Genomic DNA, 60,948 nt, shown 5'->3' with positions numbered 1-60,948 from the left:
TATAGGATCCTGGGTGTTTCCACTGTAATCACAAAACTAAACTGTAACAAGGATGCCTGGAGATGATGAAAGAGAAGAACAGAACCGAAACCACCGCAGTGAGTGTCCCAAAACTAAGCAGTGAAACTGGATGTCGGCAGAAACCCCTTGGGTGTTGTGCAATGACTCGCCCGCAGTTAAGCCCACGTCCCCCATCACCTGTACCAGCATTTTTCACCCAGCTAGCGAGCCCTGTTTCATTTGCGTTGCAGATTATGAACACACAGAAGAGATGCCCCTTTCTGAGTGCCATGCTCACAAAGCTGAACTGGGGAAACTAATCCTCCAGACAATTCCATTTCCACGCCTAAGAAGCCACAGTGATGAAATGACGTTCGGGTACTCAACTTCATATGGAAAAGCAAAAACCCAGGATAGTCAAAACAATCCTGTACAATAAAAAGAACTTCTGAAGGCATCACAATTCCTGACTCCAAACTCTACTACACAGTTACAGTACTGAAAACAGCCTGGTATTGGCATAAAAAAAACAGACAGGAGGACCAATGGAACTGAATCAAAGGCCCGGATGTTAATCCACACACTTTCAAACACCTGATTTTTGACAAAGAAGCAAAAAAACATCAAATGGAAAAAAAGAAAGCATATTTAACAAATGGTGCTGGTATAACTGGATATCAACATGTAGAAGAATGAAAATAGATCCATATCTATCACCATGCACAAAACTCAAGTCCAAATGGATCAAAAACCTCAACATAAAGCCAGCCACACTGAACCTCATAGAAGAGAAAGTGGGAAGTACACTTGAACGCATTGGCATATATATATATATATATATATATATATATATATATATATATATATCCAGCAGCACAGACACTGAGAGAAACAATAAATGGGACCTCCTGAAATTGAAAGCTTCTGTAAAGCAAAGGGCACAGTTATCAAGACAAAACAACAGCCTACAGAATGGGTCCTGGATGGATGGCTGAAATTTCATCTTACACCCTTAAGAATGGCCAAGATCAAAAACACTGATGACAACTTATCCTGGAGAGGTTGTGGGGTACAGGGAACACTTCTGCATTGCTGGTGGGAATGCAAGCTGGTACAGCCCCTTTGGATATCAGTGTGGTGATTTCTCAGAAAATTAGGAAACAACCTTCCTCAAGACCCAGCAATACCACTTTGGGTATATATCCAAAGGATGCTCAACCGTGCCACAAGGACATGTGCTCAACTGTGTTCATAGCAGCTTTGTTTGTTATAGTCAGAACCTGGAAACAACCTAAATGCCCCTGGGCTGAAGAATGGATAAGGTAAATGTGGTACATTTACACAATAAAGTACTACACACAGAAAAAAATAACGACACCTTGAATTTTTCAGGAAAATGGATGGAACTAGAAAACATCATTTTGAGTGAGGTAACCCAGACCCAGAAAGACAATTATCATATGTACTCATTCATAAGTAGTTTTTAAACATAAAGCAAAGAAAACCAGCCTACAAATCACAATCCCAGAGAACCTAGACAACAATGAGCACACTAAGAGAGACTTACATAGATCTAATCTACATGGGAAGTAGAAAGTAGAAAAAGACAAGATCTCCTGAGTAAACTGGGAGCATTGGGACCATGGGAGAGGGTTGAAGGGGAGGGGAGAGGCAGGGAGGGGAGCAGAGAAAAAGTAGAGCTCAATAAAAATCAATAAAAGATATATAAAAAGAAAAAGTGACGTTCGGAGAGAGGACTCTAAAGAGGAGGCTTAAATCCCCTAGATTCCCCGGACACTGGGACAGGCACCGGGAAAACCGCTAGCGAGGCCACTCGTTCCTCAGCGAGGCTCCAGTCCAGGTCTTGGAGCTGGCCCTCGCGGGGGAATGTCCCGGACTCGGGTCGGTACCTTTTTGGCCTGGGAATTTCCAGCTTGCGGAAAAAAGTCCACAAACTTAGTCCTCGCTGTCCCCTTCGCCTCCTCTGGCCCTTCTGGGTGCCCACGCACCCCCGATCGAACCCGAGGATGAGCATAGGGTGTATTTTAGGCGAGCTTGGGCTTCCCCGCCCCCTCTGCCCGCTTAGCTGGCGAGAAGAAAGCCAGCGCTATAAAGGAGGCCGAGGTCTAGAGCTGGCTCCTCCTGCCACGAGGTCAGACGGCGAGCTCTAGAGAACGGGGCTGCTCAACTGCTCCTTATCATGTAACCTCAAAAGGAAGCCGATCAACCTTCTGATGCTCTCACATACTGGGGCATTATCGCTGCTTACAGTTGGAAACGGTTGATTTGCTTTTACGTATTTGTGTGACTTGAATCTTCAAACACAAAGGTATACTTTCATTATTTGACATTTAATATGAAAGGGTATTTGTTTTAGGATTTATTTGTTCAATGTTTATGAGTGCTACATCTAAACGTACGCTTTTATAAGCCAGAAGAGGGCATCAGATACTACTATGGATGGTTGTGAGCCACCATATAGTTATTAGGACTTGAACTCAGGACCTCTGGAAGAGCAGGCAGTGTTCTAACAGCTGAACCATCTCTCCAGCCCATGAAAAGGTTTCTTAAGTGATAAACTGCCCTCAACCAGTTCCTTTTCCATATTCTTTCTTTGGGAGCTGTCTGCTGTTTAAATAATAATATTTGCTTTGTGGCAAAATATTTTAGGACAGTTTTTTTTTTGTTTGTTTTTGGAGGGTGGGCTCCAGGATGTTTTAATATTTTGGTAATAGTGTAAATTATGTCTGTTTGCCTTAAAGGCGCACAAAGAACTAAGATGCTGGGGGAGGGAGCATATGATGGGTGATGAAGACCTTGGAACTCTAATGTATGAATTTATCTTTAGCCAGTGATGGAGAATGTTGGTACCCTAAGGTGGAAATTTCCTAGGAAGTTTGATGGGTGGGTTTAAAGATATCTTTTCTCACCAAGGGAAAACATGAAACTGCATCTTTATAAAAAAATTTATCTGAATAGATTGAAATATTTTTATAGCACACCCTAGGTAATTCTTACATGATTTCGATATATCTAAATTTTATGAATGAGAGAAACCATTGATTTGATGGTGTGGTGGAACCTGCAGGTTCATAATAATCTATCTGAAGTGTTTAAAAGGTTTTGTCCAAGTGACGGCAGGTTTCTAGATGGAATGGATTAGAGATTCTTTCACAGGCCTTAGTGAACTGGCTATAACAGACAAAGGGGTTGGCTCAAAGTGGATGTGACCTTCATTATGTAAATCTTCCGCACTTGGCAATATATACATTCAACTGGATCTAGTATCTAAAGAAATACAGTGCCTGGGTGGGTGGAATGGTTTCTGCTTCTCTTAGTCCAGGGGTTCTCAAATGCGGGTTGAAACCCCTTTGCGGGAGTCGAATGGCTCTTTCATGGGGGCCGCATATTAGATACTCACATATGAGATGTTTACACTATGATTCATAACAGTAGTAAAACTACAGTTATGAAGTAGCAAAGAAAATAATTTCATGGTTGGGGGTCATCACAACATGAGAACTGTATTAAAGGGCCACAGCACTGGGAAGGTTGGGAAACATTGTTTGGATAACACAATAGAAGCATTTCTAATCCCAGTCACTGCCCTTAGTTATCCCCGATACAGAAAAGCTTAAACCACGTGCCATGCAAGCATGTTTTATTTGGCTTGAGAATACCGTGTGCCTTCGACTCCCTCCACCATCTCTCTAACATTGCGTGGGTGAGGGACACAGCTGGGCAGGGGACAGGTGACAAGCTCTGAAGGGCCAGAAGTCATTCCAGGATGAGTCAGTGGTTGTGCACTGGGTGGCATTCTGCCGTGCGTACAGGTAGGGCCAGGGTCAGCATAACAATGAATAAGATGGTTTATAAAGGGAAAGAGGGAAACCTGTTCTTTACTTTGTCCCCAAAAGAGATCCTGTTCATAGAACACAGAAACCAGTCTTCCCAAAAGCTGTGGGCTCCCGGGAGCATGGTCTCCAGGGAGGCTTTCTGGTTGTTCAGAGAGCAACCACCAACCACTTCTAAAGACTAGTCCCTCTTGGTTAATGATTGACACTCACCTGGTGGCTTCTTGAACTGTCCCCTCAGCTTACTAAGAAGATTCAGAGGTCCATGTTGAACTTCATCTTTCGATCTCCTTGGCCTGATGCTGAACTCCTGAGGGTGAGAGGGTGACCGTTTTTCTAAGTGGGATCTATACCTTACTTGTGCCTTTGGATGGTGTTCTCAGAAGGGGAAATGGGGAGTTTTATTCAGAGCTGAGGTTTGTACAGCTCTCAATTTAACCAGTGTTTGAAGTTTACATACACATAGGTCATTGTGATTTATGAATCAAAAGTTTTTGGTGGTTTGGCATTGCTTTGAAACAACATATTGAATTTCCGTTGCTTTTCATGGAAGGAGGCTATGGGCTCATCTATGAGGGAATACAGCCCTCTTCTGATGGACAGCTTCAGGATTATGAAATCTTTCCTGGGCTCAGACAGCATCATGTCTGCCCTGGGTGGGTGAAGAGGCTCATTTGAGCGCATCTGTGGCTTCTGATTAAAGAAAAACACTTCCTGTCCCTTCTGTTGAGGCCCCAAGTATTTGACTGAAAAAATACATAACTTGAAATTAACATTTATAAACACTTGTTTGAGGAGGTGAACCTGCAAGAGCTCAGATTTTCCTCATATTTGCACTTGAGGTGCCTTGTACTTAGCCATATTTCATAGACTCGAGAGAACTGAGCAGTTGGCTCAGAGTCCCTGAGATAGTATTAAGTGGTAGAATCTAGATTTGCCACCAGACTAGTTATACAAATGTGCCAGCAAGAGAGGCCAGTTTCCTCCCAAGGACCCTTCTACATCTTGGGCTGAGTATGGGCTACGACTTACTCCCTGTTCGTAGTTAACTGATAGCTTTGCTTGATATCCACCACGATAATGCAGATTTGAAAAAGACCACAGCAAAGTGCTTTGAATTTCAAAGACTGGAGTCACAGGAGTGGCTGGTCTAAGGTTTTGGGAAGAGCTGGCCGTTTACTTTCTATGTCCTTTTCAGAAACAATAGCAGACGCAGGGATGGGTATCCTGTTACCCATTTCCTTTTGCCTACTCAGGACCTTTGTCTCCATGTTGGAAAGATAAACTTTGGGAGAACATTTCCACCCCCCCCCCCACAAAGGTCCGCTGCTGCTGCTGCTGCCTCTGAAGAAGAGAGCCTTGTGGAAGCCCACTGACCATCCCCGATATTTCAGAGTGAGCTAATAAGCTAGCCGAAATATCTGCTTTCATAGGTAGCTTCCAGAAAGCTATATAAAAACATTTGCATGCTTGCTCTTCCTGATTATTTTGTAGAATGTCTCACAATCCCTTTCCAGCCTGCATTTCCTACAGGCCCTGTGGTGTCCCTAGAGTGGAGGAGTAAAAATGAATCTACTTGGATAGCTAAGAATAAAAATGCATGGTGAAATTCAAGTCCACTCTGAGACCCTCTGCTTATTTTGGTTAAGCTTTGCGTCTTGAATAGCAGCACCCAATGGGAAGGGGTTCATGCTATAAGTTGTGCATTCTCAGAGTGGGTAGCATCACCCCAAGAGGGCAAGTATTGGTTCTTGGCGGTAAAAACCTTAAGCTATTACAATGCACACTGATCTGGCTGCCTTGCAAGGGGCCATGGCATGCAGATCAATGCAGAGAATGTCTGCAGTACTAAATGCTCCTGAGAGGATGTTTAGAAAAGAAATGTGGCAGAAACTTTCTACAGGCCATGCAGAGGTACAAAAACCATCGCAATGCCCTGCCGTGTCCTCATTCAAGTGACGTTCACAGCTTTTCTCGGGTTGCTTGTCTCCTTGCGTCTTCTTTTCTGTCTCCGTCATGGCCAAGAATTTTAAAACTACTGGCTGCCAAAGAAGGAACTCTTTCCATTTGTCTTCTTTTTTTTCCCATAGGAAAATTTTTCTTCTGTCTTTAAATATTTCAAAAATATTTTAAAACTATGATAAAATTATATATGACATCAAAGTTATGAGCTTTATGCTATGAGCCTGTGTAGACAAATATGTGTTTAAGTCTCTGCGTTAAGCACTGTTTTGGTTGGCTACCCAGAAGTCAAATTACCAGATCGTATGGTAATTTTGTCTTCGACTTTTAAATCTGAACTTGAATTATTATTGTCTGCCTGTGTGCATGTTTAGTTTTTCAAGACAAGGTTTTCTATGACAACCACTGTGGCAATGTGCTGGATTTCATATATGAATCCTTTAAAACATTTGGATTACTGGTCATAAAATTTCAAATTTCTAGGAACCCTTGGGAGGTTTCCCTAAGATTTAAAAGGGCCAAAGCTACAAGGCAACTCACAGATGGTGGTGACTTGGCCTGTGACTGAAGATGAACGAAGAAGTCCCATTTTAGAGGATGAAAATTGGGTGGCCCTGACTTCACCTTCCTTCATTCTTTGCCTCCAACCCCTCATCTCCACATCATAACACACAGTTGCTCCAGGAACTTTTGTTTAATAAATACTCCATAATGTAAAAGGCAGTGGAAACGACTCACTGTCTGGAAAGCCATCAGGAAAGCTGTAAAGACCTTCAGTTTCTTACCTCTGCTAAGGGCCAAGAGGTGAATCCAATCTGAGATGGAAGCAAGGGTTAGAGGAAACTAAAATTGCAGTTTTCTGGGCCAGGCTACTGAATTTACCCTTGAAATAACTAGTGTGGCATCAGAGGAGCTTGATCCAAGATGGCGGAGGTGGGAGGAGCAAAGCCCACTAAGCTTGTCCTGGGCCAGAGTTCTCTATCTCTTGAACAACCAAGGAAAACAGTTTTGTTTGTTTACTTGTGGTGTTGAACAGCATCCAGCATTAAGATAAGAGGGATCCTTACACGCAACACTAATTAAATATCTAGGGCATGGTGACAGATAACAGCTGGCTTGTCACTCAGGAGGTACAATTTGGCAGCAATATTCAGGGGCCACATTCTATACTTCCTTTGTCTAAGTTCCAAAGGTTTTGGTATTTCACTTTGGGGCAGCCCCTTTTTAGACTGTAAGTAACCTTTTGTAAAAGTTCCTGTTTATGCCTGGCGAGCGGATTGTGGGATGCCTCCTTGAGGTTGGTGGGGCGGTGAGTGACTGCTCTCATCAGTTGCAGAGAAGAGGTGAGATACAGGCCAGCAGCAGAACAGGAAACCCAGACTCCTCCTCCTGTTCTCCCACTGGCTTCCTTAATTCTGTTCATGATGTCCCCTACGTTGTCAGCCCTGCAGTGCTCTGTCTCTGTGCATTCTCTGGTTTTTGGCTCATTTCTAGCCCTATGGGTTATACTTCTGAATCATTTGCCTGAATAGCACCCCCTTTTCATTCTGTGGGTACCACTACAGGCCAGCTGTTCATGACCTTGACTGTTGCAGTGTCCCACTTACCCACATGCACACGGCTGGCACCTCTGATATTTCACTTTGCTTAGAAACTCCTTGTGACTTATCACACCAACTCTTCATTCTTCTCAGGCAGCTGAAGCCCTGTGGGAAGGGGGCTCCAAACCTGCCTTCAAGATTGTCCTCTTTCCTTATGCTTTCTTCAAGGTAGGTTGGTGAGCCAAAGATGTCAGAATATTTAACTATCAAGTATTAAATCAGATTTGAATAATAATAACAATAATAAAATTACCATCATTGGTGTGCTAAGCATATCATGTATATCAACACATTGACCAAAAATAGTTAAGTACCCATTTTGAGGTGAGGAAAAGAGTCCGAGAGGAGACAGTCAATGGTAGATGGCTACTAAGTGACTGGATGGGATTTGGAACAAAGTTTGCTTTACCTGAACACCCCGTGATTTCAAAGGAAGAAAAGTATCACAGGCAAGAACGTTAGCATGGATAAAAGCTTGCAGCAAGAACTAATGTGCCTTTCCCAACACGGACCATGAGGATATAAATATACTGCAATCAAGTATTAGTTTGCTAGAGCTGTTACAGTGATGTATTCCCCAACTTAGCTGCATAAAAAAATAGAAATTTAGGGTTCCAGAGATAGCTCAGTTGGTAAAACACTTGCTGCATAAGCATGTGGACCTGTATTTGATCCCCAGAACCCATGCTTAAAAAAAGAAAAGAAAAAGAAAAAAAAAACGGGCATGATAGTGTAGGCGGAGTTTTTGTCGAGACCGATGACTCCAAAATAAATGCACAGAGACTTAATATTAATTATAAATGTTTGGCAGATAGCTCAGGCTTATTACTAGCTAACTCTTGCATTTTAAATTAACCTGTATTTTTTTCTTTGTCCACCCTCTGCCACATGGCGGTATCTTCTTTCAACATGGCACGTTCATCTTATTTCTGTGGCAGCTCTCAACTCCTCAGACTCCACCCTTCTTCCTCCCAGCATCCTCTGTCTGGTTCTTCTGCCTAACCTTATCCCGTCTAGCTATTGGCCAGCCAGCTTCTTTATTAAATCAATCACAGCAACATATATTCATACAGTGTAAAGGAATCTTCCACATGGTGGTCATGACTGTAATCTTATCATGAAGAGGTAGAGGTAGGTCGATCCCCGAGACTTACTGGTCAGCTGGCCTAGCCCATTCTGTGAGCTCTAGGCCAAAGAGAGCTCCAATCTCAAAATACAAAACAAAACAAACAAAAAACTCAAGGTGTACGGTGCCCGAGGAATGATATCAAGACTGAGCCTCTGGCCTCTGTATATCTCTGTATATCTGTATATTCATAGGTGCATTCATATATGTGTACACACACACACACACACACCCACACACACACACACACACAGAGCCTCTGGCCTCTGTATTCTGTATATCTGTATCTCTGTATATTCATAGGTGCATTCATATATGTGTACACACACACACACACACACACACACACACACACACACACAGAGCCTCTGGCCTCTGTATTCTGTATATCTGTATCTCTGTATATTCATAGGTGCATTCATATATGTGTACACACACACACACACAGCCTCTGGCCTCTACTCATATCTGCATTCATAGGTGCATTCATACATATGTACACACACACACATATACAGGCCCAACAAGTTTGACTTCTCCCGTGGCTTCTTTCCTGAACTTGTTCATGGACCCTTCTGGATGTGTACACAGGGCCATTGCTCCTTGCATATCGCGTGTACCAGTTAAGAAACCAGTTAAATGAACTGCAGCAGGGCTCCTTTTGACCTCACTTTAGCTCCTCTCTTGCAAGGCCTACCTCCAAATGTAGTCTCGTTTTGAAGTCCCAGTGTTTAGGGCATCCACATTCTCTGGCGGTGGGGGCATATGAACGGCTGGACTGGTGGGTTTGATAGGGCTACAGGCTCAGGTAATTGGTTTGACCTCGACTCTGTCATTGGGTTTAGCAATTGAACAGGAGAAATGTCTTCCAAATCTTCCTGTTATTTTTGTTTGTTGAATCATTTATTTGTGTGTAGGGGTGCTTCCTCAGTCATGTCTCTGTGTTGAGGGGTCAGTAGGGGGTCACTCACTTGACCCGGAGTACACCATTTCTACTAGACCTAGCCGAGAGGTCCAGGATTGGCCTGTCTTTGCCTCCTTTGCTGGGGGTATAATATACATACATACATACATATAATATGCATATACATGTATGCTGTGTACCTATCTTTTACATGACTGCTGGGGATCCGAACTCAGCACCTTATGCTTTAATAGGAAGTACTCTACCCACTGATGCATCCCTACACCCTCTCAAGTTGCTGTTATTAGTATTTAAAATTACATTTTTATTGTGTGTGCATGTGTGTGTGAGAGTGTGAATATGTGTGTGTCATGGTGTGCGCATAAAGGTCAGGAGACAACTTTTGAGAGTCTGTTCTTCCCTGTAACATGTGGGTCCTGGGATTGAATCATGTCCTCGAGGACAGCAGGCGCCTTTTCACTCTGACTCATTTCCTGAGTCCTGGAGCCCTTTGTCAATAAGATGATAGGGAGAATGAGCGCACAGCGGGTGTTACTATGCTGAAGTGAAGGAGCAGAAGCACCAAAGGGTTAAGTTGTTTAGAAATTTCTGGAAACCTGGTGTGTGCATGTGATGAATGCATTTGGATGTGCACACCCAGAGGCCAGAGTATGACGTTAGGTGTCTTCTTTCGATGTCGGCCAAAATGCCTTCTGTCAGGGTTTCGCAGTGAATCAGAACTGGTCATTTCTGCTAGGCTGGCTAGCCAGCATGCTCTCAGGATGTCCCTCCCTTTACCTCCCAATGCCAGGGCTGCAGGTACATGCTAGCTGGACCTGACTTTTTATATGAGCACTGTGGATGTGGACGCAGGTCTTTGTACTGCACAAATGTTCTCAGCAAACCAGGCAATCTCTGAAGGTCGCAAAGAGAGTCGTTTGATGTGTATACTGGTGCAAAGAGGGAAAATAAGTTTGATTTTCTTTCTTCCTTCCTTCCTGCATGCATATATGTGTGAGGTGTGCATGTGTGTGCATGTGGAAACTTGAGGATAGCCTTGGGTAGCCTGTCTCAAGTGCTATTCACCTTTGTGTGTGTGTGTGTGTGTGTGTGTGGTGTGCACACGCATGCGTGTGTGTTCACATGTGTGTGCTACTGCACTTAGCATCTCATTACACATGTTCTAGGAACTGAATTCAGGTCTTCGTGTCTTTACTGGCTGAGGTGTCTCCCATAGGTTTTGTTTTTGAACTATCAGTCATGCTTGTGGTAACAGGGAGTAGAATTTAGAGGTAAGGCTGACACCGCAACCTGGAGACCTTACTCAGGTCAGAGCTGAGCTTGTGGGACTGGGCGATGTTCTTTATTAAGTTCAGAAAGAATGAGATAAAAAGTCTCAGGTCTGACCCACACCTTTAATCACAGCACTCTGAAGGCAGAAGCAGGCGACTCTCTGTGGGTCAGAGTCCAGCCTAGTCTACATAGTGAGTTCCAGGACAGCCAAGGCTACACAGTGAGACTCTACTTCAGATAAAACAAACAACAACAAAAAAACTAAACTAAACAAAATAAAAATCTCAAGTGTTAAAGGGCCTGTGGTCATTCAGGAGTGGAAGGGCAGTAAAAAGGCTTTCCAGTCTGTCTGGAATGGCGCTTCTTGCTTCCTTCACCTCGATTCCTGGCACATCACACCGCTTGCCCCCGTTACACAGCAGTTCAGTTGCTGTCCGTCTCTGCTGTGAATGTGAGCTCTTCTGCTCAGTGCTGTCCGGTAGACCATCCGGGAGAGTGTCGAGAGCACTGTGGATGCTCCTCAAGTATTTGCTGAGCGAACCTACGACTGGTGAAATTTGTGACTCATAGACTTCAGATTGGTTTAAGTTGGCTATATTCCAGACATTGCCTTTTATTTTCTGTTGAAGTCTTTTTCTTTAACAAATGCTATTTGATAAGTGAACAACAGGACAACCCAAAAGACTCAACCTGAGAAGTTCGTTTTGTTTTTGCTTGTGCCTTCCCCTGGCAAAGATCACCTTGGATCCCCCTCTGCTACTGCATTTCCTTGTAGGAAACTAGGTGTGATTCTGGCTAAGAAATTCAGCTATTTCCGCAATCTGGTTACTCTTAGATTATCTGTTTTTGTCTACGTTTTGTTGTTATTTGTTGAGGATTTTTCTTTTGTTGCTGCTGGATCTCTTTCCCCTTTACTTGCTATATTTGTACTTAGACTCCTAGCTTGTTGTAGCTGTGTGGTTGCCAACACCCCATTCACATATAACAAGTACGTCTGCCACTCTTGTCCACGTGTTTCTTCCGTAACGCTGCTGCTGTGGAATGGTGCCATAGGTTTGCCGTGATACAGCCTTAGGTTGGCTAGGCCTTTGCATCAGCTCTGTCAAGGAAGCATCGTTTAAGCCCGCTTTCAGTTCTCTTCTCATAACATACATATCAGCACACTGAGTGGTATAAGTGGGACTAAACTTACTGGATAAAGGAATTTAAATGAGGGTGCTCCAACAGATGGGAAATTTCTGGTTTTAGGAACCATTAAGATCCCCAGGGAAATGTTTCAGGAACCACAGACCACTGTGAAGATCATACTAGGCACAGGGCTCCATTTGATTGAGTCACACCCATCCGGGAACCTGGAGAAAAACGACCAAGAGTCACGATCAAGGATTCTGAAACTTTGGACATATAAAACCAAAACAAAACAAAAACTCCCAAAACACCTCGTTTGTGTCCTTTGCTCCTTTACAGAGCCTTTTTTGTCCACCCCTGCCCCAACCCCGTTGGGCTTTTCTGGAACGCCACACTGTAAAGGATGGTGCAGGCTGACGAAGATTTTATCTTGTAGGTAACAGGGCAAGCCTGTAAAATCTAGAATGAGATTTAGGAGCGGGAATTTGACATGACAGCCAGAAACAGGAAAGGTGGAAGGACGCGGAGAGGAGAGCCGATTTGCTGACACCCCTGGATTTGTCCATCATCAGGCACAGTATTTTAAATGACATCCAGCTTCTTCTTCCTGACCAGTTTAGTGGCACAAACGTGAAAGAGCTTGGGGCTGGGGTGTTGGTGTGTGTGGTCTGCAGGCGCAGACACAGGTATGACTAACAACAGGCCCTTTCTGTCCTGCCTGTCATCTGTTTCGCCCGCTGCAGCTTGAGATACAGAAGTAGAGAGTTTACTCACAGCTCATGATAATGTAGAGGGTGGAGAGGGAACCGATATTCGCTCAGTGTCTAGGCTGTGTTCAGTACATTGAATGCATTCTACATTATCTCATGTGACACAGCAGTCTGATTTAAATAGTTTTTCTCAATTTTTAGGGGCATAAACTGATACTCAGAGAGTAAGGAAGTCGCCCAAGGTCACACAGCTGGAAATTGCTAGAACTGGGTTTGCAGGCTTTACGGTCATCTAAACACCTTTGTTTGAACCAGAGAGTAGAATTTTTTTTTTTTTACCTTTGTGAACCAAGTAGAAATATTTGAGGTTTTGAGGGCCACGAGAGAAGATGGATATTACATAGGTACTTAAATAGGCACTTAAAATGAATGATTAAAAAGTGTAAAAGCCATTCTTAGGTAGCAATTTACACAAAGGGTTGTCTAACTTAGAGCCTGTGGTCCCCAGTTTCTGACTTAAGGTACACTGAAAGTGTAAGCAGTTTGTAGGGGAGGGGAGGGGGTTGTTCAGGTGATTGTGATTAACTATTAAATCCACCTATCTCTTGGTAACAGAAAGTTCAGACTTCATTGTCGATATCAGGGTTGCAGTCTTCCCAGCCGTAGCTACGCATGCTTGTATTTTATCTGCTCACATGCGCTGAGCTTGGCCAGGTCGCATGAACTGCTGCCTCAGTTTCTGACCATTGACTCTATTGATTCTGCTCCAGTCTTTGACCATTCCTCGGTCAGCACTTACACTAGAGATAATGTCAATAACCCAACACAGCAATTAGTGTACGGTGGACTTTCGGTAGCTGCTAGCATTAACATTATCAGGGTGCCAAAGTATAGATTGTATTGCGTGGCTCTCATTTTTAATGATTTTAATTATTTCATTGTGATGTCTGTTTTGTACATGACCTAGGCTAGTTTCTTCTTCAGCTCTAAACCAGTTCTAGAATTGGTGTTTTTATCCAGCATACACTACTACCTTACTTGTAGAAATTCAGAGGAAGTCTCTATAAAAACCAACGACTACAACAAATCCCTCTCCCTAACCAAAAACGTCAAGTTTTAGATTCTGAATTAGGGGCTGTACAATGAAGAATATCCTTAGAAAACGTTGTGGATTAAAATTCTGTCGTATAAGGCATTCATGTCTTTGTATACTCAGTGAGCGACAGCTGTGCTTTATCTGTATCTAAAAGGAAGTGGGGTTAAAGGTGGCACATGCCAGGGCAGGCAAAGTGCCTGAGCTGGAAAAGGTGCTTGTTGCCAAGCCTGGTGACTTGGGTTCTATCCCCCCCAGTCCCATATAAGGAAAAGAGAGGCCTTATCACTTTAAGGTGCTCTCCGTTCTACACACCTTTGATGTGGAAGGAGCGTGCTACTCCACAAACATATAAAATATTTTTTTTTTTAAAAAAAAGATGGTGCATGCCTCTAAACCCAGCACTAGAGAGGCAGGGACATTAGGACGGTGCAAGTTTGAATTTATCTCCGTCTACATGGTGAGTTCGAGGGCAGCCTGGGCTACAGGGCGAGACATGTGCACCACCTCCACTCCACCAAAGGAGACTGCGAGCGTGAGACTTATTTTTTTATTTTATGTGTATGAGTATTTTGCTTGCATGTATTTATGTATGTATGTGCACCACATGTGTGCCTGGTGCCCTTGGAGCCCAGAAGAGTGTGTCCGATCCCTTGGAATTGGCGTTCCAGGTGGTCGCAAGCTGGCATGTGGGTTCTGGGAACTGAATCTGGGTTCTCTGCAAGAGCAGCAGGTATTTTTAACCCATGCGTCTTATTTTGAGTCCTCAAATGGGAAAGTTTTGAAAAATACCAATTGATAAAGCGACATTTTTGTTTCTGAGATATTATTACGCAGCTGAGGCTAGCTAAGATCTCACCATGTAGTCAGGCTGATCTTGAATTCCACATCTTCCTGCCTTCGCCTTCTCGGCACTGGAACTGCAGATATGCAACACCATGTTCTCAGAAATTCATGTGTGTGTGTGTTTCTGGGGACTGAACCCAAGGCCTTTCTCATGCTAGGCAAGTGCTTTACCGCTGAGTTGTACTAGACCCCAGCTAACTTTTATGTCTGCTCCGTTAAATCCACTGTCTGTCTTGCACTCCAACGGCTCTTTTACCTATAGGTGATTTTTGTAATATCTTGCATTGTTCATCAGTTTGTTGAGTGAGGCAGATTTTCTAATGCTTTATCATTTTTATAATGATATATATATGTGTGTGTGTGTGTTTCATTATTAAAAATCTGTTGATAACATCACCCCTGTCCTGATCACAAGTCTTTAACTATTGGGAGACTGTCCAACTCAAGAGGTCTGACAGAGGGTGCCTCAAATTCTGAGTCTTCATTAAAAACTTGAATTCTCGGGGCTGGAGAGATGGCTCAGTGGTTAAGAGCATTGCCTGCTCTTCCAAAGGTCCTGAGTTCAATTCCCAGCAACCACATGGTGGCTCACTACCGTCTGTAAAGAGGTCTGGCACCCTCTTCTGGCCTTCAGGCATACATGTAGACAGAATATTGTATACATAATAAATAAATAAATAATTAAAAAAACTTGAATTCTCTCATTGCCAACAAATACTGATAGTTATTCCTTTTGATACAGCAGATTTCTTTGGTAATTAAAAGTCTGAATATCCAGTTTGTCACTTACTTGAAATTGGTATTTTGTGACAAACAATGGGTCAGCTCACCAGTGTTTGATGAGAACAAATGGCAGTCAGCAACATCAGGGACCAGACATCAGTGACTTCTGCCTGTTCACTTCTTCAGTCAACAGAGTGCAGTCTCTCACCCTCTTGGTCACTGGCGTTTCCGTGTCAGATATTAAATGCTGTTCTAAATTATTTATGGTATTAGGAAAATTCATTACATTTACGTTTAAAAATTCTGTTTCCATTTTTAGAACTCTTGAGTTATTGGTCTGATGATGGTATTACAACATAACTGGTACCATAAAACTGTTCAAACTGTTCTCTTGTATAAAGCACCATAAAGTAAATTATTAACATCTATAAAGTCAAGCGAAAGGATTTCCTCAGGTCACTTTGGAGTAGAGTTCTCCTTTCCACAAGTCACACAGCTCTCTGATAGGTTATTTTCGCCTTTCCCAGTGTCCTTAAGATGCAGAGAGGGCATCCAAGCCTTGAGGAGACAGGTCTTCTAATCTCCCCTTTATAACACAGCATCAGAGCCATGTTAGACAAGTGGGGATTTTAATCACTGCGATAACTGTGTGTGTGTGTGTGTGTGTGTGTGTGTGTGTGTGTGTGTGTGTGTGTGTATAGTGGAGCTAGAAAAAGGGGTCATGAGATTAAAAGGTAGAGAGGGTGATGGAATCAGAAGGGAGTACATCCTAGAGGAAGGTGTCTAGCCAGTGGCAAGTGATTGAGTGTGTTTGTCCGGGTTAGAACAGAGTACCATAACAGATATGTATCAAATGGCAGCAATGAAACCCATTGCTTTTGTATGCTAACTTAGGAATTCATCATAAAAAGGCAACACCATTTAAGAGCCTTTAGTTGGGCCTGTTGTAACAATGGGAAGAACCAAAGGGTATCTGCTGGTGGCCCCTCAGATTGAGCTGGGCAGTCTGTTTATATTATAAGCTAGAAAAGGGGTGTTTGTATTGGTCACCTACAGCCTTCCTGCAAAGGAAGGATTGTATTTCACCAATCACAGCGTTGTCCCCTCTGCACCAACTGCACTGTTACAGCAGTCCCTTTTGTCGGCTACCACCAGGAGACATGCCCTCAATCTGGCCGGTGCGGTAGTGGTTCCAGGAAAAGTCTGCTGGGAGCTGTTTGAGACGGACCTGACCTGCACCTTTACAAGCCAGAGCTGTGTTTTCGCAGCCGGTGACTCCAGCTGGCATGTAGCTCTGGGCCGGGTTTAAAGCGGTTTGACAGTTCTTTTCTCCGGCCTGGGCACAGAGCAGGGGCCTAACAGCTGTCAGGCTGAGAATCACATCCCCTCATTTCCCCATCTTTATTTCCAGAAAACAAGCAGGAGTGTCAGCTCTAAGAACTCAGTGATAGTAACTTCAGCAATGCTCACCCCCCACTTAATCCTTATAGAGCTGTGGCTGGTCTTCTGCCTTATAGACCCCTGCTGGTCTCAGCATTTAGGCTGTGCCAGGGGTGTGGATTCGGCCTTCGCGGTTTGTTTGTTTGCTTCTCTGTTTATTTTCACCTTCCCCCTGGCCACTGTTTCTTCCTCTAGCTTGGGCCATCCTTCTTGGAGCATGTCAATTAATTCTTACTGGCCACGGACTTCCTCAGTATCCTCTAAAACCGTTTCTAGATTCATTTCGCCTGCCTAAAGATCCCGCCGCGTTTTTTTCAGTGAGCATTAAAGTTCCAGCACCTTCACCAGCCCCTGAAGGTGCTCCTCTTAAAGTTACCTTTTACATTTAATGCTGTCTTCCCCTTGGCAGTCCTAAGAGGCAGGTAAATTCTTTTCCGACTCCTGGCCGCAATTCTTGGCTGATGAATTTCCTGCAAACCCCTGAGGGCCCATCCTTCAGGGCCCATCTCAAAGCCTCAGCCTCATTCTTTGCGAAGACTTTCCCCTTGACCTCCTGTCTCCACGGGAAAATCCTCTCTTTAGACTGTGCACTGAACTTTGTTATCGCTCATAATGCTTATCACAGCCAGTTTTTTTTTTTTAAAAAAACATGTTTGCTTACCTTATTCTCCGGGTTAAAAATGTACTTGAAAGGATAGACTTAATCATTCATCCCGCTTCCTCACCTCCGAAACTTTCCTTGTTTTGCCAGTTGGATTCGCAGCAATAGTGATATAAACATTGAAAAAGGTATTCCAGACAGAAACATCAATTGTGTTTATCAGACACAAGGTAAAGTTGTGCAGAATAAAACATTACACACACACACACAAATATAAAAAATATAAGCGTGTATGTGTATTCATCATTCATATTCCTGACAAGGAAGACTTTATTATAGGATTGAGGGAGACGAAAGGGTGGACATTGCTTTTTATTCCAATACTGCACCTAAAAATAATGATTAGTTATGGCCCACATATGAAGTTGGAAAAACTTCAAGCACTCTGAAATGGAGACCTGGCCCGAAAGAACGCGGGCAAAAGCTTCCAGGTTTGGAGGCGGGTAAAGTGCTAGGAGGCACGGGAGGAGACCGAACTCCGAGGGCGGAGGGCTGCGTGCACGCACGGCTCGGTCTTCCCACTCCCGGAACCGGGCGGACCCGTTCCCGCAGCGGCCTGGGGCTCCCCGCAGGCATCCGGGGTTCGCAGCCCTTGCACACGCGGTCTGTTGAGGGGCTCCGATCTGTGGGGGTGCGGCTAGCCGGCCGGGGAGGCTTGGAGCTGGCACGGGCAAGGGTCCGGGGTGCGAGTGCTCCCCGGGGTTTCCAGGTGAGCCGCCGGAAAACAACCGGTTGGGCAGGGCGGGGCGAGGGCGGAGGGCGCATTGCCTCATCCCGGGCATTTTACTGGAAACTAGACGCATCCGGAGGCGGGGCGGGAGGCGGACCAGGAGCCGCCAATGGCCGGGCGGGGTACGGAGGGTGGGGGAAAGGGGTGGGGGGTGTCGGCGATCGCCGCTCGTTAAATAGCCCGGCAGCCTCGGGCCGCGCACGTACGAGCCGCCCTGCAGCAGCCAGCCGCGCAGCCCGTTGGTGGCGCAGGTGTCTGGGGACCCCGAGCGCCTAGCCTGGGAGCATGATCGTGGACAAGCTGCTGGACGACAGCCGCGGCGGAGAGGGGCTGCTGGACGCGGCCGGCGACTGCGGCCTCATGACCAGCCCGCTCAACCTGGCCTACTTCTACGGCAACTCGCCGCCCTCCGCCCCCGGTGCCGGCGACGCGGGCTACCTGTCCACCGTGCCCTCGGCGCCCGGCTCGCCCGGCTCCGACTCCTCCGACTTCTCCTCCCCCTCCTCCGTGTCCTCCTGCGGGGCCGTGGAGTCCCGTCCGAGAGGAGGCCCCCGCGCCGAGCGCTCACAAGGTACTCACCCGCGGAACCCCGTGCCCCTCTATTCGGGGCTCACACGCCTGGGAGAACGGGGCAGGGCTCTCCAGACTAGGGGGCGCCTAGACGTTAAGCGGCTCCGGCGACTTCCTTAGCAGCGGAACAGACACGGAGTAGTCCTGAGTGACTGCTAAAATGTCTTGTCTTGATTATTCGGGCACGATGTCCTTGACTGTCTGTAGAGTCAGGCGACTTAGGGGCTCGAGCTCCGACCACCCCGCTGGCTGGAGCCCTGGAATCTGGGGGAAATAACTTGAGAGTCTCGGATTCTCCTTTTCGCTCATATCATAACCCATTACTTTTTCACTTTTCTCACCCCCCCCCTCCCCGAGCTCGACAACCATTGAGAAAGAGTTACACTGAGATTTGGGTCTGATGGAGACATAATTTTTCCTCTGGAGCTCTGTTAGCGAGAAGCAGTGGTGGAGGGTAAAACTTTGGGAACTGGGTTTAAAGCCACGACTTATTCCTAGTATATTTATAGGAATAAATAAAAGAAAAACCACTTATCAAGATGTAAGGGAAACGCTGGGGTCGGAAAAGTGATTCAGGTTGTGCGCTTACTTTAGGAAATTGGAATTTGAGAGGCCTGCTTAGAATTCTGCAGTCTTGTTTTTCCGTGTGCCTTAGAATGGAAAAGTTACAGCTACTGAAGCCCTTTCTTTCGCGGCGGCAAGTTGCATGGTTTCCTTTCTTCATAAACCGAGTTGCATAATTTGGGGGAAAACAGGATGCCGCTGTGGGTAGATTTAAAGACCGCCTAGATTTTCTCATCAGTGGCTCTAATCGAAAATACTTTAAAGACTGCCTCCTTGCTGTTCCTTATTGCTGTCCTCTCAAATTTTGGTTGTCTTCTAATTTTTAAAAAAATACTTTTAATTTAGAATGGCATGCCTTAAGCCACAGTGTCGCGTATACTGTATATAAAAAGTTTGGTGCACATGCATTTCCAGCCCTTTTTGGTTTCCTTGGGCCCTTTGTGACATTGGCTGATCCGTTTTTTTGCGAGTTCTTGGTGTACCACACAAGCCACGGGGGATTCCTGAAACTGCATTTTTTTCTCCCTGTGACGTGGGCATGGAATTTTTAACTCTGTCACTCCAGAGGAATGCTGTTAGATTTTGACTATTCAGGCGTTTGTTGAATTCCCAGAATTTAAAAAGAAAGACCATCCATCCGATCATTTCATTTGGCCCATCACTGAGATGTTTGTCTCATATGCTTGTGATATAGAGGGTCAAATTATGCGTTGTTCTCCATTTTATTTTTCCTGTTCTGAGTAATGGACCAGCTATTCTTTTCCTGAGTTTCGGAATATTGTGTTCAATTCCTATTCAAGAGCTTGTTACATAGTTGCGGCCAGGAGGCGAATACTATACTCACAGTGAATTTTAAACTGCCTTCTGAAGTTTTAAAGTGAATTGCCTGTTTCCTTTTTACTGAGAATGCCCATGTACGTAATTCTAGGAGCAGTAAGTGAGGGGGAAATCCTGTGTGTGTATGTGGAAATGGGCTCAGCGAACTTAAGCAGCTTTCTTGAAGAAAATACTAAGAAGTCTTTGGTACCTTGAGCTCTTTAGAGGAAGTTTTGTTCCTTCTTAGGTGAATGAAGTGAAGGTACTTTATACTTTCTTTAGAAACATAAAAGACTTTGTTTTAGAAACTACAAATACCTCATTTATACCCTGCTCCTCCAAGGATTTCTCAAAGTCAGGAATAATTAAAAGCCTACAATCTTGGCAAAACCTCTGATCCTATTTCACAAGTAAATAGCTCACAGAGACAGAGAGGCTTTTCTTGGGTATATCTATCTTTTGGCTCCAAGAATTCTGGACCACATTTGATAGTGCTTTAATTTCCTTAGGGTGCCTGGTGGGAAAATCTGCCAGATGACACCAACTCCTTGAGCAGTACTGGATACTGCTGTCGAGAATCCATTGACTGAGATGTTGGAAAGGCTTTGAGTTTGCTGTTGGAGGACTTTCTCCGTCAGCCAGCAGTCTTTGGGGGGGAAGGGGGGGTGCTGTCATGATTCTTGACTGAAGAGATGGAATTGAGACGTTCCCCTTTCTTTTGAACAGTCGAGCCCCATATGGGGGTTGGCAGGCAGCAGAAAGGACCTTTCCAAGGCGTTCGTGTGAAGAACTCGGTGAAGGAGCTCCTGCTGCATATCCGAAGCCAGAAGTCTTCCAGCCTGTCTGCGGATGAGCTGAAGGTGCTGTCTGCTCTTGGTTTTGAGCAAGTGGGAGATTAGTCTGCCAGGGTTACTGGTGTTTGCTAACCTAGGTCCCATGAGTCACTTGCAGTTTTTCATAAATGACCTGAGTTCATAGGACAGGATGTAGCTGTTTAATTATTTGCTGTAGTCCTTGCACTTGGCTCAGTGCAAAGGGTGTAAGAGAAATTTAATGAGCGGACAAAGTGAAAGCAGTTTAAGGACAAGGAAGTTCATAGGCATCAGTAAAAATAGAACATTTTGATTAGAGAGGAAAGAATCAGATGGTCTTATTAATTTCATCTTGGCCAGGATTGACTAGGCTAGAAGTGAAAATGGAGAAGGAGAGAGAGAGAGAGAGAGAGAGAGAGAGAGAGAGAGAGAGAGAGAGAGAGAAAGAGAAAGAGAAAGAGAGAGAGAGAGAGAAGGCAAACCTGGAGATAGCTGTTGTGTCAGTATTTATTTTTTCAGAGATTATGGTGTGTTGTAGAGGGTAGTAGAGAGAAATCTTTTACTAAGTGAGAAACCATTTTATACGGACTAAATTGGAATCTTTTCCCTTATAGACACGGAGTGTGAACATTGAGCAACTCACAGGTAAGAGCTACTCTGGTTCTTCCTAATTTTATTGGTGTTTTTTACAGTAAAATGACTCAGTGTGGATATAGGTGGAATTTGTAAAGTGGAATGGCAGACTGCATACTCTCTCTCTCTAGGAACAGAACTGAAGAGCGCAGTGTCCGCTGCGGGGAAAAGGAAGGGGACTGATACCCTGTCTGATGGACCGGCTTGCAAGCGGCCGGCGCTGCTGGCCACTCAGTTTGTGGTAAGTGTCTCGCTGTTTTCCTCCGAACACTCTGTGGAACCATTCCTGGGATGGTGCTGCTGTTTAAGAAAGTTATTTTCGGCGCTCGTGATTGAAGCTAGTCATGTACCCTACCTCTGAGTCTACGTCTAGCGGTTGTGAAACTTGTTCTCTTTTTGTTCTTTCCAGACACCACCTCAAACGCCTGCACCGGGAGAGAGCATGGAAGATGTCCGTCGAGGTGAATCAAAGCTGGACAGCAGCACTGACCTGCTTCAGAATATTATAAACATCAAGAACGAGTGCAGCCCAGTTTCCCTAAACACTGTCCAGGTTAGCTGGATGAGCCCCGTGCTGCCCCAGAACTCTCCAAGAGACCAGTGCCCGGATTTCCATGGAGGGTCCGTCTTTTCTGCATCTCAGAAGTACCAACCATTCCGAGTTGGTGGCTCTCCACAAATGATGGACCAGGCTTCTATGTACCAGTATTCGCCCCAAAGCCAGAACATGCAGCAGCCGCCGCCACAGCAACAGCAGCACCAGAACTATCCCCACAACCCAGCTCTGCAGTTCGGTTCTTATTCCAGAACATCCCAGTCTCCCAAGTATGAATCGAACCTCTTTGATCATCAGGAGCCACAGTTCTGCACGAGCCAGAGCTTTGTTTCTCTTCTGAGTGGCCACGGGGAATCTGAGACTATCGCTGCTCCCATTCAGCCTCCCCCCAGCATCTCACAACAAAGCGAGACTCCGCTGCAGAACTTCAGCCTGATGCCAAACAGTGCCTGCGAGGCAGTCGCGGTGCCTGATGCTGGCTCGCCCTCCTTAGGCTCTTCCCTGTCGCTCCAGAACATCATGGGAAGCCCAATGAGCACCACACAGCTAGGGAAGTCATTTTTTCAGTGGCAGGTAGAGCAGGAAGAAAGCAAATTGGCAAATATTTCCCAAGACCAGTTTCTCTATAAGGATGCAGATGGTGACACGTGAGTATCCTTTCATCTCACGTCTTCTCACGGTTGAACCTTAATGGTTGGCACAATGATAGTTCATATTCATACAAAGGATGTTCCTTTTACCTTTCTTTTCTTCTTCTATCTTTCTTTTCTTTTTATAAAAATAGGTGTGCTTCCTATGAATAACCTGTTCTGAAGACTAATGTAGATTCTTTCTTCAGAGCAGAAACAGATGATGACTGGGCATCAATTAAAATTCATCTGTAGATGGATCCCACTCTGTCCTGATGTCTTTATGACTCTAGTCAAGTAACTTAAAATCGCCATGCCTGTATTTTCTTTACACATAAAATACTAATGTTACTGTCATAGAATTATATATGAGTATTTGTGCTCATGAGTATTAAGAAAATAATAGATTTTAAATGTTCAGCATGGCATTCAGCTTTGCCTCCTCTTATCTTCTCTCTGTTGCAGTTCAGATGGACTTCCGACATGTCAGGAAAAGCCAGATTCTTCTCTGTAACATTTCATTTGAGTGTATCAACACATCAGAAATAGGGTGAAGGAAGGTTTTGTCTTCTTAGCTCAACTTAATGAAGTCACAAGCGATTCCTCTCTTTTCCTCGCCCCTGCTCCAGGTTTCTCCACATCGCTGTTGCCCAAGGGAGGCGAGCGCTCTCCTATGTTCTCGCAAGGAAGATGAACGCGCTTCACATGCTGGACGTGAAAGAGCACAATGGGCAGGTGAGGAGGGCGTTGCCATGGCAAAGATGTGCTTGTGCCCAAGTGGGGGAGAGGCAGTCTCAGGTGCAGACTGTTTAAGAGCCCCAAATCAAGAGACTTCGGTTAATATTAACTTGAGATATTGACTCTTGCCACCGTCAGCCTACACGTTATTAATGTTCTCTTTGTAGTTGTTTGGCCAAAGATTGCGTGTAATTAAGCCACGCCCTAAGCTTATTTTAGTTTCCTTATCTTGCTGCATTTGGTTGTTTATTAATAGGATTTGTTTTCTTGGTGTGGACATTCCCGTCAGCCATCGTTCAGTTTTCTAGTCCTTGTTATAATAGTGTTAATAGGTTTCAAAAACATCTTTCTTTAAACGTCCACAGAGTGCCTTTCAGGTGGCCGTAGCTGCCAACCAGCACCTCATTGTGCAGGATCTGGTGAACCTTGGTGCCCAGGTGAACACCACAGACTGCTGGGGAAGAACGCCTCTGCATGTCTGCGCAGAGAAGGGCCACTCCCAGGTGCTCCAGGTAAGAGGCCAGAAAGCCGGCTTCCATCTTTGCATCACCAAAGGCTTGGCTGTAAGAAGTTGCGTGTAGGCTGCTTGTTAAAATAATCTGTTTGGAGTCAATTTATTTATCTCTTAGCACGCTAGTAGGTGACTATTTGTGTGCCTTGCCCTTGGATAACAGGCGTGTGTCTTACAAATTTGCAGGCAATCCAGAAGGGAGCAATGAGGAGCAATCAGTTTGTGGATCTTGAGGCAACTAACTATGATGGTAAGCACCAGATGCTTTTTTGGATAAAGGACTACATGGAAATTGGGGTGCAGGGTACTGAGAATATTCAGTATCACACTAAGAAAGGAGGAGGTAAATAAAACTAAATGCTTTAGAGGCGAAATTGGCATTTAAACTGCCTAGCTACGTACAGATTACCTCACTAGGTTTGATGGAGAGAGACCATTTGAAGTGAAACACCATCTTTAGAGTAACTGTAGTGACTAAGAGACTAGATGGAGGGCTTGACTTCTCGTGTGCCCTTCTCCCAGGCCTGACTCCCCTCCACTGTGCCGTGGTCGCTCACAACGCTGTGGTGCATGAGCTACAGAGGAACCAACAGCCTCATTCACCGGAAGTGCAGGATCTTTTACTAAAGAATAAGAGTCTGGTTGACACCATTAAGTGTCTGATTCAGATGGGAGCTTCAGTGGAGGCGAAGGTAACGTCACAGTTTAGCCTTGAAAAGATGCCTTATTCCGCTTTCTCGATTTCTTTTTAATCTGCGGGTTACCCAAACAAACAAACAAACAAACAAGTCATTTAGGGCTGTGAAATGAATTAGTCTTTGTTTAAAAATTCAACGAAGTTGGAGATTGATGTTACTTTGGCTTCTGTTTTCATGTGCTGACCGTAAAGATGGTGCTTTGGGGAATGGGGAATTTGCCTTTATAAAGTTTGATTTTTTTCTTTAAAAAATAGTTTTCTTAGATTTTTGTTTTGTGGACGCATGTGTATGGGTGCACGTGGAGGTCAGAGGACAGTCCACAGGAGTTGTTCTCTCCTTCCGCTGTGAGCCCTGGGACTCAGCTCAGCTCTTAGGATTGGCAGCAGGCACCCTACACCCTGACCCATTTCCCTGGCCCATGTTAAACTGGAAAACATTCTTTTTAAGTCTGGGGATTATTTCCTGATTATCTTCTTTGTCATAAAACACTGTGTTAAGTATGTCGGTGATACAGATGCCCACGTGGGTCCCTGTGGAGCTTGCTATTCCTCCCATAGCTCTACATGGTGGCCACCAAGTGTGGAAGCACAGGAATATGTAATACGTGGACTTTGATATAGCACATAAAAAAGTAGTCTTTTATAGTTCTACATTTTAATGACTGCTCTGTGTGTGAGTAGAATGTGATAACCATCAGATAGATAAATTAATTGGGAATACAAGAGGAATAGGCGATTCCATTAAACTTGGGCTTCAGGGAGGCTGGAGAAGGATGCATCTGAAGCAGTCTTTAAAGCCTCTTCGGACATTTGAGAGGACGCAGAGCAGAGACTGTCTGGATTCTTACTCTCCCTTTCTTGCCTTCACAAGGATCGTAAAAGTGGCCGCACGGCCCTGCATTTGGCAGCCGAAGAAGCAAATCTGGAGCTCATTCGCCTCTTTTTGGAGCTGCCCAGTTGCCTGTCTTTTGTGAATGCGAAGGTAATTTTAGAAAGCCTCAGTTCTGGGCGGGCGTTGGAATGACCTTCCCACCTTCAAGTTCTCAGCTCCTTTCGCGGAGTTTCCCCTTCCTGATGAGTGTCATTTTGCTTCTTTGTTTTCAGGCTTACAATGGAAACACCGCCCTCCATGTGGCTGCCAGCCTGCAGTATCGGGTGACACAGTTGGATGCGGTCCGCCTGCTGATGCGGAAGGGAGCAGACCCGAGTACTCGGAACTTGGAGAACGAGCAGCCTGTGCATTTGGTTCCTGATGGCCCTGTGGGAGAACAGGTGAGGGCCATAGGAGGCGTGGAAATGCCTTTAGGCCCTTTGGTCTGAAATATAAAGAGGGAGGAGGTTGTGCAGGGCAAAGGCCAGCTAGCCGGTGCCCTGCAAGTAGGCTGTTCTGAAATGGAGTGTTTGAAGTTCAGGCTCATGTAATAAATACTTAGCGTGTATCAGTTTTTATAATTCTGCCTATTAACTGGTCCTCCATAGGAAAGTGAACCTAGAACATGTTAAAATTATGCTGTGCTTATTAAGCATGGCTTTATTTTATCCTTAGGGGTTGAATAGTTTCCCATGAGTAAACTTTCCTTCGATAAGAACTTAATCATTTAAGAAATTATTTTTTATGATAATCTCTTCACCCAGAGGGAATCAGGGCGATTGGTAGCTGTGGATAGGTGATTGCACAGATTATAAATTATAAATTAATTTATGCAGGTTAGCCATTTCTTTGATTCCTAGCTGTCATCAGAACCAAAATGTTCTAGTAACTCTTGTCTGTGGAGCTCTTTGGAGCATAGACACTTGGTAGTTTGTAGAAGTCCTGATGTATATTATGTCATTTAAAAATACAAAAACTTTTCGATAAGGCGTAACAGAAAAAAGAAATCAGTGCTTGGAAAGGACATGATTAGTTGGTTAATGGCAGCTCCCAAGCCCTGTATTTGCTGCTTATTGTGACATACTCTCACACAGCGACATTCCGGGTCATTGCTGGAGGCTCCTGACTTATTGTTCTTGGAGTGCCGTCATTGTTTCTTCAGTATTGTGTGTGCTGTCATGGAGAGGGCTTCTCTCCTTCATCATTAGCCTGTGGTCACTGGGCAGGCTTCCTTTTAGCACCTATAAACACCCACCACAAGCTTTTCTTCTAAGTCACTGCTTCTAATCTGTTGTGGGCTGACAGGTGGATACCATAGTTTGCCCAGCTGAAATACAAAGTCAGCCCCTCTAGATGAGTGTTGGCACCTTCCTCAGACCCATAGAGTTACACACAGTTGCTTTAACACTTGGGTATCCTGGCCACTGTCTTTACCGGGAAGTCATTGAGATGTCCTTGAGTGTGCAATGGGGACTTTGTTGTTCTTGTTACTGCGAGGTGGCTTCATGATAAGTGAGGTTATCTAATTCGCCACTGTTCCTGCCATGTAGTGGATAGATCTTCTCACAGGCACCAGTGGCAGAGATTAGCAGAGGAATACAGACCTACTTCAGTTGCTGACTTTCAATTGTAATGGAAATGCTCTACTGTCTTGCGCTCAACAGTCATTACAAGAAACTCGAAATAAGCTGTGGAAGTTGTCATTTTAAAACCCTTGGGGCTGGTGAGCTGACTCAGCTATGCTTACAAGTTAGGAACGCTGTAGCGGGTGTGTGAGAGGAGAGAAACTCTGGAGGAAGTAGTGTAACATTTTGATCATGAGAAATAAACTCCACCTTCCGTCTCTCTTCCAGATCCGACGTATCCTGAAGGGGAAGTCCATTCAGCAGCGAGCACCACCGTACTAGCTCCCTTGGCGTGGAGCCTGGCCAGCAACACTCACTGTCAGTTAGGCAGTCCTGATGTATCTGTACATAGACCATTTGCCCTGTACTGGCAAATGTAAGTTGTTTCTATGAAACAAGCACATTTAGTTCACTATTATATAGTGGATTACATTAAAAGAAAAGAAGACAAATATTTAATTTTCTTGGCAGATTTGCATATTTCATACCCAGGTATCTGGGATCTATACATCTGAATTTGATCTGAATGGTAAAATTGCATTCAATAAACAGTAGATTTGGGGTAGGAAAAGACTCATGGGAAAAGACTTGATTTGTGGCATAAAGCATTGCCCGTGTGGCTATTGCCAGTTTCGTGGACTGGAAACGTGAAAAGAAAAATGAAAGCGTTTGAAAGGGGACAAGAAATTTGGATGTACTATTGATGCTTCTTTGGTCTGATGCGGGGTCTGGTGGTTAATACGCTCACCCTTGCACTAGATGAGAGAGTCCTCTGTGGTTGGGATGTTCTCTCTGCAGCTGTATATAATTGTTATGTTCACCTTTAATATGCTGTACATATTTGATTGGTAGCATGGACATTTGAAGTGTGTAAATCAATAAAATAAAGAAGAGCTAGTGAATCGTTACCACCTTTAAAATTTTGCACACTCAAAGCAATTTTTATTGTGTGATCACCCAACTGTTGTTTTCACAGATAAAGCACTTGGGGAGTGGGTCCCAAAGTTGCTGTGGTGTGCATTGGAAAGAGACATGTTTGTATGTCATCTCATGTTCTTAGAGAGACCCTTTTTATGATTCACCTTTTAGAATTTGTGATTTGTACAAGTTGTTGAAGTTTTTGTTTGTCCTTAATAGAAATTATAGAAATTAAACATTGAAGCAAAGCTTCTTGTTTTTTTTGTTGTCAAATAGTAAAAATGTGCTGTGGTGTATATTATACTCTTCATAAAAATGTTTTACCTTTTAGGAATGTCAATTCTTTTAACATTATTTTGCTTATGTTTGACATACCTAAAAGAATTTAGCTTTGATTGTACACTGATTCTTTGTGATAAATATGACCTACTAAAATGATGTCTTTTAATTGACTAACTTATCTTTGTAGCTAAATATTCATGTTCTTTTTTGTAAAAAGAGATTTTTTGAATTGGATTGTTCATATTGTTTGATTCAGCATATCTTGTGGACAGAAGTTTGATTCAGTCATTTGGCATCTGTAAGGTGGAATGACTCAGGCCTCTCACTGATAGAACTCATGCATAGGTTTAAATGAACATTAATAAACTCATGTTGTCTTATAATATGCATTTCCTTTTCTTGGTGCCTTATTTGTGTGTGTTGGTTGAAAACTACTATTTTTTTCCACCGTTAAAGATTGATTCTAGGGCCTTGTGCATGCTAGGCAAACTCCTTAACTACTGAGCTATATTCCCAGCCTAGAAAAAGTACTATTAATGGCACACATTACTTGTCTTTCATATCTTTGAATTACTTTATTTTGAGAACATGCTTCCTGAAATTATATGCCTTTTCATATCAAAATGGCTTGCTGTGTTCATGAGTAAAAGTTTAAGTTCTGAAAATACAAAATTTAGTAATAGATGTTGTTGGCGACTCAGGAGCTTATATAGTAAAAAGGCTGAGAGAGGAGTGAGCATAGGATCCAGTGTGGGCATTGCCAGGGTCATCCTGAGAGTACGTCAGTCTCAGGACAGTACCAGGTGGGAGTTCTTCCCCTCCCCAACATTTCAGCTGCTGCACATGTATCCAAAATCTGGAAACAACCTCAACTGAAGAATGGATAAAGAAAGTGTGGGTCATCTACACATTAGAGTACTACGCAGCTGTAAAAGCAATGACATTTTGAATTTTGCATGCAAATGAATAGAATTAGAAAACAATATCCTGAGTGAGTTAACCCAGACCTCCCCAAAATGAATATGGTATGCACTCACTCATAAGTGGATACTAACAATGAACAAACTACATTGAGCCTATAGTTCATGATCCTAGAGAAGCTAAGTAATAAGGTAAACCCAAAGAAAAACATGTATAGACCCACCTGGAAATTGGAAACAGACAAGATCATCAGACAAAATTTGGGAGCATGGGGGCAGGGGGTAGAAGGAAGGGGAGAAGGGGAAGGTTGAGGAGAACTTGAGGGAATGGGATAGTCGAGATGGAGGAAGGACAGATATGAGAGCAAGGAAGGAGATACCCTGATTGAGGGAGCCATTATGGGGTTAGCAAGAAACCTGGTTCTTGAAAAATGTCGAGATGACCACAGCTAAGACCCTAAGCAATAGAGGAAAGGGTGTCTGAACTGGCTTTGCCCTGTAGTCAGACTGATGATTATCTTAAATATCACCATAGAACATTCCTCCAACAACAGATGGAAACCGAGGCAGAGACCCACATTGGAGCACTGGACTGAGCTCCCAAGATCCAGTTGAAGAGTGGAAGGAGTGAGAGTATGAGCAAGGAAGTCAAGACCATGAGGGGTTCATCCACTGAGACAGTTTGCCTGAGCTAATGGTAGCTCACCAATTTCAACTGGACTGGGAGTGAACAAGCATGGGAACAAACTAGTCCCTCTGAGTGTGTGGTTGACAGTTGGGGCAGACTGAGGGGCCACTGACAGTGGCACTGGGATTTATCTCTACTGCATGTACTGGCTTCTTGGGACCTTATTCTCTTTGGATGTAAACCTTGCCCAACCTAGATATAGTAGGGAGGGCCTTGGACTTTCCACAGGGCGGGGTGCATTGCCCTCTCTTAGGATTGGAGGGGGTAGGGTGGGAGGGTGTGTGTGCAGGGAATGGGAGGGGACTGGGAGGAGGGGAGGGAGTGGGAATTTGGATTGGTATTTTTAAAAAGTAATAAAATAAAAAATAAATACTTAATGATGCAATACATAATAAGTACGTAAGTGATATAGTTACATCATTTCATGCTTTGATCTATCCTCCAACTCCTTCCATATTCCTGCTCTCAAATTTATGACCTTGTTATCTACAATTATTATTCAGAAATGAATATATGTATATGTTGTTGTGCATATATATTTGTGTATATATGTTTTATCATAAAGTAGCCTTAAATTAAGCAAAATCATCTTTGTGGGGTATTGAATGGATGCATCTTAAGTGTACAGTTGAGTAATGTGTATACCTATATAATCACTTCTCAAGTCAAGATAGAAACATTTCCATCTCCCCAGAAAGTCATCTCACACCCCTCTTTGTAGTCAGCCCCTCCACACACTGTTCAAGGTGATTATTAATCTGTCACTACAAGTTGGCCTTGCCTCTTCTAGTCCTTCATGGAAATGGCATCACACAGCTTATATACCCTTTCTGTTCAGCATCTCTCGCTCACTTTGGTATTCTGGAAAGTCATTGGCATTGATACAGTTATTGGTAGTATATTTTTATTGTTTACTAGTGTATGAATATCTTTCTGTTAGTCATCTATTGGTGGCCATTTGGGTTTCTTTTCCTCTCAGTTTTAGCTTTGATGAATAAAGTTGCTACTACAGACAACCTTTGTGTGGGTGCATGTTTTCATTTCATTTTGCTACTACCCAGGTGTAGAGTTTATATCTGTGGATGTTTAATCTTTCAGAAACTGCTGAGCTGTTTTATGAACCCCCTTTACCACTTGTCTTTTCCTAGTAACATCTGACTTACTTCATCCTCCTGAAAGGTTAGCATTGCCAGTCTTTTCAGTCTTAGCCCATCTAATGGGATTTGCAGTATCACTGTATTGTTTTATTCCTCCCAAATGGCTAAGGTAGTTGATTATCATTTGTGTTTATTGATCAATAATATATCTAAAAAAAAGGCAGGGTCTCATGTACCTCAGGCTGGCTTCAAGCTTATTATGTAGCCAAGGATGACCTCGAACCTCTAATCATTCCTCAAGTCTTGAGTACTGGGATTATAGGCCATGCCTAGTTTGTGTGGTGATGGGGCTTGAAGCCAAGGCTTTATGCATGCTAGGCAAGCATCTACCAAATAAACTGTCTCTCTCACCCTCTCACCTGCCTTCTTTCATGAAAACTCTGTTCAAGCCTTGTTGCCATTAAAAATAGACTTTAAACTGTGTAGCCGGCTTCTCTAAGAAGCTAAAAGAAAGGATCTATTATAGCAGTCATAAGAATAACTTGCTGTTTTAGAATACTGAATGTTTTAGGTGCTGTCTTTAAATTTTAGTTGTGTTAAACTGTAGTAATATATTCTTCATACTATTATCTAGTTTGTTACTAGTTAATTACTAATTAACTACTAGTCAATACCTAAACACTTGTTAGTAGTTATTAATCTATTTACCTATGAAATTGAAGTGCAAATAGATGGGATAATTTTCTTATGGTGGCACATCTGGTGGGTGGGAGATAAGGAAGTCTGTGGAAGGCCTTTGCCAGAGTCCATTCTAAAAGTGTTATGCAGGATTAAGAGGTTTTTAAAAAAAATACACGTGGAAATGTGCAGATGGTTGGTAGATCCTTGAGGGCCTGTGGGTATGTGAGAGTCTGTGGGCATGAGAGAGTTCCTACCTCAGGGCATTTTCAAATGTTATTTTATTTTAGTCATAGCCAGTTAACCTTCAGTGGATTTAACAGATACGTCAAGAGTTTTGCTTCAATACCTGCTTCAGGGGAACTTGTTGCATACTTTCTCAATAGGCTGCTCTTCAGTTTTCAATCATACTTATAATCTAATTAATATAAATATTTACCTACTAGATGACTGTTTTTGTAGATCATAAGCTCTATTGGACCCAGCAGGAAGGTACAGTTTTTGGGATGGTGTACTTAGTAAGTATTTGCTAAATGGATAGACAGATACTCAAGTGTGAATGGGTTCTCACTTCCCAGCCTCTGTAAACTTAGTGCATCACTGATGGTTTTCTTTTTCTCCTATTAAAAATCATATAGTAAAATTTATTCAATGATGTAGCCACTACCACAATCATGACACAGAATAGGTTTTAATCTTCCCACCAAAAATTCCCTCTTGTTAACTGTTTGCGATTAAACTCTACACACCCAGCCTTTACTCAATAGCAACCACTGAGAACTGTTCACTTTACATTAGCCTGAGATCTTTTCTCATTTTTCATTTTGGTTTCTCTGTACTGTAGCTGTCTTAGTGGTCAGTGACACTCCCATAGTTAAATGATTTATAACTTTAAAGCAATTAATTAATTACCAATTTATGCCTCACATGAAACAATTTGAGTCAATAACTTGACCACTAAGCAGAAGGAAAAGAAGAAGAGGACGAAGAAGAAGACGAAGAAGAAGAAGGAGAAGGAGGAGGAGGAGGAGGAGGAGAAGGAGGAGGAGGAGGAGGAGGAGGAGGAGGAGGAGGAGGAGGAGGAGAAGGAGAAGAAGAAGAAGAAGAAGAAGAAGAAGAAGAAGAAGAAGAAGAAGAAGAAGAAGAAGAAGAAGAAGAAGAAGAAGAAGAAGAAAAAGAATAAGAAGAAAAGGAGTGTGAGATCGGCTGGGTTTTGTTAGCAGCGTATTATTCTACTCTTCTATGAGCTCTAAATGGAATGGCCCTCTTTGCTTCTCTTTGCCTGAACTCAAGCATCAGGGTCTTGTGTAGGCCATTGTAATGGCCTCCATATTGGGTCCACATTTCTGATATTTTCATCCTGTGCAGTCTCTCATTCCACCTCTAGAGAAACGTCTAAGACTTTAAGACCTCCACAGCCCCTCTCATGGGCACACTACTGAGTCATGGTGCCAGTACAACATTCATACTTCTTCACGAGACCCTTGTTCACTTCTGAGTCATCTTTACAGAGTCTGTTTACTACACTGTATGACGTTCTAGTGTTCCCAAACTAGTTGGCATTTCCAAAGGGGTTCTGTGTTTGTTCAGCTGTCCTGAAGGCTTTTCTTCACTTTATCTGCCAGTGAGCATCTATTATTAAAGACAACACACATGTTACCTCTTGCTTCCTTTCTAAACAGCACATGACTGTTTTCCCTTTTGTCCCCACAGTTAAATCTCTATCTACCTGTCATAAAACCTGTCTAACAGCGTCTTATGCTCACATGCTTATCTTTCACCCAGTAGAAATTCTCTCTGAGCTAAGTCTGTCTCTTGTTTCTTTGAATGCCAGTGTCTTGAACAGCACTTGCGTGTATAGGTGCCCAACAACCATTCTTATAACTGATTAATATATAATTTCCTCATTACATCCCCCTCCTTTCCCTTGTATGTCTGCCATTTCCTAGCTCCTTCCAAAATTCACGATCTCCTATTCTTTAGCCATTGTCGCTATATATACGTATAAACGTAAATGAAGAGTCACATACATACAACCTGCCAAATCTATTCAATGCTGCCTGCATGCATAGAGCTGACCATTTGGTGTTGGGTAATCAATCCAGGGGTTCATCGCTGGGGAAGATTAATTCTCCCTCCTCAGCAGTTGTTAATTTCTTGTAGTTCTTCATCTAGGGGTGGAGTCTGTGGGGTTTTTCCCATCTATGTTGGGATGTCCAACTGGCATTAGAATTGTTTAGGCAGTCATGCTGTGTGCTCAGGAAACATTTGATGAATGTACCAATGAATAAAGTTTTTACTGTACCACTCATTGAGTGCTTTAATACATTTTATAGTGTGCTTAAAATATATCTAGTTATTGATATATTAGATTCCTATTTAGATACTAACTATTCTCTTTCTGCATATGTCTGTGTGTGCATTTGCGTGTGTGTGCCTCTGCAGATGTGAATTCACATATGTGGAGGCCAGAATTTGGCATCAGGTGTCTTCCTCAGTCACTCTCCATTAATGTTTTTGAGACAGGGTCTCTCACTGATCCTGAATCTTGCTGATTTGGCTACATGAGTTGACCAGCAAAGCCCCAGTGACCTTCATGCTTCCATTTCCCCAGCAAAGATGAGAAACACTTGTCCACTACTTTTTATGTGGGTTCAGGAGGCTTGAACTCAGGTCTTCACGCTTGCATACCAAGTTAGTGGACTGAGCTGTTTTTCCAGCCACTGATCATCCTGCTTTGACATTTTCTTTGGACTTCTGTCAGGCAGCATGCATCTATGTGTGGCTTTGCCATTTGCCATTATTTCAACCAGGCTTACCCAGAGCTGTTTGCTTGCGTATAGAAACTCAGTTTGCAACCATGGAAATAAAAAAGGGAAAAGCAGGAGATGTCGAAAGTGAACATGAATTTCCCGCTGGTGTCTAACTGGCTTTGAACTTCCTCTAAGCTGGAGCTCAGAGTAAGACCTACCACTTGTGCTTGGGCCTGAACGAACTTAACTCACACAACTGGTCATGCTTTTATCTCAGTGTGGTGCTCAGAGATCTGCTTACTTTATGAATTCGCACCGAGACTCTCATGGGGTCCTGGTGCTGAGGTGTTTGGGTTGAACATATTAATGTATTTGTTGTGGAAGTGAAGATTTAGTCTTTTATTTTTTTAATGAAAGCAAAAGCATTGAATTTATTCACAGTGTCATAGATAATGTCATTTCATTATAACAAACAAACCAAATCAAAACCAAATCAAAAACAAACCAAACACAACTGGGACTTTCTTCTTCAAACCCCATCTCTCTCCAGTATCTGGAATTTAAAATGATTTTTGTGGAAAACACCTAGAAGTTCAAAGTGAAGAGTTTTTTTTTTTGACTTTACAAACATAGCCCAGCTTAGAACTTGCCATCTTCTGACTTCTGCTTCTGGAGCTGAGGGATGACAGACACGGATCACCACACCCAGCTGAAAGTGAAGAGCTGTAGTATTGGTCAGTGGTACACTTAAATGTCGATTTTTCCAGTTCACTCCTGATATTTCTCTTTGACAGCATTGCAGAATCAGCTGAATTTGCATTCCTAGACCTTCCTGCTGTATAGATGTTAGGAGGACAGTGTCAACTTGGAATTTGGGAATAGTTGACCTGGTAGGGAGAGTAGGAACGGGGAGGAAGGTTGCAGAACACACAGCTGCTGCAGGATGCAAGAGATGCACTAGCTCTTAACCTGCTTTCAGCTGTGACTCAAAAAGCTGGCTCGTCTCCAGGTTTGGTACAGGTTTCCAGAATGTAGGCTTGATCTCACTGGTGGCCTTTTTTTCTGCTCTTAGACCCTGGGATTAGAGGTGATTAGTGGAGGGACAGCAGGGAATTCTACATGAGTTTCATAGAACTCCAAGTTGTGTAAATTCCTGAGACACAAGATGTTTTCAGAGAGAGCCTTAACTCAACCATTTCTCAAATGTTGCTTTGATCTTGAATTTGAGGTGAGGGGGCACATCAGAACATCACAGCAGACTCCAGTAACACTTCCACATGTCTCGGTGATATAAACGCTGTGTGTACCCAAGGACAGGCATCTTTCTTTCTTACTTTCTTTTGGTGTCTTCTTGAAGAAAAGCTACTGTAACAAGCAATTTTCTGTCTATACAGTATAGTTCTAGGCCTGAGGGAATTGGAAGTTGTACGTTCTTACTGTTGGAATCTGGATCTTAAATGTCTCCTGAAGGCTTAAGTGTTGGAAAAAGGCTTGGCCAATGAATTGTGGACTTTTAGGGGAGGTGCTTCAACCTTTAGGACAGCAGTTTCACAGGGATCACATATCAGATTTCCTGCACATCAGATATTTATGTTACCATTCACAACAGTAGCAAAATGACAGTTATGAAGTGGCAGTGAAAATTATTTTATGGTTCGGCTCACCATAGCATGAGAACCTGGCAGCAAGAGGGAGGCTGAGAACCACGGCTTTGGGAGGTAGCACCTAGTTGGAGGAGGTGGGTTTCTGTGATGTGTCCTTGAGGAGTGTATGAGGAGGTCTTTCTTTCCTAGTCTATTCCCACCCCATCTTCTGATCATTGAGTTGAGCAACTTTGCTTCACTGCAGCTTCTGGCTTTGATGTTCATTGTAGTGATGAGGCCAGCAGGCCTGCTTTCATCCCATTCCACTCCCGCACGGCTAGCTTAGCCCCGGAAATAATAACACAGAAACTGTATTCATTTAAACACTGCCTGGCCCATTAGTTCTAACCTTTTATTGGCTAGCTCTTACATATTGATTCAACCCATTTCTAATAATCTGTATCGCCACTTGACTGTGGCTTACTGGGATGAGTCTAACCGGTGTCTGTCTCGGAGAGGAGAGCCATGGCGTCTGCCACACTGCCTTCTACCCAACATCCTGTTCTGTCTACACCACCTACCTAATTTTCTGCCCTATCAAAAAGCCAAGGCAGTTTCTTTATTTAACCAATGAAATCAAAACAAAACAGAAGACCCTCTTGCCGAGAACCCAGTGTCAAACACACCAAATGAACTTGGACTCAAGTGTGAACCTGGATGTGTCTATCTTCTTTCAGTTTAATTTTCTCAACTGCTTTGTCACAGCAAGGGAAGGCTGACAAACACCTTTATGATAATTAGACAAACCTTCCGAGTTAGAAAACTAGACAGTGGTGCTCACAACCTGAATATGGAATAGAGGAGGGAAGGGACCTTAGACACATTGGGGCCAACTCCCTGGAACTACTTTTATCCCTATAAGTCAGGCAGTTGTCTGGCTTCCTAATGACAAAACAATATTAGCCAAGACTGTTTTTCCTTGATGTCATTGACATTCACAGGGGTTGGCAAGGACCAATGAGCTGCCTGTGCCACTCTGGGGTGGAGTGCTCCAGCACCTGCTGTTCCCAAACTCAGAAAGTTTAATTCAAACTTTCGGACAAGGATCATTTGGGTGGAACATAAAGTCCTGATGCAATTTCTCTTGCTGTCAAATTTCTTTGGCCAGAAAGTCAGAGTGAGCTTTGCATGTTTGTATGACTTTTGTCATGGATTCCAACTGTCAAGCCCCTGTGTTTCCATCTGTATGATATTACCCCCTATAACTTACATAGACTGAACAATAATTTAAGTGTTGTAAAATGCCTGGTATAAAATGGACACATAAATTATACACCCTTTCTTGGATCAAATAACATTTTATGATAATTTAAAATTATTCTCCTTGATGACTACATTTTTCTAAAGTGGGATCGTCAAGACGAGACCTAAAGAAGGAAAGTACACACACATACACACACACACACACACACACACACACACACACACACCCGGTGGGGGGGAGCTTGGGGAAGGACAACAATCTGAGGTGATTTTCTTTCACATAAGCAGCCTGTGTATACTGTTTGCACTCTGGCAACAGTGCACACAAGCACACAGATCTTCTTTGATGTTGCCCTAAGAAGACTAGGCTCCAACAACGTTTGCACCTATGGTAAACAGTCTCAAAAGGAAAGTCCTTTGACATGTGCTACTGAAGATTGTTGTGTTTTGTGCAAACAAATTTTTAATGAGTACATTTTACTTCTTCCATTTTGTCACAATTTTGTGTTGGTCTGTCTTATTGCCTCCTCTGTCACTTTGCCCAGCCCAGCTTTTATCCTTCCTTGACTGCTCCCCTTACCCCCATTTTTTCACTACTTGTTTCCCTGACTTCCCCCACCCCCACACTTCTAGGCTCCCATCCTTTGCTCATTTTCTTGGGTAAGCTATCCAAAGTTGGCAGCTTGCCACCGTGATGTAAAGAGTAGCATTGGGAAAGCCCTTTTGTACTTTGAGTTCGGAGACTTCCCTCCTTTCTAACAGCCTTGTGAGGTAGTTGATCTCACTTTGAAGAGTGGACAAATCGTTGTTTAAAGAAGTGTCACAGCAAATAATACCAGATCATGGCACAGCTCATCCTATATTTAATTAATCATATGCCTCATCTGTTTCACAACACTGTCTCCTTTGGCGAGAAGAATTCGGTGATGGCTAGTAGTTTCTCTATTCCTAATTCAAAAACATTGTGAATCTTGGCATGGTCTATTAGGGTGTACTTTATGGAGATTCCTGTATTTATGGACTTCTATGTTAGGTAGGTCAAAGGGAAGTTGTCATAGTAGCTAAACTGCTGACAATAAACAAGAGGCAAGGCTGCTGCTTAGGACCATGTCTGGGATTGTGGCCCTGCAGCGACCAGGGTCTTGGGTGATGTCCATGGCTCTTGTTACTGCCAAGGGCTCTGCAGATATCCAGGATCTGGTCAGTTCCCTGAGACAATGTTGATGCCCAAGAGCTAAGCTGCTGCTAGACCATACTGATCTGGGTGGCCTGCGATGCCACGGGGGGGCCTTGGTGATGCCCGGGCTCAAGTTGCTGCTAAGGGCCACATCTGGGTTCATGGACCTGCTGCAGCTGGGTCTGTGATGATGTCTGTGGCCTGTGTTAGTGCAGGGGGTCATTGGAACCACACTGCTCTGAGCCAACCCTGCCCTCACTGGCCTTGAGAAAACTGCCCCTGCCCCTCTGAGGAGATCGCTTGTGTCTCTCCTCTCCTGCGCATGAAAGATGTCCCCACCCCTCACCACAGGTGTGCACCTTACCTAGGCAGAACCCTAGAGCTGACCATGTGGTCAGGGATGCAGGTGAGCCGACTCTGAGGGTATGAGAGCAACAGAGCTGACCCTGCCATCTTCATCTGCCGTGTGGAGGTATGGGTGAGGGCAAAGATGCCGTGCGCTCCCCACCCCCTCCCGCTCCCCAGCCATTAGGACCTACAGCAGGTGAGAGAGTTGGCCCTGGCGTCTCAAGAGTTAGAGAACTAGCACTACCCCGCAGCAACAGCAGCAGCAGCAGCAGCAGCAGCAGCAGCAGCAGCAGCAGCAGCAGCAGCAGCAGCAGCAGCAGCAGCAGCAGCAGCACACAGGAGAGTGGACCCTGCACCCTGCCTGGGGTGCACACTAGCACTGAACTTGTCAGGCATGCAGGTGAGCCAGCTCTGAGGGAATGATAGCAGGAGAGCTGACTTCACTTCCCAATCTGAAGAGCGCTCTGCTTGTCGCCTGGGCAAAACAGCAGCGCTGACCCTGGCTGTGAGAGTGTGGGTGAGCCGGATCTGAAGACCTGAGAACAGGACAACCGGGCCCGCCCCTTTGCTGTAGGCTGCATTGGGTAAGGTAGCCGAGGCAGTGCTGGATAGCTGGCCCGGGTAATGATGATGAGGGAAAGCTGGCAAGCTCATCAACTCCATTGCCCCCAGGCCTAGAACCAGGGCTTTGAGTTGGCCCATCCCAACATCCACCTCATCTATGAACTGTTGGGCATGTGAAGAACCTCCAGGTCCAAAACAGTAGTATCTCTATGACACAGGATAGCAGCAGGATATCCCAGAGGCCCAGTGAGAGCCCATTATCCCTGGGGTGGTGTAGCAGAAATCAGAGGCCTGAGCCAGACCAATGACTCGAGGCAAGTAAGGATGAATGGACTGTGTGACTCAGTGGGCCACACAACAGCTCCCACAAGATTCTCCTTCTTTCCTTCCTCCCTCCCTCCCTTTCTTCCTTCCTTCCTTTCTTGGTTTTTTATTTTTGTTTATTTATTTTTAAAATTTGGTTTTGCTTTTTGGGAGGAGTTGCAAGGGATGGAGAGGTGAGTGGGATGGGAATACATGACGTGAAATCCACAAAGAATCAGTAAAAGTTAAACATAAAAAAGAATATGAACTTTTGGAGTGTATTCGATCCTCTAGTACATCAAGGATAAGATAATTCCTGAAATAATAATAATAAAAATAATCAGGAAACCCGTGGTTTACATGAAAAGAGAGAACACTTGAGTGATTAACATAAAACAAAATTTGAATAACTGTGAGGCTATAGCCTACACGTGTTTGCCTTCTTGCTACTGAGAGATTTCCTGAAGGCTATTTTAGAACCTTACTCAGCAACCAGAGGGATAAAAATGGCTGGAAAAAACCAGACTCTTCTGCCAGTTCCCTGTTGTGGTTGTGAGATGAATTTTACGCAAGAAAGTGCTATTTAAAGTGCGAGGGGGGCAGTTTTATACAGCTGACATAATTCTAAAGGAAGAACACGAGCACTTAGGACACATCTATGGGGCTGTAGCTTTAGCTTCGAGTTTACTTAAATTTTACAATGTCCCCTTGAAGTTGGTAAATGTTTTTCTCCATGTCATCGAAGCCAAGATATAAATAAGGTATTATAATCTTAATAGTACTGTATAAAATTGCAGCTCTTTCACAGCGGTTTTTACAATTTAAACCTATGCCTAGTCTTATTCATCTTGTTATGCCAAGTTCGGTTGCTATCACTGGGAGGCCTGCTCTTTTCAGAAGGGAAATGGAGGAATGGTGGATCTGGAGAAGAAGGGAGGTTGGGGGGATTAGGAGACAGGGAGGGAGGGGAGGCTGTGGTTGGGATGTATTGTAAGAAAGAATAAAAAATAGATAAAATAGAACCACTTCCTTTTATTTTTATTTATATGTGTGTCTGTGTGTGTCTGTGTATAGGTATGTGCACATGTGTACAGGGACCCACAGTGGCCAGAAGAGGGCATTGGATCCCCCAGAGTTAGAATTATAGATGTTTTGAGCTGCTTAACCTGGGTACTGGATAGTACACATTCTGAGCCGCTGAGCTGTCTATCCCAGAAAATAAATGTTTTATATTAATTGAATTGATCTGAAGTAGTAGGGAGGGAAAAGGCAAACTCTAAAAGTGTTTCAGGACTAGTTTGCCTTTGTATTGGTTGGTGACTTAATGGCAGACATTCCTCTTTTAAAGCTTCCTTTCCTTTCCTTTCCTTTCCTTTCCTTTCCTTTCCTTTCCTTTCCTTTCCTTTCCTTTCCTTTCCTTTCCTTTCCTTTCCTTTCCTTTCCGTTTCTTTTTTTCCCCCAGGCTCTGGTTCCTGGTTCTTCAGGCAATGTCCGGCATGGGCTCCCTTCATGATGTGGACCTCAAATTAGACTAATCATTGGTTGGCCACTCACCATATTCTGTGCCTCTATTGCCCCAGCACATCTTGCAGGCAGGAAGGTTGTAGGTTGAGATTTTGTGGCTGAATTGTTCTAATCCCACCACTCAGAACCTTGAGTGGTATATACTCTTATCTGAAATATGAGAAGCTACAGTAGCCAACGGATGGCTATGAAATCCTTAGCACTCAATGCATTTCATGTTTTATCTGTGTTAGACATGTATGCCTTTTCACATACTTTCACGTGCATTTTAAACCCCCTGCTGTCAACCTTCAGTAATGTGATTTTCCTTTTGACAAACACATCTGAACTTTCATATCTTCAAATACAGCCTGTGTCCCGCAAAATGCCATATTTCTAGACTCTGATTTGGAAGCTTTTGGGATTTAAGTTTTGGGGAACATTTTTTTTGTTTGTTTCTTTGAGTGGACTTGACTTTTGGACTGAACACCATCTGATGCCAATGAGCTGACGATTCATTGAGTAACTCAAATTGTGGCGAAGCATGCACAATACTGACAGGAGATGCTGCTCTTGTAGCTCTCATCTCTTTTTAAGGAGCTTTCAGAGTGGACATTAAAAAACTGGGTCTGAGACGCTTTCTGATTCTACTGCTGCCACTGCAAAACTCAACCTCACATCACAGACTCTGCGACACTGTCATTATCTTTGGTTACCTGTCCCAAGCAACTTCACTGTCGATATCTACCAACTATGTACCATTATTTATAGTACAGGTTTGCCATATTCTCAGTGATTTGTATTTGTTCTAGAAGAGTTTTATTCATTCCTGATGAATGCCTGCTAGTCTTTAAGCACTCACACAATAAGAGCTCCCATATCTTCCTGATTGTGAATGAATTGCTATTAAGCTCTATAGCATTCTGTGATTCCATCTGGTTTATTATATTGACACTGGATTCTAAGTTTTTGGTTTAAGTGAGTTTGATTTCCTAGAACTAGCATCTGTTAATGACTTGTACATGATAGTCAATATTGTTTTGTTGACAAAGAAGATGATTTCAAAGGAACTTACATACACAGAAAAAGCTGTCAAGATACTTCAAAGAGAGTATTCACTGGGTATATGCATTATATATTCATTTTTTTCTTTAACAAAATTTAGGGGTCCTGGAAAATTAGCTCCTTGGTTAAGAGCTCTGACTGTTCTTCTGGAGTACTGTGTTCCACTCCCAGAACTCACATGGTGCTTTACAAATTTACATAACTCTAGTCTCAGGGTTTTGAAATTCTCTTCTGGCATTTGCAGGCACCAGACACGTACATGTACACAGACATACATGTAGGCAAAACACCCATACATATAAAAATAAATAAAATTTAAAAATGTGTCGTACTTTTAGACACTATCTAGTGGCATATTGCTTGTTCATTAGCCCTTCTCGCAACATCTTTGGAAATCCTTCTATCAGGAGGTTGGATCTCTATCTCCTCCTTTGGAATCAGGATGGAGGAGTGACGCTGTGTGATGATCCTTCCCAGTTTTCTTGAGACGCCTGGGAACATTTACTGCTTCTGTTCAGAAGCTCAGCTGACTCTGGAAGGAAACATATGAAGAGCAGTCGAGGTACTTAATCCACAGTCCTGGCTAAATTCCCAGTTGACCTTTATAACCCTGAATGTGCCATTGTGAAAGCGGATCTTCTGACATGTTGCCTTGATGTACCGTGAAACAGAGGTGGCTGTTTCTACCAAACAGGCTCACACTATACACATTTGAGCCCATTACATCATGTTTCCCTTATGATGCTCATTTTGGGCAATATGGTCATAAATAAGCAGTTTGTCTTGCACATAAATTACAGATCACAAAGTTTCAATTTATAGATCATGCGTATCGTGGTATCATCTTTGCTTCAGAGATGAGACTATAGAGTTCAGGCTGATCTCAGGTGTACGTTACTGTGCGCAGTCAGCTGGGAGAAGATAGTTGGAAGAGACCTCTGGGTCTAACATGAGAATACGTTGGTTTGAGGTCTGTTCCTGCAAATTAGTACTAGGTAAATATGAGCAAAAGGCTTAGCTTCCCTGAATCTGGCTCATTTCCCCTTTAAGTCTGACTAGAATTAATAACCCTATGTTAACCCTTCTTTTCTCCCCATTCGCTCGTTTGTCACTTATTTAACAATGATTTATAGAGTAGCTGTATCAAACTGTGTAAGAAGTTAGAAGGTAAAAGATGCGCTATTAGTTCTCTTCATGGAGTCTTCATGGTTTACTAGGATTGCAAAACAGTTCAATAACTACCTTATGAGTAAGTGCAGGGTTGTGACAGAGGCAGAGAGCAGGCAGATCTGCCTGAGGGTAGTGGGGAAGAGTTCGCAGAATGGGAGACAGCAGATCTGTGTCTCTAAAGGTGAGTAGACACCAGCAAGGGGATAAAGATGAGCAAGGCGTTTCGGAACTGGGGAGCTACACAGGGAAATACGCACATAAGAAAGCATGTATTATGTAGCTAACCATACAAACTTGAAATCTGGAGAGTGACGAACAAGATTAAAGGCAGCCAAAGGGCAGCTTTTGGAGAGTGTTGGGCATTATGTAGAGGAGTTTGGACCTTGTGTGTACTGGTAAAGGGAACCACCCATGTAATTGGATCGTACCAGGAACAGGCTTGAGTTGAAATTTAGAAAGCACAGGAGCAACAGAGACTAGGGAGGGCAGGAGGGGGATGCAAGAACGGTATGCTGGCATCTGTTGAGCACGAAGATTCAGAAGCTCAGTAGAGTGTTGATGGAGGTCTGAGCCCGGTTAGAAGCAAAGGCTAATGGGAGGGAGAGTTGTTTGTGTCAGGCACATCTAAGGGACAGAAAAAATAGAATTTAAAACCAGGCCTTTGAACAGACAAAGATCCAGAGCAACAAAGATCCTCTACGTTCAATGATAGAATACACACTCTGCAAAGGTGAGGACCAAATGCTTAACTCTGAGATTTGCATTATAAAATAACTTAGATACCACCCCCAAAGAAAGGATACAACATTTGCTTTCAGAAATCTGTATGTGACTTGTGCTAGGTTTCTGTCACTAGGACAAAATGCCTAAGGAAATCAGCTCAGAAGAAAATACTTGTTTTGGCTTAGGCATCCAAAGTTCTGGTCCATAGTTGCTTGACCCCATCACTATAGGCCTGTGGCAAGGTGGAACCCCACAAACAAGGCAGAGGTCATTGTGGGAGTGGGATCATCGTGGGAATTGGGTCATTGTAAGGGTGGAACCATCATGGGGATGGGGTCATCGTGGGAGTTGGGTCATCGTAAGGGTGGGGTCATCATGGGGGTGGGGTCATCGTGGGAGTGAAGATGGGATGCAGTAGAGCGAAGCTGCTGACTTCATGGTAGCCACGGAGCAAAGACCCACTCTTGTCAGCTATACCTTCCCTCCCAAGTTTTTCCCACCCCTCAATAGCTGATCATTATGAAACCTTATGACTCATCTCCCTTGCAAAGGCCCCTGCCTCTCATCATTGCTATTTAAATAAAAAAAATCATTACGAAGGCCTTTGGGAAATATTATCCAAATTCTAACTTAATTTTTTTAAAAAGGGAAATATTTGAAGAAACAATTATTTGAATTAATTACTTATTGCTTGCTGAATCTTTTTTTCCAGAGTGATGTGAACACAGGCTTGTTCATCCTGGATAAGGCTTCAGTGAAGGACCGAAGTAATGATTCTACTCAAGTGTGATTTGGTGGACACACTTACAAAAGTATGGGTTAGCTGGTACTTGCAGAATCATGGGTCCTGTCCTAACACAGGCGACATTCTTTTCAAAGCTTCACCACTCATATCCCAGCTTCATTCAACTTTCCGCCTCCTCTACTCCAGAAGTTCCCCTAAGACTGTGTGCATTTGGTGGTTAGGAGGGAGCAATGGCTGGGCTCGCCATGAGGACCCTGTGGTCCTCCCTTCCCTTCTCCTCATCGGGAGCGTTTACAGTGTCATTACTATTGTCACAGACTTAGACATTACTGTTGTGTTATGATTCATTGTCTGGACTCTGGGACTAAGCAGTCTGTAGGTCACCCCAACAATGTCTGATGGCCATGTAAATCACTTATCATAAACTGCCTCGAGGAAATCTCTTTTCCATAACAGCTGCTAAATCATTATTGCAAGTCTAGTGACCAGAAAGCACCTAACTTAGTAGAAATGGAGAGAAGTGTAGTGAGGAGCTGCAGGCCGTTTCCCACCCCCTAGCTCCCGCATGGCTAGCTTTACCCAAAATAATTACACGGAAACTGTATTCTTTTAAACACTGCGTGGCCTGTTAGCTCTAGCCTCTTACTGGCTAATTCTCACATCGTGATTAACCCATTTCTAATAATCTGTGTAGCACCACGAGGTGGTAGCTTACCGAGAAGGATCTTAACCTGCGTCCATCTTGGAGAGGAGAGCTATATTGTCTGCCTCAGTGCCTTCTTCCTCCCAACATTCTGTTCTGTCTACTCCACCTATCTAAGTTCTGCCCTATCAGGCCAAGCAGTTTTCTTTATTAATTAACCAATGAAAGCAACAGATAGATAAAAGACACACCCACATCAGAGAAGTGTGGAGAAAGGCTGAGAGGATGGGAGCAATACTAGGTAGGACTCTCAGATCCAAGTCCTTGATTCCGCCGCGAGCGTATGAGCCTTTGCTTCATGGGGCTATCTCAGAAACTTAGGGAAAAACATCATCTTGTTTTCCTCTATCATCTTCCTTTTTGGTGTGGAGGGCTGAGCCCAAAGAGGTTGCTGCTTGTTCATTTTTCACAAATAGTGAGATCTGGAGGAGTCTAGTTAAGCTGGTTGCACATGGCAAGTCAACTTGAGCAAGAATCCTTGCTTGTTCCTCACAGCTTCAGTTACATTATGCCCCACGGAGTGGCCATTATTTGCTCTAACTCAGGAAAGATTGAGAACTGACCACATCTTCAGATACTTTTGAGTTCATGAAATGTCAGTCCAACTTTGGAAAGAGGGAAAGACATATACAAAACTGTCCATGGAGAATAGAATTTTGCTTTAACTCTGTTGCAAGGATTTGAGAGCTGGAACATTAGGATGTTGAGTCTGGAGGGAGAGGCCAGGGCTGCAGAGTTTACTTTTTCTTTTTTTTCGTTTTTAAAGATGTAGTCTCATATTGCCCAAGCTGGCCTTTAACTTATGTAGCTGAAGATGAATTTGGACCTCCCAATCCTCCTGCCTCTTCCTTTCAAGTGTCAGGACTGCTGGTTTCTGTGACCATGCCTGGCTTTAGGGCTAGCTACTGAAGGGATTTATTGTTTGAGTTAGAACACAGAAGAGAAGGGTCTCTAGAAACCACTCAGTCATTTAAGACCCAGTTTTTGGTTGCAACTTATGATGCCCTGAAGTTGTGTAGAGAGGTGGTCTATGGTCCAGGGCAAGCATGGGAAAGGAGTGATTTCAATCCACTGCTACTTTAGCAAGAACACACAGATCTGCTGTGGGTATTTCCACATAATACTGTAAGGGGTTGAGAGTCCTTAACTCGGGGTTCTCACTCTAATTAGGCGTCAGGCTTAATTATTTTGACATATTTTACCATTTCTCTTAGCTAGCCCGGGAATCCTTGCTGCTTGCCCCTGGCAGGGGTAGGAGGAGAGAACAGGAAGTTCCTACGGGGCAGCATTAATCACTAAGGAGAGGCAACTGGCAATAAAACCTACACGGAGCCTGGGCTAGGCTCGATTTATAAGTGTGGCTGAGGCCCAGCAAATAACTCACTCTGATTTTGCCACCCAGCCCTTGGGTGAAAATGAGTCAATCCAGGGAGCATCCAGGCAAAATCCTGGAGCAGCTGGGCTCTCTACAGAGGAAGAGGACCCCATTGCATTATTAGGGAGGAAGAAAGATTTCCAGCGGTTTTGGGACTTCCCGTGTTTTCTGTTTTCTTTCCTCTTTTTTCATTTTCTTCCTAATAAAACTCCCACATTTTCCTTTTCAGGAAACCTATACCTGTGCTGTGAACTTGATAACTCCAAATACTTGTCAATAAACTTATTTTAAAGGCTATGCAGAAAGAGGAAGTGGGACTTAGATGCAGTTGCACTGGTCATCGACAATTTTGAAAATCTGTGTTGTTGCAATCACTAAGTCCCTGGACCCTGACTTAATCCTCCCCTGTAACCTTACCCTGCTGGCGAATGTGACCCATTGGTAGTCTAAACTCCTTCTCCTGGTGCTTGCTCTCTACCCATAATTCCACTTCCTTACACGAAACAGCCTTGACTTTTGGTAAATGGGGAGACAAACCGTGGTGCAGAAACCACAACCACAGCCATCGTCGTCCGGTACAAAACACCATGTTTTGTAGTAATCACTCTTTGACTTTCTTTCCTTGGCAGGCGGCCTGTTCTTCCTCTGTTCCCACTTTTCCCTGTTCTGTCGTTCCTTTGAGTCCATTTGTCCAGAATATAAAATACATAGACCTCATCTTTACCAACATTAGCATAAATTTGGCTACGTACTTCTTTTATTTTGTTACTTTTTAAGTCATTGTGTATGTGCGTATGCGTGTGAGCGTGTGAGTGTGGTTCCGTGCTTCCCACGGTGCACACATGGAGGTCACAGGACAATGTTTGGTGTCAGTCCTTGCCTTTCACCTTGTCTGAGGCAGAGTCTGTCCAGTACTGTGTACCCCAAGCCAGCTGGTCCATGAGCTACTGGGGATGCTGCTGCTTCCAATTCCCGTCTCACTAGGAGCATCATTGTGTTCAGCTTTATGTGAGTTCTGGGGATCCGAACTCAAGCCCTCCTGTTTGCATGACAAGTGCTTTACCCAGTGTGTTTGCTTCCGAAGCCATTTCCCATATGGATCAGCGTGTATTTCTATCACTCTGAGCATCACATCAACAGTTGGGTTTCTACTAATTCACTTCGGAAGACATACTCCTCCCAGGTCCTCAGTGCAACACGGCAGTGTTGCTGAGAGGATGCAATGGAGATGCAATCCAGACTTCCTGTCTCCCAGCCACAAGATTCCTAGACTTTCCCACAACCCCTGTGAAGTCTTTAGGTCTTAATTTCCTTTCTACTAAGGTGTTTGTTCAAATTATCTTAAAACAACTCAGATTAGTCATGACTCGGAGGTGCCGTTTTGAAGCATCGCTTCTCTCTCTGACCTCCCTTCCTCTTCCTCTAGCATGGGTGTTGGGTGGTGGTGTAGCGAAGCAGGAGGAAGAGGGGGGCTGCGGAACGGAGTCATTTTTGTGTGGTTGAATCTCACAGCCTTTTCTAGTCATTTTGCTTGTCCTCCCGTAGCCTTCTCTTAACCCACCCCTTCCCACCTCTTTACCCTCAACCCCACCCCCCCAAACCACAACCACAGTTAAATAATTAAGTGCACGAAACAAATAAAACTGTCTGTGTGAGTATGTCTCTCTGGTCACGCTATCCCCCTGAGAGACACCACCCTGCCAACAGTGAGCGGCAGAACTGTCTAGTGAGGCAGGTTCGTAATGGACTGGGAAAAGAAGGCCAGCGAGTCTGGGCAAAGACCTGTAAGCTCTTGGAAGCTGGAGGAGGGTGGGGCAGAGGCACTCCCAAGAACTCAGACAAACTTAGAAGGGAGAGGAAGAACAATCTCACCCTCACAGCCATTAGGACCATTTATTCTTTCAACACGATTTATGACTTGGTTTGTGTTTGGGCTCCTGGCTAAAAGAGGGTCCAAAGAGTCTCTTGGCCCTACAGCTCTGTATGTGAATAAGCCCATTTTAAACACTTTTTTTTCTAATGCAATCTTTTAAGGAGACTTTTAAAGTTGCTGTCTCAGAATCCCAAAGTTCTACTTAAAACATCTAACTCAAGGGTCGAATTTGAGAACGATAAAACCCTTTTCAACTTTCCTATCTTTAGATTTCTGGAAGGAAGCAACAAGGTTGTCTGTGAGGCCCTAAACCCAGGAGAGAAACTTTTAGAAAATACTGACCTCTGAGTTTCATCCAAGAAAGACTGCGAAATCAGAACTATTTCCAATGAGTTGAAAACTCCCCAGTGAGTTTAACACGAAGCTAGGTTGATGTTCCTGAGTCCACCAACCAGCGTATTGTGGCATTTAACAAACACCACGGTGCTGCGTCTTGAGTCTAGAGATAAAGAGGTGATGTGCACCCCCCTCCCCATCCACAGTGAGAGGGACTGAGAGTGGCCTTCCAAGTCTAAGGAGGGCTCAGTTTGAGGAAGGGGGAAAACCCAGTCCAGAACAGGCAGGGAGGGCGACTGTGTCAAGGGCCCTGGAAGACAGGGCCTGTACTGCAGAGCAGAGCTATACAGTCACGTTCTAAAACTTTCTGCTGCTGACAGAATGATTACTGATGGCAGTGGGGAGATCGGTTGCAACCGGGTTTCGGTTAGCCGAGGCAAGAAGGAAAAACAAACATGAATAAGGGCTAGACCTGTTTTCTTCCCCTTCTGTCAGAACATGGCAAGTATTGTTTTTTATAATTTTATGTTACCAAACACTGAAAATATGATAGTCAGCCAACACTACTACTTAGCCAGTGGGTCCTTTCCTTCCATGAGGCTGGCTGTTTGATTGAGGGTGTTGCAAAATAGTAAATGCTGAAGCGTTTACTGTCTTCACCAAAATGAAGTCCCAGGGAGATTATGAAGGGTCAGGTTTCAGGGGTAGTGAGCTGACATCTTATTACTGCTTCATATGTATTTTTCAATGCTCAAGCCTGGGAAATTTTGGTGAAGGCCCTGAGAGATAAGTTCAAATATATATCAGCTTTTAAAGTCAGTCACAGGCCTGGCTCACTTGGTTCAACATCCTGTTTGAATCAGGCAGTCCTGAGCTCACATTCTACCAGGAGCTTCATCCCCAATCTACCCCTTCCTCTGCACCCTTTTAACCTTTTGTTTTGAGATAGGGTCTGGTTAGTTTGTCTAGGATGGCTTTGAACTTTTATTTTAGCTCAGGTAGGTCTTGAACTTGCCATTCTCCTGTCTCAGCTTCCAGAGTAGCTTAGATTACAATAATCTGACAAGTTGTTTTTTTTTTCCTTTTAAAATTATTTATTTATCTTATGTGTGTGGAAGTTTTGCCTGCATTTGAGTCTGTACACCATGTATATGTCTTATACTCATGAAGGCCAGAAGAGAATATCCTATCCCCTGTAATTGGAATTATAGATAGTTGTGGGCTACCATGTAGATGCTGGGAATTGAACCTGGGACTACTGGAAAAGAAGTCAGTGAGTATTCTTAATCACTAAGCAAACTCTCTAGCCCCCAGATGATTTTTCTTATGAAGAAATTTATAATAATGTAAAATGTAGAATTATGGCATATTACAAAAATTTTAAAAATTAAAAAGTTATTTATGGTAAGATACATGAAAAATTTCTTACCCACCCATTTTAAAATACACAATTTATTTGTGTTAAGAAGTCTCACTTTCTTGTGCCATTACTTCCAGATCACTTTTCATTGTGGAATTCGAAGCTCCAAGGTTAAATAGCTCTCCTTGCCTGACTCCTAGATTCTGGAAACTACCATTCTGTTTTGTGTGTATTAATTAATCTGATGACTCTAGGCACCTCTCAGAAGTAGAACTAGACAATATTTGCCTTCTTTTGATGAACTTATTTCACTGGCTACAATGTTCTGAACGTCTTTCCACGTTGTAGCACAAGTCAGAATTCCCTTCTTGTAAAGTGCCGAGTAACACTAATCCGTGAGAACATGCGTGCCACGCTTTGTTTATTCCGTATCCTGCTATGGGGCATGAGTGGGCACTTCCCACCTCCTGTCTGTTATGAATTATGTGTCTATAAATATGGATGCAGGGATATCTGCTGCATAGAATTTTAAGGAACAGCAGGACTCTGACTGTAGTTGAATCATTCCTTATCCTTCTTGGCAATGCACAAGAAATTCCAACTTCTCTCCTTCCATGCCAACACTTGTTATGTTACTTTCTCTCTTTTTTTTTAAAATTATTATTGTAGACATCCTTGCAGGCATAAAGCAGAATCTCACTGTGGCTATGATTTGCGTTTATTTAGTGTTTAGTCATGCTGAACACTTTTTCTCACACGTTTACAAGCCATCAGTGTGTTTTCCTCAGAGCAGTGCTTATGCAAGTCCTTTACTCATTTTGAATCAGCTTTGGTTGTTGTCAGGAGAAAGAATACAAGTTTTGCAGCATAGATTTTGAGCAGCACTGCTGGTTTTATTTATTTATTTATTTTTACGGTGTGTGTGTGTGTGTGTGTGTGAGAGAGAGAGAGAGAGAGAGAGAGAGAGAGAGAGAGAGAGAGAGAGAGAGAGAGAGAGAGAGAGAATGCTGTGAAATAGTGGGCTCCTTAGGGGTCGATCCCAACTTTAAATGTCAATGAGTGTTGTCTAAGTATTTCCTTAATTTTAACAGATGAAATGTGCTCCATTTTTACCTGTTAGGTGCTCAGTTTCTTCCTCCCTCCTTCCCTCTTCCCTCTATCCCTTCTTCCCATCCTTTCCTTTTCAGTACTAGGGATTGCAGCCAGTGAGCTGAACTATATCCCAGCCCCTTCCTTGCTTTTAGCTGCTTATTTTGAGCCAGGTAGGCTTTGACCAACTGTCCCATTCTCCTGCCTCATCTTCTTTCCTCATTTATCCTGCCAAGTGGTTGAGATCACAGGCGCATGTTTTCAGGCTTGGTTAGATGCTGTGAATCTGGACCTACAGGAAGGTACTTGTTGTTCTCGTTGGCAGAGATGAGGTCCTGGATGGATGGCTGGTTTCCATCAGGAGTGTCAAGTGTGGGATTCGATGAGAGCTACACAGCTCTGCTGAACATGTAAGCTTATTATGGTTTAGGATCTCAGGGTATTGAAGTAAGATGTATATACCACAAACCCAGCCATATATGCTGTCCAATTCGAGGACTTTTAGTAAATTCAGAGTTTGGTTGTTATCATCACAATTCTCTCTCAAAATATTTTTTTCCATGCCCCAAAGAATCCTTCTTTTAGTCTCAGTTGTCCCCAGTCTATTCTCTGTCTCTAGATCTGCCAATTTGGGATGCTATATCCAGTATGGAGCCTTTTTTGATTGGCTTGTTTCATTGAGCCCCATGTCAGACAAGAACCATCTAATAGTCTAACACGTGGATAACTAGTTTGCAGTTCATCTTTCACGGGCAGCTGGAGCGTTTCCAGGTTTTGGACATTATCGGCAATGTTTCCATGAATTCAAGTCTTTCTGTCGATATATATCCTACCTCTCCATTTCTTTTTCTCTTATTACTTTTTCCAGTTTTTAGTGGCTGTGCTGTAGAATCATGTGTGCACACCTCTATTTGCATGTGTCTTGGCACATGTGTGTGTGGGTGTACTTACACCCGTGTGGAGACCTGATATTGATGTCAGTAATTGTCCTCCACCATCCTTTGACATTATTCATTGAGGCAGGGCCTCCCAGTCTAGCCCAGAGCTGGTCCGTATAGCTAGTTTTGTAGCAAGCTTGCTTGTTTATTTTTAGTTTTGGTTTCTTGAGACAAGGTTTCTCTGGATAGTCCTGAGCTGTCTTGGAACTTGTTTTGTAGACCAGGCTGGCCTTGAACTGAGAAATCCACCTGCCTCTGCCTCCTGAGTGCTGGACTTTAGAGCTTGCGCCACCACTGATTGGCTGTAGCCAGCTTGCCAGCCTTCTCTGATGGCCTCTTGTCTCTGCCTTCTGAGACCGAAATGTAGGCAGGTCACCACATACAGCTGACATTTCATGTGGTTCTGGTTTTAACCACTGGGCCATTTCCTCAGCACTTTTTCTGGTTTTTTTGATACAGGGTCATGCAACCCAGGCTGGCTTTGAACTTGCTGTGGCTGAGGAAGTAGCTGAGGATGACAGAGTTGCCTTGGGTATTTTTTTGTATATTTTCTTCTTCCTTGGAGCCGAGGACCAAACTTAGTACGAGCATTCTACCACTGAGCTAAATCCCTAAACCCTGAGAATAACCTTGGAAGTCTGATGGTCTTGCCTCCATTTCTGGAGTTAGGGATTTTTAAGAATGTGCCAATTTACCTGATTTACCTGGTTATTGGGACTGAACCCAGGAGCATGAGAGGCACATGCTCTACTAACTAGGTGATATCCCCAGTTCCCTATTTTTATTGAGTAGATAGGATTAGAATTGTTGAATCTTACTGTTAATTTGTGTAAAATTAAAAACAAATCCGCCTTGGTTTTCCTAAGGAGCTGCAGTATTTTGCATTTCCATCAGGAGTTTAGCAAGGTCTTTATGTCCTTGCTAAAACTTGCCATTGTCTGTCCTTGGGACTGAATTCCTTCAAAGAGATTTTGCTTTTTGAATTTCTGTAGTTACGTGTGTCATTAAGCATCTTTTAATGTATTTGCTGACTCTTCTCTTACCTTTGCTAGTGTTTTTTTTTCTCCAAATCTTTTGCATGTTATAAAAATCGAGTTCCTCTTTCCCTTTGTTGTGAGAGTTCCATGTGTAATCCAAATATAATCCTCTTAGCAGGTGCACAATTTACAAGCTTTTTCTCCTTTTTTTTCACTTTTTAACAGTATCATTTAAAATGTAAAACTAACATTTTGATGCAGTCCAACTCATCAGCCTTTTTGTTTATGAATTGTGTTTTAACTGAAAATTCTAGCTTAACCAAAGAGCATAAAGATTGTCTTCAATTTTTTTTTTTATAGTTTTTTTTTTCTTACATGCAGGTGAAAGCTCCTATTCGTTTTGAGTGAACTTTGCATGTGGTGTAAGGTAAGGGTTTCGATGACTCTATTCCTTGTCCATGTCTAATAGAACCAAGACCCTTTGTTGAGAAGATGGCTTCTCTAATTCTGACTTTTATTTTGATTTTATTTGGGCCTCTAGAGTACAAGCAGAGTAGAGAGGGCACATGGAGTTCATTTACAGGTGAGGCAGAAAATGTTCTGCGCTGGGATTCTAAACACTAACTCGAGAGAGACTGAGCATCGGCTGACGTTTTAAAGAATAACTTGGACCACCGTGCCTTTCATTTCCTCCATCTCCCCCATTCCCTCCCCTCCCCGGCACGGAACATCTGCTTCTCTCTTGTGAGAGGAAGTGAAAGATTTAGGTTAGGCATAAAAACAATCTCTAAGGCCTTCTTCCCATTTAGAAGCCCCCACCCAACAAAACGCCGAAGCCTACTGCTGTGAACAACTGCCCAGTGGATTTTACACAGCGGCTTTTCCAGGGGAGGACAATTGTGGCTGCTGTGTCTGAGTACTGTGAATTAAAGACTTGCCCTTTTCAAGGATGCTGATGAGAGCTAAGAGAGGCCATCTTTCAAGTGCCACAGGACTTTCTCTTATGTTTCCTACAAGAAACATCTAAAGAGGATTCGTGGAGCCAGGAATTTTCCATGCTCAGATCTTACATGTGTGGGCTTGATAGAGTAGAGGGAGGGGCCAGTATTCTTGGGGAAGTCTGTCTCTAGAAAAATTTATTATTATTATTATTGGTTTTTCGAGACGGGGTTTCGCTGTAGCTTTGGAGCCTCTCCTGGAACTAGACCTTGTAGACCAGGCTGGCCTCAAACTCACAGAGATCCTCCTGCCTCTGTCTCCTGAGTGCTGAGATTAAAGGCATGTGCCACCACCACCTGGTGAAAAATATTGTTCTTTATGAAAAACATAATGATCACATCTTCCTGCAGAAATGTGCCAGGCTCTTCTGTAGCAGCTGATGTAGTGGCTATGGCGTGGGTCTTCTCGCACTTTGCCCTTGCCAAAGTTCCCCTACAATCAGGGCTGTGCCATCGCCACTGCCGCCCTGGAAAGTAATTGATAGCGTGTATGCATCACTTACCTACACGCTATTGTGCTGTTTCTCTATTTTAATTCATTTAACTGTGCCTTAAGTAAATAAAGGCGTTATATATGGGACAGAGGAAATGCAAAAGCAACTGAGGTGGTATCTGGAGAAGGAGAAACTCCTCTTCCCGAAAGAGTCTTGGACAAACCAAACCAAACCAAACCAAACCAAACCAAACCAAACCAAACCAAACCAAACTAAACCACTTAAGAAGATCCTTGAGGGACACAACAGCAGAGCTCTTCTGTCAACCCTGCAGTTTCTTTCTAGAATTCAGCCGAGGCAAAAAACCACTTATCTCTATCTTCTTGCTTTGGTTTAACACACACACACACACACACACACACACACACACACACACACACACATATTTAAAGTTTACAACTTTTGTAATTTTAAAATTAGGTTTTAAATGAGCACCCAAGCTAATGGTGATGTGGAACATAGGGGTGAGCTTTTTTTGGACAGTGGTGCCTGGTGGAGAAGGAGACGCTTTGGCATAGACGGGTGCCCCTTCACTGATACGTTAGTACAGACCTGTAGGTTGAAGCCTAAATGTCCCCCAAGGGCCCACATGTGTGTTAAATGTGTGGTGTCCAGCCTGTGGTGTGACTTGGAAGGGCGGGGGCCTTCAAGAGGAGGAAGTGAGGTCCCCTGGGCTATGTGCTATCTTAGCTTCTTTGCTTGTGACTAAACGCCCTGCCTGAATCACCTTAAGGGAGAAAGGATTTGTTTCAGCTCACAGTTCACAGCATCATGGAATGGGAGTCAGGCGGGGATTACTACGGCTGGTCACTGGTATCCACAAGCAGGAGCAGAGAGCGCTGAACGCAGGCTGGCTGAGGCTCAGCTCGCTCCATTTAGGACCACCTGCCCGGGAAATGGTCCCAGCTGCAATTATGATGGGTCTAAATCAACTAAGTTCATCAAGAAAATAAGACAACCCCCATAGGCACACCCAGGGGTCTGACTCCCAGTTGACTCTCGACTCTGTCAAGATGATAATTCACACTAACTAGCACAGCCCTTCAGGGAGATATTGGGACCGGGGCCCTTTCTGCCTTTTCCTGACCACCATTAGGTCAACAGGCTTCCTGTGTCATGTGAGTCCTCCCTCACATACGGTGAGTCCTCCCTCACATACGGTGAGTCCTCCCTCATACACGGTGCCACTACAGACCCAAACCAGCAGGGTTAAACCCGGTGGACTGGAACCTCAGAAACTGTAAGTCAAAACAAATCTCCTCCTTTGCAGCTGATTGGCCCAGATATTTTGTTACGGTGGTGGAGCTGACTGTGTATTTGCCAATCAGGATAAGACTCCACAGCCGTATTGGAGTCCTCTTAGCTTATCTAAAATTTAGGCTTCTTCTTTTTGACTGTTGGCGCCTGACCTCCCTTCTTAGAGTACTTCAGAAAATTTCTCCTTAAGACACAAATCTTCTCCTGGCCTAATACCAGTTTTATAAGCCAGAACTGTCTTTCTTCAGGGCCTGAGGGACTTTCATTTGAAATGCGATCATCAGGAAAAAAGATGGGGCCTCCGTCTCTTGGTACCCATGTGAGGATCAACTTCAGAGAGTGCCAATTGGCAAGCAGATGGCCATTTTTACTTTGACAAACCTCTCTCCAGTGTCCTTCTTTTAAGCTCCCCTTTGTGTTTCAAAACTCCCTGACGATGTTTGTTTTGACAGCATGCACGCCAAAGCTGGAACAACCCAGCCAAGATTACCATGGCACCTGCAAGAGGGTGACGTGCAAAGTCATGTAATGCTCCACATTGTTTTTTACTAAGTCAGCAAACTCCCTAACATCTTTCTGAATGTTACCCTTATATCCACAGTTAAGTATAGCCCTCGCCCTTCATCAAGGAAACTTCCCTTTGCAACAGGAGGGGGCCATTACTGAAAACTACAACCAATCAAAATGCAGAGTTGAGGAGGCCAGTCCCAGTGGATACATCCACAAAACAATTCCCTCGTCTAAGGCCCAGGGAACATTGCAGAAGAAGGGGCAAATAGTTTGTAAGAGCAAGAGCACCAGGGAGCTGGGTGTAAGAGTGTGTCTCCTAGGAACATCAGAAGCCACACTCATAAACTTTCACTATTACTGCCTAAATATGAGCTGAACAAGGACCATAGACGTGCTGACATGGCTGGGGCGTGACATGGCTACACAAAGAATGGTAAGTAACTAGGAACGCTGAGAGTGGGAGAAATAGTCTTCCCCAGGGACGAGCACACCAAGTGGTGATCCCATACCAAGTGCTCAGCCCTGATCGCGTACGTACAGGTAACATTCTATAGACGCAGCAGGTTGTATTCAGGAGTATGGATGTGCATACACACATATACATGTAACAACAATGGAAAAGGAGGTCATGAATTTAAAAAATAGCAAGGAGGGATATCTGGGAGAGTTTAGATGGAGGAAAGGGAAGAGGAAATTATGGAATTATATTATGATCTTAAAAATGAAAGAACTAATATTTTACACACATACACACACTTGCTTTTTGGTTAGAGGGAATGGCATTTGGTCTCCTTTTTTGCACTAGGCTTGACTCCAGCTGCAGTAGTCCCCCCCATACCATTCTTATGGATTTTCACTAAGAATTTCATCAATGCAATCGAAGTATTTTGATTATATTTACTCCAGTCCTCTTCCTAACTCCTTCCGAAGCCACTCCCTCCCGACTTCATGCCTTTCCCCATTTCAACTTTGTGTCCTTTTTTTCTTTTTGTATTTCTTTCCTTCCTTTCTTCCTTTTTTCTCTTCTTTCCTTTTTTCCTTTCTTTTTCTATGATCCATTAAGTTCAGTTTACGCTGTTCCCATGTGCTTCTGGGTGGGAGGTCATTTTGTGGTTGACCTACCCTTGTCCTTCAAAGTTCACGCCCTTAAAAAACCCTCACTGTCCCTCCCCCAGAAGCCATCAACTGCCAACAGCTCCTCAGCTAGGAGTGGGGCTAGCGAGCCCCTCTCTGCTCGATGCTGGAAGGTCGACTGGCTTGATCTGGTGCAGGCAACAGCGGCTGCCAGAAGTTCATGAGTGCCACCATCCTGCCACACTCAGGAGACCCTTGTCATTGCAGTAAAGACCTGTCTTTTACAATCCTTTCCCCTCCTCTTTGATGGTCCCTGACCTGTGGGGGGAGAGGTGTGGTAAGGATGTCTCATTTATGGCTGAGCACTCCACATATACTGACTCTCTGCCCTTTGACCAGTTGTAGGTTCCTGTGTTAACTACTGGCCACTTATTGCAGCAATCTTCAACGCTGTGTTTCTTGTTTAACTCTACCGGGTGGAGCCTTTCTTTGATGTATGGATAATTTATTATTTTATTATTTTATTTTACTTAAATGATTACCCAGTGAGTTTGAAAAACCAGAAACCCAGAACACAGGATAACTTTGTCATGGTACACTATTATTTGGAGTGATTACTGGGGTCCTGTTATATAAAATATTTCACATACTTTAATTACATTTAATAAGTCTAAAACCAAACTGCTTCCCGTCTTTCCTTGTCAAGATATATCCTAGGTTATCTCAAACATGACCACATAATTTAATACACAGAAAATGCATATACACAGACACACCATAATAGTAGCTATCATTTTTTTCAGATCTGATACATGCCATGCATATGACTTCTACATACAGCACTTCATAAAACATTGCCTCATTTAACCTTTACAGCATCTCTCGGTTAGGACAATTATTTCCTAAATGAGGAGGCTGAGACTCAGAGAGCTTGAGAGAGCACTATAAATCACACAACTTGCACAGGTCAGAAGAGTGATACAGCCCAGTCAGCCAGTTCTCGGAACATGCCACGGTTATCTTCTAAGGATGCATGGCGCAATCTGCTAGGATTCTGCCCCAAATATGTATTTCCACAGGAGTCCAGAGCTCAGTATGTTTTATCTACATTCTACTTTCCAGAGGCACCATAGAACATTTCACTGCCATATGCAGGGGTTCATCTCAAAGCCACCTGCCACCCATTTCCTCTGTGCCTGTCATCTGTCATTCTGCTTTGTGGTAGGCTGTGCATTCCTGAAGCACAGCAACCAGGCTGATCCTGACTCTGGGCTGCTCTGTCAGGGACTTCTGGGGATCTCCCATGGTGCTTCCAGCACTTCCTCAGTGGAACTTGGAGACAAAGTGGTTTCCTGTTTGACTCATGTGTCAGAGGGAATTCCAGCATTTTCTCAACTACCTGCTTTCTGCCGCATTGGGTCATGAATACAACTCAAATAATACACCATTGTATCATCAGTCGTGAGATGATGACATCACAAGGCACAATAACAAGAAGACCAGGAAGCAGACAGCAATGGATTCTGCCTTAAAATGACACCAGCAACAAACCAGTCTGTTAAAATGCCTGTCTTTTCAGCTTCCGCATGCTGCTTATTCCTTATGTATATGATTACTATTGCCTCTGGATACTGGCCAGTTGATGAGGTGTTTTCTATAGATCACCAGATGCTGTCCAAGACAAGGAAGATTCAATAATTAGAAAACACTTTTTCAAAGAGTATTTTGTGAAAAGTTTAGAAGAAAAAAAACTTACCTACAATCCCACCAACCTAGAATAAGCTTGTCCTCTGTCCCCGCTTCCCTGCCCTCCTCTGGTTTTTCTTTCTTTTTCTTTTCTTTTTTCCCCTTGAGACAGGGTTTCTCTGCATAGCTTTGGAGCTTCTCCTGGAACTCGCTCTATAGACCGGCTGGCCTTGAACTCACAGAGATTCACCTGCCTCTGCGGCTGCCTCTTGAATTCTGGGATTAAAGGCATGTGCCACCGCTGCCTGGCTCCTCCTCTATTTTTCACTCCTTTATGCTAAAGCTATATTGTTTCCAAGAAGCAAACCAAATCACTGGACCTTGCCAAAAGGAATTTACAACTTTAAGGGCAACATGAATGTAAAAATTAAGACAAAAGAATATTGAAATAAAAAGATAACATATGGATTATGATAATAATAGAGTTCTGATTATCCTATTTTATTTTAAAATGAGGGAATGATAAACATTCATGTTTAGAGTCATTTTAAGAAAGCAGGTGCTTCTTGCCACAGGCCTTCAAGGGGAAAAGATATGGTTACGCAGTGACTGTAGAACAATACAGGATCAGCAGTCAGATAACAGCCCATGACTGGCTGAGTCCAGGTACTAAGAAAATAACCTGGAATCGAATTGATTATATTGCAGTTTTTCTAAGTCCCTGATTTCCAGACACTGAACTGGGACACCAGTAGCCTAGATTGTCACCCTGCCTTGGCTCCTCATTTGTTGTATATCTGTAGGCAAGTCAACTTGACTTCTTTATATTATATTCTCATTTATAACATAGGGAACAGAGATCACTATATAAATAAGATAATCTACCTCACATGTTTAATACAGACCATGTTGCCCAAGTCACTAAGAAATGTTAAGGCTGTTAAAAGTTGTTGAATAAGGTAGTCAAGAGACCAAGTATTGAGATTTCCCTGGCTATCTCATGACTTTTTTCTACTTTCTTGTAGGACCCACTCTTTAATAATTTCCTGAGCACAAAGATGAACCAACTTTCTCTTTGAATTTCTTTATGATAACCATGAATTTATCAATCAAAGAAAGTGTTTACCAAATGCTTCTGAAATGTCCTGGTCTTTCTGGTGATGAAGTTTGGAATGGACTCTTTCAGAGTGACAGGTGCTTATTATATATTTTTTGACAATAATACTTCATGACTTTTTAATGAGAAAGGAATAAGCAGTAACTTTTATTCATCTGCTCATTTGAACAGGTATTTTTAGGGTACTTATGGGTTTGCTGTCCCAAGGACTCAAGTATTTTGGGGAGCTTTCTTTCAAAACATGCTTTAACTGAGAAGTAATAAATCCAGCTTGAGAGGCCCAGAATC

General features: G+C 43.5%; 1 protein-coding gene and 1 non-coding gene across 3 annotated transcripts; both read left to right on the top strand.

Moving 5' to 3' along the window:
* Nucleotides 1-2,017: 2,017 nt before the first annotated feature.
* On the top strand, nt 2,018-28,676 carry Nfkbiz (NFKB inhibitor zeta). Of its 2 annotated transcripts, XM_075964383.1 has the most exons (13): nt 2,018-2,329; nt 4,096-4,170; nt 20,748-20,881; nt 21,448-21,478; nt 21,598-21,707; nt 21,876-22,669; nt 23,281-23,386; nt 23,755-23,901; nt 24,087-24,150; nt 24,423-24,592; nt 25,469-25,579; nt 25,702-25,869; nt 27,322-28,676. In XM_075964383.1, the coding sequence occupies exons 3-13, from the start codon at nt 20,759-20,761 to the stop codon at nt 27,373-27,375; spliced, it is 1,878 nt and encodes a 625-aa protein (XP_075820498.1). In that variant the 5' UTR covers nt 2,018-2,329; nt 4,096-4,170; nt 20,748-20,758; the 3' UTR covers nt 27,376-28,676. The 2 variants fall into 2 exon arrangements, with proteins under 2 accessions (XP_075820498.1, XP_075820488.1); XM_075964373.1 differs by lacking the exons at nt 2,018-2,329; nt 4,096-4,170 and adding an exon at nt 18,357-18,642.
* Nucleotides 28,677-56,709: 28,033 nt separating this feature from the next.
* On the top strand, nt 56,710-56,816 carry LOC142842801 (U6 spliceosomal RNA). Its single transcript, XR_012909465.1, has one exon. It is a non-coding gene; the product is annotated as a U6 spliceosomal RNA (small nuclear RNA).
* The last annotated feature ends 4,132 nt before the right edge of the window (nt 56,817-60,948 follow it).

The sequence above is a fragment of the Microtus pennsylvanicus genome, chromosome 1 (genome assembly GCF_037038515.1).
Source record: "Microtus pennsylvanicus isolate mMicPen1 chromosome 1, mMicPen1.hap1, whole genome shotgun sequence".
Classification (NCBI taxonomy): Eukaryota; Metazoa; Chordata; class Mammalia; order Rodentia; family Cricetidae; genus Microtus; species Microtus pennsylvanicus.
This window is presented reverse-complemented; position numbering and strand designations above follow the sequence as displayed.

What these genes read in the sequence shown, in the direction of transcription:
- Nfkbiz (XM_075964373.1), top strand. Translation starts at nt 18,357, where the DNA reads ATGATCGTGGACAAGCTGCTGGACGACAGCCGCGGCGGAGAGGGGCTG. An exon ending in TGTCTGCGGATGAGCTGAAG is followed by an intron (nt 20,882 to 21,447) that starts GTGCTGTCTGCT and finishes TTTCCCTTATAG; the next exon opens with ACACGGAGTGTGAACATTGA. An exon ending in ATGGCCCTGTGGGAGAACAG is followed by an intron (nt 25,870 to 27,321) that starts GTGAGGGCCATA and finishes TCTCTCTTCCAG; the next exon opens with ATCCGACGTATCCTGAAGGG.